Genomic DNA, 72,089 nt, shown 5'->3' with positions numbered 1-72,089 from the left:
TTCCAGATGCTGCTTGTGGATTGAAGCTCTCCGCTGGCTCAGGACTTGTGGCTGTCTCTATGTAGAAAAGCTCTCACTGGGCGGTCTGTTCCAAGAAGCTAGCCTTGAAAGGCACCTCCCTCTGCAGGGGTCCAGGCTGCTTGGGGGAGGTCGCTGGCTGCCCTGTCCTGGTCCCTGAAGCCGCTTGCGGGCCAGAGTATGCCGCACTGGCTCCGGGACTTGGAGCTTGTTCTGATCAGAAAGGCTCTCAGTAGGGGGCCTGCTCCGAGAACCTGGAGAAGCTGGCTGTGTGGGAGGGACCCAGCTCTGGCAGGGCTGCCTGTGGAAGACTCTAGCTGCCCTGCCCTGCTCCGATAAGCCACCTCTATCTGGGCCTGCCACCCGGGCTGAACTTTACTCAGTGGGCAGACTCACCGTGGCTCTATTTTGGTCCGAGTCTCTCAATGCCTCCCCTTCTTAACTCCTGGGTTCTGGAGCGACTGGGGATGCAGTCCCCCTCTAGTCCGCCATCTTGGATCGCCTGTATTTTTTTTGAGTGTCATATGTATTCCAGGGACTGTGCCATATGCCAGAGATGTAAAGATGAAAAAGACAATGTTCTAGTTTCAGAAGAGCTCATTGTTTAATGGGATCAATTATATTTAAAGAAAAAGATATTAAATGGACATTGGAACATTGAATTTATTAACAGTGTACGAATTCTTTACCTTGTTCTAAGACATAAATTATACTAATTCCTTAAATATTTAGTAGATCATTAAGTAAATATTTAGTAAATCACTAAGTTATACTCTATATTTATTCCGATAATTGTTCAAATACCCAGTTTCTTAAGGTTATTGTGCCCTAAGTTATGTCTTACATTGTGTTTTAGACACTGAGGAGACAGATAAATGAGACACATTCAAATGGCAGTAGCTTGCAAAAACTGACCAGTAATTTATATGTGATCCTACAGATAACAATTAAGGCCAAAAAAAAAAAAAAAAAAAAAAAACTGTTCAAAAATTCAAGGTAGGGATAAGAGTAAAATGCAAAATAGTTGATCTGCTTTCCTTAGCAGTAAGTACTTCTAAATGTTAGGAACTTTGTCATTTTGCAACATTATTTTACTTTCATTTAAAAATTATTCATCTAGTAGTTTCAGATCTTAGATTTAAGTCTTTAATCTATTTTCTGGTTGATTTTTTTCTAGTATGATGAAAGATGGGGTCTAATTTTATTCTTTTTCAAGCAGATATCTAGTTTTCCCAAACCCATTTGCTGAAAAGACTGTCCTTTCCTCAATATGTTTTTTTGGCAACTTTGTTGAAAAACAGTTGGCCATATATGTGTGGATTTATTTCTGGACTTTCTATTCTGTTCCATTGGTCTTTGTGCCTGTTTTATGCCAGTACCATGTGATCCAGCAATCCCACTCTTCAATATGTATCCAAGGGAAATGAAATGAATATCTTGAAAAGATGTCTGCATTCTCATGTTTATTGTAGCACTATTCACAATAGCCAAGATATGAAATCACCCTAAGTGTCCATCAACAGAAGAATGGGAACAGAAATGTGGCTCATATGCACAACAGAATGCTATTCAGCTATGAAAAGAAGGAAATACTGCCATTTGTGACAACATGGTGAACCTGGAGAACATTATATTTAGTAAAATAAAGCAGAGAAAGACAAATACTCCAACTCCCTTATAAATTGAATTTAAAATCATTGATCTCATAGAAGCAGAAAGTAGATAGATGGTGGTTACTAGAGGACTGGGTGGTTGGGGTGTCATGGGGATGGGGAGATACTAGTCAACAGATATATAATTACAGAGAGATAGGGAGAATAGATACAGACAAATACACATATACACAGGTGTGTGTGTCCAGAATAGATGAATGTGTGGAGACAGAAAGTAAATAAGTACTTGCTGGGGATCAAGGTGAGAGAGAAATGGGGAATGATTGCTAATAGTCACAGAATTTCTGTATTATGTGGTAATAATGTGCTAAAATAGGTTATGGTTATGGAGGCACAACTCTGGAATCATACTAATGACTACTGGACTATATAAAGGGGTGAATTACACGACGCATTATTTGTATTTCAAAGAAAGCATTTAAAGTTATTTAGATATCTAACAGAAGTTTTATGATAGAAGTACTGCATATTTTTAATATTTGAAGTAGATAATTTTAAAACTCAAGAATTGAGAAATATAATGACATTTTTATATTTATTTACTATTGATGCATTGTAGTTACACATTATCAGTGGTATTTATCATGCCACCTTTGTCCTTGCAGATGGCATAATTTGATAAATCTCACTACTTAATATCTTCCCTTTTTCTTCACTCCTCCCTCCACCTGATCTATGTACTCTACTGTTCATTATTGTTATTATCTTAATTAGTACATTATAGTTATATATAAAAGTGGGAATCACTGAGGTGTAATTGTACATGAATGTGGCATAATTTGGTAGAAACCAGACTCAAAAGGCAAGGGTCAAAATTTTTTCTAATACATGTAAACTAGAGAGAGGGAAAAAAAGAAAAATGAAAAAGAAAAGCTGGGGAAATCTCACTAAAATAGAAGGAATACCAATGGAAAAGTAGAGTAAAATTTGTTAGTTTTTTTTGCAAAACTTACCTTTCAAAGCAATAAAATAAAACAAGTACACAAACACCCCAAAGTACACAAATACTCAAAATTAATCAGTGTGGGCAGAGAATAGAAAGAGACAATGTGAGAAATTAAATGACACATATACCTTGAAAGATATGGATATTTTGTTGAAATCAAGAACAATGAATTAAAATAGAAAGTAAGCCTTTCAAACTGTGAGAGATGGCACTAAATATTCATGAATATGTGGTAAAATTATAAAATACCAAAAAAATCTGTAACAGATTTATAGGAGTTAGGAAAGGCTCCAATTACAGATATCTTAATCATTAACATACAGAACACTTACACTGAAAATTATTTGAGTTCTTATATGTTGTTAGAATTCATATGAGTTGTTTCCAATAGTTAATAGACACAATAGTGTTTATTGGAAAACAGTTTATCATGATAGACTAAAAAAATCCTTAATATTGCCTAAGAACCCTTAATACAGAAATTCCATTTATGTGAACTTTTCTGTAGTATAAATATGTTCAAGATTCAGAGACAAAAATTTCATTGTTGTTATTGTATTTATTTTGTGTTTGTATTGCACAAAATATAAATTATTGAAAAATTAGAAAAAACAAGCATGATGAAATTATAAATAATTTTCATTTCCAAAGAAAACAATCATTGATATTTATGTCTATATTTAAAGTATATTTTCTATTTTTCATGAAATTAGTTTTATCATTGCACAAACGTGTATGCATGTGAATCTTGCTTTAGAATTCACATAGTTAAAATTGAAGAGTCCTCTAATAATAGTAAGGAATTGTGTGAACAAATTATGGTACATTCATAAGGATTTGTTAGCAGGATTTATTTTACTGGACATTTTCCAAATGGACGTCTTTTTAGCATCTTTTAATTTCTAAAATGTTCTAGTGTGGAGATATATATTCAGTTTTAAAATCAATTAAAATAATTCAGGCTATTTTAAATTAGAATTTAAGGTTTCAGTAAATCTTACGAAGGCCTTCCCTGCTTTTCATACCTGTCCCCATCCACATACTTTGGAAGCACAATTATATTCAGCAGATAAGAACTCGATTTTATATACAAGTGTTCTTTATGTTAATGATTAAGATATCTGTAATCTGAGTCATTTTTGGCTAGCTTCCTATAAATCTGTTAAAAGTTTGTTTTTTAGAATTCATAATCGTGGGCAGCTTGGAGATATAGGAAAATGCAAATATACTCTTTTCTAGAAACAATTATATTATAAATGTGAGGAGCTACTTTATATGTAAAGAAAATAAATTGACAAAAATTTGGTTTATTTTCTTTTAAGCATTTAGAACAGACGCTGATTGAATTCAATATATATATATTCATTGAATAGATGACTTTTTAAGAGTTAAAAGTATTTCAGATAAAATAATTGAGTTAATTTTTAAGGAGCAAGTTTCTATGCTTAACTGCTGAAATGATTCATTTGTAATTTCATAAGCAAGATTTAAAAACATAACTTGGTTTTCATCAATAACAATTTCCTGGAATATTATTTTTACTTTGATCATTATTTAAAAACTCAGAATTATATAGCTCCTAAAAGAAAAAGTACAGAAGAAATACATGTTCATATTGTGAACACTGAATTTGGAATCAAGTCCAACAAGTCGTTAAAAACAAAAGAAAACCAAAAGGACAAAAAATTTAGAATAGTACAACAAAAATATTAAAACTTTAAAATTTTAAATTTTCTGTTTTTTCTACATATCTGCAGCTTTGTAAATTTCTTAGTTCTTAAATTCTTTCTTTCTCTTCCTCTGTGTCAATCTCTTCCTGTTTGCTTGATGGTTCAGAATAATTATAACTTATAATTCTGCTCAGTCTTGCCCTTCCTTTTTCCTTTTTTGTTTTTGTTTTTTTTTTTTTTTTTTTTGGCTATTTCTGGGTATTCCCATCTTTCACAGAAAAAGAAACATGAAATATTTCAAAGGTAACAATAATCTTCTTCATATCATTTTGCAAATCCCCTCATGTGAAATGATTAGCATTAATAAGATACTAGTGACACATGTATCTTATCTCTGTGTTTATAAAACTATGGTTTATAACCACTTCCTACCAGAGAATCATCTTAGTACGTTTCTAAAATAAAGAATGAAATCTAATACATATCTTAGAGTTCACCACTTTGGGACTTTTAGTAAGATTAAGTATTATTTTATGTAATTTTGTTTCAATTTTATACCATGTTCCTCTCTGTGTACATGTATGTGTGCTGGCCTGTGCATGCATGTTTGTGGGTATACCTCTGTTCTTGATGTAGTATAATTTTGGATGAGTAAAACATTTGAAAGTCACTGTTTTATCTGATTCAATAAACACAACAAACAATAATAACAAAAATTTATATATTATATACAATGACCCAATGCCAATGTACAAGAGTAAAATTGGTTTTCAGATTTAATAGTTGTCCCAATTTAATATTTAGTAATTGGCAGAAGCAAGTCTTGAACCTGAGATTCTGAGCATATCAGAGCTCTATAATTTAGAGTTCTCTAATTTTTTTATATATCTGTAGATTTGCAAATTTCCTAGTTCTTAATCTCTCTCTCTCTATTTCTCTCTCTCTCTCTCTCTCTCTCTCTCTCTCTCTCTTTATCTCTCTCTCTCTCTCTCTCTCTCTCTCTCTCTCCTTCTCTCTCTCTCTCTCTCTCCATCTGTATTAATCTCTTTACGTCCACTTTATGATCCAGGATAATTCTGTTGAGTCTTAGTTTTACTCTTTTTTTTTTTCCTATGACTGCCTCTGAGGATTCCCATTTTTCACAGAAAGAGAAACATAAAACATTTCTAATACAAGCAAAGTCTTGGTATCATTTGCAAATCTCTACATATGTGAAAAGACTTGAACTAATCCCTCTGAAAACTTTATAAACTTATGGATTATATCAAAGATCTCCTTTTTCTTTTTCCAGGGTTCTAGCAGAACTCTAATATCACATATTATTCTTCAGTATTTCTCACACACACACACACACACACACACACACACACACACACACACTTGTGTACGCATCCGTTAATCTCCAACATCTACTTATGATATACAGATATTATAAAAAAACAGATCATCTAGGAGTTGGATAAACTACAATAGATACATTATAAATGTGTTATTTAGGACATTAGAATCCTGAAGGAAAGTGGCATACTGGCCCTAAAGCTAGGCATGGACCCAGTGTTTCAGAGAAATGGGAAAACTGAGAGCTAATAGTGCTTTAATAATTACCTAGGATCAAAAATTATTTAAATGGCTTTATGGCGGTAAGGCTTACCTGTAAATGTGTAAAGTACACAATTTGATAAGTTTGATGTCTGAGCAAATGTATGAAACCATTGATCTAATCAAGATATGAACCTATCCATCACCTCCAAAAGTTTCCTCATGTGCCTTTGTCAGTTCTCCATCTAGCCTGCCACTCATCCCCTCCACAACCAGCTCCAACCTTCATCCTCAACTATCCAGGGATCTGTCTTCTCTCATTATATATTAGTTTGCATTTCCCAGAACATTATATAAGTAGAATTTTAATATGGTGTGCTCATTTTTATCTGGTGTCTTATACTCAAGCTAACTATTCTGAGGTTGATCCATTTTGTATGTAGTGATGATAGTTCATAACTTCTTTATTTTTGGGTAATATGCCATCATATGAATAAGCTAACAATTCATTTATCAATTCACTATTTGATAAATACGTAAGGTTTTTGTTTGTTTGTTTTTGGTACCAGAGATTGAACTCAGGGGACTCGACCACTAAGCCACATCCCCAGACCTATTTTGTATTTCATTTAGAGACAGTCTCACTGAGTTGCTTAGTGGCTCACTTTTACTGAGGCTGGCTTTGAGCTCACAATCCTCCTGCCTCAGCCTCCCAAGTCATTGGGATTATAGGCGTGTGCCACAGCACCCAGCATAAGGTTTTATAATTGTGGACTACTCTCCAAAAAACTATTATGATATTTTCCATAGAAATCTGTGTGGACATGGACTTTCAGTTCACTTGAGTAAACTTAAAAGAAGTAGAAGCAGAATGTCTTGGGTTATGCTATGATCAAAGGTTTATCTTTTAAGAAGCTCCATAGAATGCCTTCTTCCTTGCTCCAAAGTGGAGGTTTTAAGTTTATAATTGACCTAGTTGTTCTATATCTTTATTCACAGTAGGTATTTTTCTTTAGGTAGAATTTAAGTCATTCTAATGGGCTTGTTAAAATTAGACTCATTGGACAGAAATTAACTTGTTTCCCCTAGGACAAAAGATTTTGAACATATATCATTATGCTCATTTGGGACCCATATACCTTGTATTCATTGTTTTAGGATTTATATATATCTTTGATTTTTCACACTCTACCTTCCCGTGAGATTATACTACCTTGTGGCTAATAGAAGAACCCCAAAATACATACTTGTGTGTATCTTTTCCTAAACATTGTGATATTTGTGTTTAAAAGGAAAAAAATAGCATATCAAATAGTTCTTGATGTCCAAGAACTAACACATTACCTTAATACTCACTACTAAACCAATCTACTACTTAAAGAAAAATCATTTGGTTCTATTGTGGAAAACATAAAAATGTAACAGAATATTTATATTAAATGAGGTTAATTTGAAACCATGATAAAGTAACATGTAAATAAGGTTACTAGACAATTCACAAGATACCAACAAACATTCATTACTCTCATTAAGAAATAGTACTTTATTACCAGTAGTAGCTTTATCCTTACTCTATTTTGCACTCTTGCATATATGACTCATTGAGAAGCCCAATAATACAATTTTCTCCATAAAGACAACACTCAATCCAGGCTAAACCTCTGTTTCCTTATATACTACTCAAATTAAACAACAGAGGTCTAAATCATAAATACAGTTTTTTTTCCTTACACTGTTTTACTGAGATGCCCCATATTTCCCTAAGTTAAGCATTCTCGCCATTACAACAACTAATAAATCTAAGTTGTTAAACTGCAGGTGTTTTCTTGGTGGTCTTCAGTTATTGACATTTTCATATATTTTCTTCTACATATGTTATAAACAAAAAACATAATGAAAGGATGTAAAATAAATTAAAACAATGTTTAAATGCTCTCCTTGAGAATAAAAACGTGTGTAAATAATTTCATTATCCTTTTTTTAATATCCTGTAAAGTTGAAGATGCTAATAACTTATGACCCTACACTCTTTATTAAATATTTAGTAGATTTGCACTAGATAAGACCTCCAATATATCCCGAAAGTTTATTTATAATAGGGAAAAAGTATATCATTTTTTCATTAATAGGAAAATGGAGAACTAAATCACAAAGTGTTCACTTAGTAAACATTGATGAAATGCAATATGTATCAAAATGTATAAATCTTATGTTCATTCAGATAATAAGCAATGCAATTCTGCTAAATATATAGTGTATACCACATAAAACTAAAGAAAATGTAGTTAGGCATATGTAGATTTTTACAAAATCTATAATCACAAAATAATAAACATGAAATTTCTGGCAAGTATTTTCCCCTGGGTGAAAACGAAGAGAGTAGGAATTAGTGATTTGCAAAAGAGATTTAAAAAATATTTGCCATTTTCTCATTCCTGATTTCAGTTGTGAGTTAATGTGTTTTTATTAGGTTTTTATAATGCTCAAGTTATGTGTATATAACAATGTACATATATGAATATAACAACATATATAGGTATATGAATTTTGTGTTATAGAAAAAAAATCCCTTGCATATGCTCATAAAATTATCAAAATTGAAAATAAGTTAACACATAGCCGTGTAATCATTAAAGGCTATGCTTTTGCATTTTCTGGGTTATCTCACTCTTTGCAGGAATGCAACTTTGCATAATTGCTTGGGGCTTCAATATTTTACCATCTGTAAAACTGATAAAATTTGCTTTCCAGTAAAGGGAAACTATCCCCAGAGTTCACAAAATGTAGTTTAGTTTGCAACTTATTGATCTCACTTTAGTGTTCCTTTTCTTTGCTGGCTTAGGTAGAACGTCAGTTGTTAACCCCTCTCTTGAACTAGGTATGCATGTTCCTGTTTCCATCATTACAGAAGTGAAATTTTGACATGTTTTCTATTTTTTTGAGCATTATTTTTTAAAATGTTTTAAGGATGACATCTGAATCTTACAGAAGTTCTGCTGAGATGCTACTCATGCAAAGTTGTATTGAATTGGAAACTAGAACCATGGGTCAAGGAAAATGATAATTGCAACTGTGAAACTCCTGATGTTCCCTATCCGTGAGTTCTCCCTGAGTGCTCACAGAATGCTTGCTTACAGAGCTTTTTATCCCAAGACCTATGACATGACATGCCTTTGTGTTTTAAAACTCAGGAAATGAAAAAGAGTCTCTCAGCTGGGACTGAAAGCTGGTTGAAAGGTGGCAAAGACCGCATTACTGATAATTGTCTATCACAGCAAGAGGGTGACATTCCTGGTTTGGTCTGGTGATGCAGCAGATGGTTCCAGTCTGGCCTGCACAGTCAGAGCATGTGTATGTGGTTGTGGTTGAGCACCTGTCGTGCACAGGGCATGGGTACCACTGTTTTAGTGAGAAAGCTTTGTAAGCTGAAATCAAATAATGAACTTTCAGATATCTGTTAGTATTTCTTTTGTTTAAGGAATTTTATGAGTTGGGGGTCAAAGTTAGTGGGAGAAGTGGAAACCCAAAGAGGTCTATGTGTCTCATAACTGAAGAAAAGTGAAATGTGTATACATTTAACTTGGGTAAAAATCACATTTTCTTAGACATCTGCTTTATTTTCATTTATTTAACCCCACGGGAATTATTTTTATATCTTTAAGTACCTGTATTTCTTTCATCTCTGGATGAAGGGAAATGAAAGTTGCAAATTCTTTGTTATCTGTGCATTTTATCTGTAAGAAAAGAGTCTTATTCCTAGTAGTGCTACTATTAGCGTGAAATCTCTCCTAGGATGTAACATTGCGGATTGTAAATTTTTGTCACATTAAAGAATTCCTGTCTTGAATAGCTGACAGAGAAAAGTGCTTCTATCAATCCAACAAAATCTGAGAATTCAAAATGATGAAGTATGTTAGTTTCTAATATTTTTATGTGCTATTCTCCATAGAAAAATGCCTTAACAAAGAGGTTGCTATATCAGAGAGTAATTTAAATTTTTTGTGAAATAAATTGAAAGGGTATATTTTAATATTTAATGTTTGGGTGTGTTTTCATTGAACATGTTCTTAATCAAAATTTCCTAAACTCCCCAGTCAAGCATGGTAGTGCATACTCATAAGCCAGCTACTCAGGAGAATCACAAGTTTGAGGCCAGTATGGGAAAGTTAGTGAGACCCTGTCTCAACATAAAATTTAAAAAGGGGGTGGGGCTGAGGGTCAAGTGCTTGTCTATCATGTGAGTATTTGTGAGATCCTGTGTTCAATTCCCAGGCCAACCCACACATAAAAAAAATTCCTCAACTCCCTATATAGTACTCCTGTCTTATTTGTGGTTTCACTTTCCACAGTTGGAAAATATTAAATGGACATTCCAGAAATAAACAATTCATAAATTTTAAATTGTGTCTCATTCTGAGTTGCATGATAACACTTCACATATCTAGCTGTGTCCCACCCCAGGATGTGAATCATCCCTATGCCCAGTATATCCAGGCTGTGGATGCTATGAGTCAGTTAGTAGATATTTGGGTTATCAGATCAACTGTAGAAATATGACACCGCTGGTGTTCAAGTAACCTTCATTTCACTTAATCATGGCCACAAGGAGCAAGAGTAGTGATATTGGCAATTTTATTACAGTATGATGCTACACCTGTTCTATTTTATTAGTAGCTATTATTCATCTCTGTGCCTAATTTATGAAGCAAACTCTATCAAGGTATGTTTGCTTTCCCTAGTGATTATAACATAATAAGATGAAAAAACTGTCTAAATATATTTGGAATTTAGCATATGAGGTAGGTAGAATTTTAATGATTCCTTAATGACCAGAACCTTGTATAATTCCACCTTGAATTCAGGGATACTTGTGAATACAATAGTCACTCCTGTGATTACCTTATCTTCTATAAAATTTTGTCACAGAGGAGAGATTATCCTGCTGACTTTGAGGATGTAAGATGCCATGTTGTGTGAGGAACAGGTGGACAAGGACCTGAGGACACTATCTGGATGTCGAAAGTGACTGCTAACAACAGTCAGCAAGAAAATGAGACATCAGTCCTACAGGTATAATAAACTTCATTCCACCGACAGCTGGCAATGAGCTTAGGAAAAGGTGTCAAGTCTCAGATAAGATCAGAGTAAGGCCAGAAGGACACCTTGATTTCAGCCTGGTGAGACTGAGCAGAAAACTCAGTTAAGATAGGGCCAGACTCCTGAGTTATGGAAACTGTGAGGTAATAAATTTTTGTTATTTTAAACTGCAAAGATTGTGGCAATTTTTCAGGCAGCAATAAAAAAGTAAGGCAGAATATGTGGTATATGTTTTTCCACTTTAAATCATGTAAATAGATAACCCTTAATTGTAGGGGAACACATAGTATATATTTGTGAGCTATGTGAGATACGTTACTCTGATGGGCATAATTGTCCATCTCCTGGTTTTGCCTGTTTGTGGGAATAGAAGTTAATGATTTCAGTTGCCATTGTAATTAATATAACTGATTGAAAGTATAATTGAATCAATGTTATTACATAAATATAAATGTATGAAGGGAAGAATGAATATGAATGAATCAGGACTATAGATTTTGATTCCCAAAGGAAAAATTCTAATATCTTAAAGTAAAATTATGTGTTTTGTGCCTAAAAGTGAAGGAAGATTTTAAAAGATCAACTTGTGGGATACAGAAAAATATAAAAGTTTTGAAGAACACTTGATGTCTTTTGGTTTAAATACCTGCAAGTAACAAGTCTAAAAAGAATCAATGAAATGTGCTAAAATTTTGACAAAGTTGGATGTTTGGATGGATTTATTCAAAAGAAAAAAAAAGTCTGGCGAATTTGTTACTGCCAACTGTTACATTACTGCAAGACTGGAATCTGGTTTTTTTTCTTTGTTAGAATGACAAATTGGTTTTGGAGCATTCAGTGTGTTCTTAAGAAAAGGTAGTTTAGTCTGCCCAGGTATGAAAAGTTTCTTATCATAGCTAAATAACTTTATGTGCTTTTATGCTGACTTTGTCCTGCTTTCCATTATTTTTTTTTTTTAGAAATGTGCACAAATGACAGAATTTCCATATGCCTTAAATAGCTTAAAATTCCTTACAATCATACTATGTCTGCTCTATTTTTTTTAAAAAAATAAGTTATTATCACTTCAAAAAATAGGTTGTCCGATTTGACAGAACAAGAATTAATCATGCAGGATTGAGTAAACTGATCAGAAAAAATGTTCTAAAATTTTGTTTAAATTTTTGAATATTCTATTATCTGAAAGTAAAGAAACCTTTTCTTGTTCTTGATCTATAGCTAAGTCTCACTTTAGTATGTTCGTGTTTTGCAACCCATAAGACATTTTACAAATGATATTTTTTTCTTGCCAAATGTTCATGATTGAAGGAGGAAAAAAAAAGACTTTTAAATAGTCTTTTCTTTTAACGGTAGTATCTTTGTCTCCTCCACAGTTGAGTTATGCCAGGAAAGTGGAGTGGGTTGCAAACAGGCCAAAGAAAGTGTCTGGAGGCAGCATGGGAGACATATGGTTTATTGGGGAAATCTTACAGGGAATCAGAGACTGCTCCAAGAATAGTTAGTTCAGTGGGAACAGGCTGACAGAGAGGACCTCTGTCTCCCATAGTGCTTTGCTGAGCAGTGTCTTCTTTTCCTCACAGTGTTTTGTCCAGTGGTGACTGACAGAGAGAGTGACAAGTATTCTTTCCACAAACCCTCAGCTGGATGCAGAGGGGTTTGATATGTTAGTCTTCAGAAACAGAACCATCATCAACTTTAGCTTTCTTAGTTTGCTTCTATGACCTTCAGACCGAGGAGCAACTGTCCCAGGATATATATAAGAAAGTAGCTTTCTGTAGATAACAATAATTTGCCCAAGCTCCCAGTGTGCCTAAGAGAAAAGCAGTGTCCTGCAAGATTGTTTTTTTCTGGACTTTCTGACCCAAGCTTGCTCTTATTGTTCCCATAATTTGGTGAAGTTTTTGGGAACAGAAAGGAGGTATTTGGGGATGTGGTGTTTTACTATCTCCCTTTTCTTTAGGGGATGATAGAATAGTCATTTACCATTCTTATTTCAAAGAGGAAACCTCCTTGTTTTGACCAGAATAACTGAATACATTGATTTGCAGCCAAAGACATACCTGGATTTTCTCATACCGGAGGGTAGATTTTACATAGTCTGGAATGACAAGCCTGCCATTGTAGTTTATACAAGCATGTAAACAATATCTACAAGGAACTTCCAGGAAACTGGCCTACACTGTGTTCTTTGACTGCTAAGGTGTTTGTTAATAATTAGGAAATTTAGCAGATTTTGGATGACCTAAAGAAAAAGAAAGAAGAATTCACCAAATGTATAAGTATGAACGAATTTCTTGTTTGTGCTGTTTATACTTAGCAATGTAGGCAAAATTGTGTTTCCTTTGCTGAGAGTCTTTTGGACACTGACATTTCAGATAAGGAGTGCATTGTCTAATTCATGGAGTAGCCTGCAGATTCATAATAGGTGCTTAACAGGATTGAAAGGTAAATTTATATACCTATCAATTATTTTCCAAAGAGCTACTTCAGAATATTTTGCCACGGCAGTCAAACACTTCTATCCTGTAAATCATTAAGGCAATATGCTATGGAGCCTCCCCCATTGGCAGAAAATTGAAAATATTTAGTAATATCTACCATCTCCTAGGTGCCATCTATACGGCAGGTACTACACGAGGCACTCGAGATATTATGGTATATATTTCCCAACGTAACTATGATCGCCCACCGCCCGCGGGGACAATCACAACGCGTATGCTCTTCTTGATCACAGGAACCAAAAGCCGTTTATTCCGCAAGTCTCAGACTTATATCAAGAACATCAGCCTATCAGAGAGTAGATTACCAGGAAAGTCAGCCTATCAAGGAACAGTCTCCAGGCAGATACCAGGATCGCCTCATGCACAACAACCAACCAGAGTTACTTCCTAAAACTTGTTTATGAGTGCAGCTATGTCTGGCAGCTGCCAGGCGCCATCTTAGAGATCAGGCCAGGGTGCGGCTCTGGGGCCCTCAGAGCCCACCCCTGACATCATAACTTTTTGAAGTGGATCTCATCCCCTATTCAAAGATGTTAAACAGAGACTGAATAAATTTCAATCATATTTCATGGGCCACACAGCTAATGGGGATGTGAAGCCCAGTCAAAGCCAGGTCTGTGTTACCATTACATATGAGTTCCATTTCCACTGAAAATGTTGTGGACAGAGGAATGACCAGCTACTTAGTTTAGTTTCTGTTCCCCTTCTAGTTTAGTTCATATACATCTTTGAATAAAGAGCAGGTAAAATGGAAATTGACACCAAAATTAGGTAAGAAGCATACTTTCTTTAGTGGTTACAGCCCAGCAAACCCCAAAGAAAAATTACTGCCTGTGATGAACATTTTTAAAATTCATTGAAAAAATTTTAGGTCTGTCTTTCTTCCTTCCTTCCTTTATCCTTTTCTTTTTCAGTTATGCTTCACTCTTTCTTCTGTTCACTGGAGAAAGTTTGTCTATTTATTTTTGAGGATACATTAGGCATACCTTTTGTCTGCTGAGGATCTAAGACTATTCAAATAGCCCAAGCCTCTCTCCTGGCAGCACCTAGAGACAGCTTCCCACTGAGGATACATTCCTCCAGCAGAAAGCAAGAACATCTGATTGTTCTCTAGAGTCTTGCCTCAATGTGCACTAATAATTTCACTAAAAGGCATCAACTGCCGGGGTCCAGCCCTAGCAGGAGTCCATGGGTTCCACACCGGTAAACGGGGCACGGGGAGACAGCGTCGGCGATGGATGGAGAATGAAAGACACAGACTCTAGTTCTGGTGCAATCAATCCCACTTTATTCTGGGGAAGGCTGGGTTTATATACATTTTTCTTCAGGCTATAATGACAATCTTGTGGTTAATATTAAAGAAGTTTCCAAAGCATAGCAGAAATTGTTTTTAACAAGGAACAGAAAATTATGAGAAAACAGTAACCTTACAGATTATCCTTACCTATTCACAATTGTTTTAAGAATATCTAACTACCTCGGTGAACTAATACAATATTTACTTCCTTAATATCTAAACTCTATGTGACCTAAGACTATTCTTAATATTCTCGTGGTTAAAACAATAGACAAGTAATCTCATGTGACTATCTCTACTAGGTCCATCTGGTTAATATCTGAATTGCTGAGTTAAGGGGTACAGGAGGGCAGCGGTCTCAATTGTAATTGTGTACCAACGTTTATTATAGGGGTGACATATTTTTAGTAGGAAGGAAGGAATGTTATGAAACCTTATTCTCTTACCTCACCACCACACATGAACAAAACCATCGTTAAAATTTAACCAGCCTGTTGGAGACAAAGGCAGATCTACAACTATTTTCTCCAGAGGCTTTCAGGGACTCATTGTACGGTTGCAAACTTATTTTTAATTTTGTTAGTGGTAAAGACCCATTGTTTTTCAGATTGTAGGTAATATTTTCTGGAATTTTTGTTGTATTCCTTTCATCCCCTTAAGCAATCCATTCAGACTGAAATGAGTAATATATTATCAGAGAAAACACCATGCTTCGGAGCAAAACATCCAGCAATTCCTTTTAGGATGAGCCTTTGCAATCATCCTCCAGAGGATCTTTGTCAAGCACTGGATGGAATTCCGGACGCCCCCGCAATCAACTCTTGTGATATTATGATCCACATTGATATTTGAGTAAGCACTTTTTAAATTTTGGCTGTTTTTTAAAATTCTTTTTTAATTAGCAATTTTAGTGTGTTTTTCTGTTTGTTTGTTTATGATACTGGGGATTGAAACCAGGGGCATTATACCACTAAGTTATACCCCTAGGCCTTTCTATTATTTTATTTTGAGGCACAGTCTCATTAAGTTGACCAGGCTGACCTCAAATTTGTGATTCTCCTGCCTCAGTCTCTTGAGTCACTGGAATTATAGTCATGTGCCACCACGCCCAGTTTTATGTGTTTTGTAGTATGATTAGAATATGAAAAACAGCCCATTTATCCTCTTTATGGTTTTTTGTTTTGCTTTTTTCCCCTTCATTTGCCTCACTAATCAATCTAAAGTATTATAGTATTTTTCAATCAGATGTCTACCCTGGTTCCTCTGTGGATGACATAGAATCCAACATTACAGAGAGGCACTAGAAAGATAATTTAGTTTTGGTTTAAATATCAATGTGTCTCCATTATGTTTTTGCTTAAAATTAATTATTATTATTTTGATTATACATTTTTATGGGGAGCAGTGTGATAATTCAATGCATGCATCCAATATGGAATAATCAAATCAGGGTAGTTAGTATTGCATCTCCTTAGACATGTTTTTAAAATTTTTGAAGAACACATAATCATTACAAATGTCCACGAAGTACAGTGTGATAATTCAATACAGGTATACAATCCACCCTGACTAAATAATGGTAATTAATATTTTCATCTCATTATTATTTAATTCTTGGAGACTTCAGGCTCCTTTCCTCCAGCTGTTAATATTTAACGGGTTATTGTGAGCTATCAACACCCCAGTTCCCTCTATGCTATGCTAGAACTTATTTCTCGTGTCTCTGTTTTATCCAACATCCCTTTATCCCCTGACCCCAGGCTTTTCGGCCTCTAGTAAACACTATTCTAAATTCAGATATACATTTTTTTGTAGCATCCACATATGATAAAGAAAATTCAGCATTTGTCTTTCTGTGATTGACCTTTTTCAGTTAACAGAATGTCCTCCAATTCCATCATCTTGATGCTAATAATAGGCCAGGGACAGATAAAGTCCAAGGTTATGCACCAGTGACCTATTTACTGTAGCCACATCCACCTACCTATAGTTACGATCCCATCATTCATTCAGACTATGATTCTGTGGAATGGGTTAATACACTGATGAGATTACATCCTTATAATCCAATCTTTCCACCTCTGAACCAATGTTACATTGCTTAACACATAAATTCTTTGGAGAACAATTTTAGATCCAAACCATAACAATTGAGAGATAATTCATTTTAGGTTTAAAATGGAAATGCATTTAGGTTGAGAATAGAAGTACCTTCTTTAAATTGAGAGATATCTCTATTATATGGGAGATCTACTTTTAATATTTTTAGGAACCTTCGTACTCTTTTTCCATAATGACTATACTAATGTACTTTGTCATGAACACGTGTATAGGAGTTCCCTATTGTTTGCATCCACACTCGCATTGGTTATTTTTTGTATTTTTGATAATAGCCATCCTAACTGGGGTATGATGTTGACCTTTTTTTTTATTTTCAAATATTTGTTGCCCATTTGATTTTTTTTCTTTTGAGAATTGTGTATTCATATAATTTGTCCATTTTTAATTGATTTATTTGTGGAGGTACTTTTGTTACTGAGTTTTTAAAATTCCATGTATAGTCTGGATATTAATTCTTTTTTAGATGTATGGTTTGCAAAATATTTCCCACTATGTAGTTTGTCTCCTTACTCTGTTGATTTTTTTTTTTGCTCTACAGAAACTAATTGATTTGTTATAATCCCATTTGTCTATTTTTGTTTTGGAGGTTTTATTCCAAAAAGCATTACTTATTTTGATGTCTCAAATTATTTTATCTAAGTTTTCTTCAAGAAGTTTCATATTTCAGGTTTTATATTTAGGTCCTTGCCCCACTTTGAGTGATTTTTGTAGGGATTATGTTTCAAACTTCTTTTGACATTTGAATGTTCAGTTTTCACAGTGCCGCTTATGGAAGAGCATATTCTTTCTCCAGCATATGTTTTTTGTGCCTTTGGTGAAAGTTGACTATAAGCGTAATGGGGTTAGTTGTGATTGTTATATTCTGTCGTATTGGTTTGTGTGTCTGTTTTTATGCTAATACTATGCTGTTTTGGTTATTAAACCTTTGTAGTCAGGTACTGTGGTAACTCTAGCTTTGTCTTTTTTTTTTCTTTTTTGGTGCCAGGGTTTGAACTCGGGGACACTCAACCCCTGAGCCACATCCATCCCCAGTCCTATTTTGAATTTTATTTAAAGACAGGGTGTCACTGAGTTACTCAGCATCTCGCCATTGCTGAGTCTGGCTTTGAACTTGAGATCTTCCTGCCTCAACCTCCTGAGCTGCTGGGATTACAGGTGAAGATTTGTTCTTTTAATTCAAGATTGATTTGACTATTTAGAGTCTTTTCCTTAAAATTTTAGGATTCATTTCTCTAGTTCCATGAAGAATGACATTAATATTTTGATAGAAATTGTATTGAATCAATCACTCATTTTGGATAGTATGGATAATTAAAAAAAATTTAATTGTCAATGGACCTTTATTTTTTACTTGTATGCAGTGCCAAGAATGGAACCCAGTTCCTCACACATGGCAGGCAAGCACTCTCCCACTGAGCCACAACCCCAGCCCCAGTATGAACATTTTAACAATGTTAATTTTTTTCAATCCATGAACTTGAATATATTACCCTTTTTTGTGTGTTCTCTTCAATTTGTTTTCATCCAAACTTGCTAATTTTCATTGATGAAGTCTTTTACTTCCTTAGTAAAATGTGTGTCTAGGTATTTGATTTCATATGATTTTGTTGTTGTCATTGGTTTCGTGAATGGGATCGCTTCATTCTTTCTTTCTTATCAATCTTATTATTGATGTAAAAGTGCTACTAATTGTGTATGTTGGTTTTGGATCCTACAACTTTATTGAATTTGTTTATCAATGCTAATAGTCTCTTCATGGAGTTTTTAAGTTTTTCTGTATAATGAATAAGATTTTCTGTTCCCCTGTATACTTTATTTAGTTCTATATTTTCTGTATCTTCTTTCATTATTTTTTCGTTTTTTATTTTTTGAGCCATGACTACGTTAATTTAGGGTCATTTTGCAGTTTGTATGCTGAACCAATGAGAGAAAGTTTTGAGAGAGAGTTTTGGTAAGGCCTGTGCTCTTCTATGTATAAAAACATTTCTCCTTTTTGTACTACCAAGGTGGGATGCGATTTCACGATTCCTTGTAAAGGCCCTTGTAAAATTCTCCAAGAGAATCTTCATGTGCCTCAGACATCCCACCTGTTACCCTAAACTGTTTTTTTCTCATGGTTTCACCAAGACCAAATTAGTATCCAAGATAAGTTCTTTTTTTTGGTGGCGGGTGTAGGGATTCTGGGTATTAAACTCAGGGGCACTCAACCACTGAGCCAAATCCCTAGCCCTGTATTTTGCATTTTATTTAGAGACAGGATCTCTCACTGAGTCACTTAGCACCTCACTTTGGCTGAGGCTGGCTTTGAACTCTCCATACTCCTGCCTCAGCCTTCTGAGCCGCTGGAATTACAGGCTCACACCACCCGTGCTGGGCTCCAAGATAAGTTCTTAATAATGTGCTTAATTGAATGTCCTAATTATATTAGTTTTAGCAAAGTGATGATTCCTTCATTGAATAAGGTGCTTTAGCTTTATATTGTTATGGGGCGCAACTTAAGAACAGACCGATCACCACTGAGAAGTCCAAATTTGAGAGTCTTTAATAAGCCAGCCGGCTGACAGTCTCACACAATGCCCCAAAAAATGGCTACGGGGAGAACAGCCCTGACCATAGGGTTGTAGGGGTTCTTATACCAAAAATCACATCAATCATAAGTGTCTGTTGCTATGATTCAAAATTACAAACTAACATCATGAGATCATCAACAGAGGGAGAAGTGGGTCAAAATGACCCTTACCTAGGTACAAACTAAAGAATGGTTACTAACATTCATACAATCACTGTTCACATGGTACATTGTTTAGGAGCAATAGGAATCAAAAGAGAGCAATTCTTCTTTACATAGGAATTGCCATTTTGTATTGTTAAACATGTCACACTAAGTAACTGATGATGGGTACAGAGGCGGGGTGTTCCCATGGGAGAAGCTTATTTCCTACGTAACATGGAGTCTCAGAGCAAAATGGAGTCTCTTTAGTCATTTGCCTAGAGTCTGACCTATATCATTCTCATGGAGCCAGATCTGTCAGCCCATCACAATATTATCCTAAGTCAGAAAGCAACTGGTGTACTTATGAGAACAACAAATTTGGAGCCTCTGGATTTGTTGTTCCAGACCCACCATTTACCAATTGTGTGACCCTGGAAAAAGTATTTAACTTCCCTGGTTTTTAATCCTCTTTTCTGTTAAATGGATATTTGTATTAATTATTCCATAAAATTACCACAGGAATTAAATGAGCTAAAATATGTAAATATCTTCAGACAGTGCTTGGCACATAAAAGTGTCAATTGTTTGCTACTATTTTTACTGTTGGAACTAGCCCTGTAAGAGTTATTGTTTACTTGAAAAATACTATAAATTGCATCTTTCGTTATGTAATACAACTTTTTTTAATAGAAGAAATTTTTCCCTGTCTACTGTTCTAGAAATAGATAAATAGAAATAGAAATCAATTGAAATAGATATCTATCTATTCTCCTGAAAAATGGGTTGTTTAAAATTGTAATGCTGGTCAGATATTCAAACCAAATCTACAGTTTACTTATAGCAAAGTAATAAGAATTCATTATATGTAATTCATACAGCAATGTATGTACTTCTTGCTTATATTTTATATTTATTATCACCCTAAATTAACTTAGGAAAATTGAGGTTTTAGAGCAAATAATTAATTAGTAAAACTGTAAGAGAGTGACCCTAATTTTCCAGGTGATTTTCAGCAAGAATTTAAATTTTTAGTAAAATTTTCACTTTTATCTGACTAGCAGAATAAAACCTGTCTTATATTCAAATAGGGAAATGTAAGAATATTTTGTGTACTATGCTGCCTGCATTTCAAATGTTCTCATCTGCATTGTTTATTCCAAAGGAATAAATCAGGATATGATGAATTTAGTGACATTTACATGCTGCAATAATTTTTAAATTTTATATCATTAAAATTATAAATCACTTATGAGAAACCATATAACCTTTAGAAAAACGCCGTCTATAACATTACTGACTTACATTTATATTAAAGTGGGATATAGTAAGGAAATAAATATTATTCTGAGAAAGTAAAAAACAAACAAACAAAAAAGCTGACAAACACCACACACTCCCATGTTCATTCACAGTGAACATTTTAATGTTTGATTCAAACTTGCTCTAATTTCAGAGGCATTAATCACACCTGTAGATGCTATGTAAGGATCTCATTATGTGAGGACTGGAATAATTGCTATTTTCCTGGTTGTTAAAGTTAAACAATTGCTTTAACTTCTTTAAGCAACTTATAATTGGCCATCATTTAAAAATATTTGAGAGGGTTCTGATACAATCAGAATATGGGATACATACACGGTGCTTAAATATTGTGAATTTGAAATTCCATTTCATTTTAATTGGTTAGGAAATTGAAGTCCTAAGAGATATATTGTTCTGATTTCTTTTTTTCTATCCAGTAATGTGGCTGCAAAATTAGCTTTGAGTAGTTGTCCTCTTTACACACTCTTCTTAAGGTCAAGTACTTTTGCCATTGTGTGTGTGTGTGTGTGTCTCTCTCTCTCTCTCCACATATATATGATTTCTAGAGAAATGTTATAGTAAATTGATATTAACAAGTTTAAAGTACCTTTACCCAGGAGATCTTAGAACTCTTCCATAGTAAGTGTATTAGCAAGTAAGGGTTATGAACTTTACTCTTTCCTCCATTCTGTTATCAAAAATTCTCACACAAATACCCACAGGCAATAGTTGAAATATAACACCTTCAATGGCCCAGGTAATTAGAACCCAAGAAAAAAGTGCCTAAGGGAATAGCCTTAGTGAATCATTTTCTCTGCAAATATTTTAGGAAAAATGAAGCAGAGTGCCTGAAACTGTTGTAAAAATAATCCAGCTGGTACTGTACCCTTCAGCTTCAGGAGCTGTGTCTGACTGAAAGGCAAAAGACCAAATAAGAAAACATTTGCGCTTCCATCTTTGCCAAAGTAAACTGTGGGACAGGAGAAAAGGATGTCCCTCTGAAATTTAACTTTAATACAGATGAAATCATTGTGTCTCCATAAGTTACATGACTGCTCCATGTAGCAGAACTAGTTATCAGCAGGGCTTTATAAAAAGAATGTGACATCCTCTCACTCTACTCAGTCTCTACTGAGTGATTTTCCTCTTACACAGATGATGGGGTTTGTCTTGTAAGGACCAGGGACAAATATTCCAATTAGCTAAGTTTCTCAAAGCTTGGAATTAGTGAAATGCTTTAAGTAGCACAATGACAGAAACAGGATTAAATTCTAAAATGGTTAAGTAATGTGAAAAATGGATGGAGAAAATTAAACCAATGAAGACATTATTAACTTGATCCAGATCAAAGCTTGGAATCTTGTATGACAGGGTATCCAGGGCTAGTTTGAAAAAAATAAACCTGGTATTTATTTGGAGATAAAACCCCCAGTCTTTGGGATTGAACCCAGAAAAACCTGATGGTGCTACCCAAAGCCTTCTACCAGTTTTAAAATGTGCAACCATAAAGAGTGATCCAGAACATTTTAGCGGTCCTCAGATTTATTCTCCAGGACCTGATCTAGTCTTATCAGTCTTTTCAGAATCCTGATGCTCTATTTGTAGGAGTCCCTCCACTTCCTTTTCCCAGAGCATTAACTTTTTAGTTAGCTCATAGTTGCAAATTTCTTTCCTGACCTTTAATACATAAATAATTTAAAATATCTTGCCATGTTATAGGGCCTGGATTGTCTTTCTCAAGAATCTGGGAACGTCTTCTTTCAGATGTAATCATGAGGTGGGAACACCTTGCTCCAAGGTACAAAACTACATCTTTTATTCAAAATAAGAAAAATTTATATCACAGTTTATTTCCTATTTGATAGAGTTAATTAACAAAAACAGGGGATAACCCCAGTGGCTCATTGTTAATTTCCCCCTTGTTTATTTTCATCTACCCTGACATTACCACTTCTGAGTCTGTGTTAGTTTTTATCCCTAGATCAGTATGGACCTAACAATTCCGTAAAGGTATTTCTGGGGGAGCTCAGTGAAGTTTAAGAGTTCCATGAAGTTTTGAAATCTCAATATCAGTTTCAAACTAGTTATCTAGCACAAGCATTTTAATATTGAAAGGACTATTACGTTAGTTTCCTAGGGCTGCTGTAACACAGTACCACAAATTGAGTGACTTAAAACAGTCATGTATTCAACCACAGGTCCAGAGGCTTGAAGTCTGAAATCCAGGCATCAGCAGGACCCTCTGTAGTCTGTGCCTCACACCTGCAATCCCACCTATGTGTGAGACTGAAGCAGGGATCAAATGTTTGAGGCCAGGCTGGGAAACTCAGCAAGACCCTGCAACCAAACAAAATAGAAAAGGCTGGGGTACAACATAGTGGTAGAGTGCTTACATATCGGATGTGAGGCCCTGAGTTCAATGTTCAGTAAAAGAAAGAAAGGAAGGAGGAATGTAGGGAGGAAGGAAGAAAGAGGGAGGGCAAGAGAATCCTGGCATCTACGGGCAATCCTTGGTATTTTCTGGCTTGCAGATGCATCTCTCTGATCTGGGCTTTAGCCTTGGCCCAGCCATCCTTCCTTGTATGTCTTCACACCATCTTTCCTCATTCTCACAAGCACATTAGTCATGTTGGATTACAAGGCCATCCTATTCCAGTATAAACTTGTCTTAACTAATTACATGTATAAAGACTCTAACTCAAAATAAGGTCACATTCAGATGTACTGGGGGTTAGGATTTCCATATGTCTTTTTAGAGGATAGAATTCAGTCTTTAACAGAGATTAAAGGGGAGAATAAGATACTACACCTTCATATTCAAAGTTCTTAATAAAGCTCTTAGAGTGCTTACACTTAATCACTTTGGGTTGATCTTGGACACTTTGAAACTTGATAGAATTTGAATTAAACAAATTGGGAAGTACAAATACCAAGTCCTTTTATCATAGATGACTCTTCAAATATGAACATTTTGAGAAAAGCAAATATTATTAGCTACTCTTTATTTTCACTTTTTAAGATAGGTTTAATGATTTTTATCAAATTGAAGATGATTTTAAAAAACATACTTGTGAAAATACAACAGACTTCTGCAATGTAATTCTTAAACTACCACTTGGTGGCAAGATAATGCTGCAGTTAATGTGCCCAGCCATGACCTAAATATTTACTCTTGAATTATGAATCCTTGATAAACTTGAAATAGCTTTGTAAAGGAAATCAGGCTAAATAACTGATACCAATTTAAAAAAATAGTTTACATAATAAAAATGACTCTTTGGTAAAACACACACATAAAATCCAATTCAAACAATGAGTTCCTTCTTCTATTGATTATCATTAATAAGATACTTCAATGAAACATGAAAATAAATGAGAAATTATTCCATAGATGCATTTCATGTCTGTTTTTTTAAAAATCTTAGCCCAAGGTATAGTACCCTAAATTCCCTTTTCAGTTTTAAACTAATACTCAAGTCTGTGTTTATATTTATCTCCTGGTAGAGCTATAGAACACTCTCTGCCTATGTTCCCAAAAATGAACAAAACTTCTGGCAGATTCCATTCTTATCAGTGGTATGGCCTCACTGGTATTCCTAGGAAACACACTAGATTTGTTTAATAAATCCATGTTCATTCTAAAACATAGAAGCAGCATAAGCATTTCCAAGGATTCAGTGTTTGAGGAAAATGCATTATCAAAGGAAGTACCTCTTTATATTTGTGAAGGGAAATAAAAAGGAATAATTAAAAAAGGGCTGCCAGAAGAAAATTATGTGGTTATAGAGCATACCCAAGATTTAATGATATTCTTGAACAAAGGGTATTGAATAGAAATTAGTTAATTATTTTGTCTAACAATTAACCTCTTTCAACATTTACTTAGGTTTATAAGTACTTGTTCTAGGGAATATTTGGAGTAAAGTATAGTCTCTTATTGACACAGGGGAGAGGAAGGTTTGAAATATTATCTTCTGATGGTATTTTGAAGCAGTATATTATAGTAATTAGGAAAGCAAGCTTTGGCATTGAACGGCGTGGACGGAGTCCTGCCTCTATCGTCTTCTGTGTAATGTTAAGATCAGTTAACTTCATTCCGTTCAGTTTTGTCATTTGTAAAATGGGAGAAATACTATTACTTACTTTATGGTGTTGGTGTGAGAATTAATCAGATAATACATTTAAAGTGGTTAACATAGTACCTCTTACATGGTAAAAGCAAATACTTCTTATCTTACCATTTTCCATAAGAGTCTGTGGCCACATATTCTCTTATATTTGATGAACAGTGAGTATCTGGAAGGATCTTAGTAAAGCTATTTCTACCAAATTCCTTTTCCCCAAGCCTTTAAACAGTTCCTAACAATTTTCAAGTAGAAAAAGATTAGGGGGTCATTTTGGTTGCTGACAGAAATCATTATTTTTTTTCTTCTCTCTGGCCTTTGGTGCTACTTTGGCTGGCGATCAGAAATCAGAGTGCCTGGAGGTGTTAGGTTTTCTGGGGAAGTAGTGGAGTCCTGTAGTGTAATGCTGACCGTGGCTCCGCAATGAGCTTTTCAGCTTGTGCCATGCCTTTTAATGGATATCGCCAGGGGCTACAACTGCTAAACACTTTTTTCTCTCTGATCTTTTTAGTCTCTTAACATATTGCCAAAACTGATAGATACTCCAAAGTTGCTCCTGGTACTGAAATAGCCTCCTCAATGGTCATTGGCATTGGCAAAGCAACAACAATAAACAATGGACTCTCACAGGGAACTAATACAGATGTGGCATGACACTTACATTTCAGAGAATGCTCCTTTTTTTTTTTTTTTTGGTGTTATGTATGGCTGGCTTGTTAATTTAACAATCTAATCCACCGTAAATAATATGGTGTTCATAAATAATTCACCTTGGGAAGTTAAATGCTAAGAGATAATATTTCTATAGAAAGACCTAGCATCTCAGGATTTTAAGATTTATTTTTACATGTTTATAGGATTTATTCATGTTAGTGAAATAAACAAACTATTTTAAGAACTATTTTTGGCACTCACCTTCCTATCACAAATAACAAGTGTCAACAGATGTTTGAGGGAAAGAGTGTTCCTCTAAAGCATAGTAAACAGACCCATGAGAATTAGTCACTGACTGCTTTTGGGCAGCAAGAACAGTATTTCTTTCTCCTTTACCTATTTCTACTCAAAACACACAGAAAAGTCCCAATTCTGTGGTCAGAATTGTCCCACTTACCTGGCATAACATTCACAGATATTTGATCACATCAAATATCTCAATATAAGAGAGTTACAATGAGGACTCTCTTACATCATCATCACATACGTACATATCACATATATGCTATATATATACACACACACATGTTTTATATATATTTATATATAAACTTTGATTGCTTTTTCACTCATTTTATTTTATTTTATTTTCATTTCTCAGATGAGTCCTTGATCTAAAGATATGGGCTCTTATTTTCTCTGCAATGAGAGAATCCCTGGCAGGGGATCATTAATTTGAAGGATCAGATGTCTTCTCCTTAGGGATTATCTCCAGCCATTAATCAATGTTACAAACTCAAATGCCAGGGAAGAGGGCTGAGGTGGACTGTGGAGGACTGGGTAGCGGGTATCCTTTCTTTTTCTTTTCTTTTTTTTTTAATTTATTTTATTGTAAACAAATGGGATGCACGTTGTTTCTGTTTGTACATGGAGTAACAGCATACCATTTGCATACTCTACATTTACATAGAGTAATGATGTTTGATTCATTCCGCTATTTTTTCCTTCCCCCCACCCCTCCCACCTCTCTTTTCTCTCTATACAGTCCCTCCTTCCTCCATTCTTGCCCCCCTCCCACCCCCTATTATGTGTCATCATCCACTTATCAGTGAGATCATTCGTCTTTTGGATTTTTGAGATTGGCTTATCTCACTTAGCATGATATTCTCCAATTTCATCCATTTGCCTGCAAATGCCATAATTTTATTATTCTTTATAGCTGAGTAATATTCCATTGTATATATATATATACCACAGTTTCTTTATGCATTCATCATTTGAAGGGCATCTAGGTTGGTTCCACAGTCTGGCTATTGTGAATTGAGCAGCTATGAACATTGATGTGGCTGTATCTCTTTAGTATGCTGATTTTAAGTCCTTTGGGTATAGGCTGAGGAGTGGGATAGCTGGGTCAAATGGTAGGTCAATTCCAAGTTTTCTAAGGAATATCCACACTGCTTTCCAGAGTGGCTGCACTAATTTGCAGCCCCACCAGCAATGTATGAGTGTACCTTTTTCCCCACATCCTCTCCAACACCTATTGTTGCTTGTATTCTTGATAATTGCCATTCTAATTGGGGTGAGATAGAATCTTAGTGTAGTTTTGATTTGCATTTCTCTTATTACTAAAGATGGTGAACATTTTTTCATATGTTTGTTGATTGCTTGTAGGTCTTCTTCTGTGAAGTGTCTGTTCACATCCTTAGCCCATTTGTTGATTGGGTTATTTGTATTCTTGGTGTAGAGTTTTTTGAGTTCTTTATATATTCTGGAAATTAGTGCTCTATCTGAAGTATGAGTGGCAAAGATATTCTCCCACTCTGTAGGCTCTCTCTTCACATTGCTGATAGTTTCCTTTGCTGAGAGAAAGCTATTTAGTTTGAATCTATCCCAGTTATTGATTCTTGCTTTTATTTCTTGTGCTATGGAAGTCCTGTTAAGGAAGTCTGATCCTAGGCCAACATATTGAAGATTTGGACCTACTTTTTCTTCTATAAGATGCAGGGTCTCTGGTCTGATTTCAAGGTCCTTGATCCATTGTGAGTTGATTTTTGTGCAGGGTGAGAGATAGGAGTTTAGTTTCATTCTGTTGCATATGGATTTTCAGTTTTCCCAGCACCATTTGTTGAAGAGGCTATCTTTTCTCCATTGCATATTTTTGGCATCTTTGTCTAGTATGAGAAAATTGTATTTATTTGAGTTTGTGTCCATGTCCTCTATTCTGTACCATTGATCTACCTGTCTATTTTGGTGCCAATACCATGCTGTTTTTGTTACTATTGCTTTGTAGTATAGTTGAAGGTCTGGTATTGTGATACCCCCTGTTTCATTCTTCCTGCTAAGGATTGCTTTAACTATTCTGGGTTTCTTATTCTTCCAGATGAATTTCATGATTGCTTGCTCTATTTCTGTAAGGTACGTCATTGGGATTTTAATTGGAATTGCATTGACCCTGTGTAGCATTTTTGGTAGTATGGCCATTTTGATAATATTAATTCTGCCTATCCAAGAACATGGGAAATCTTTTCATCTTCTAAGGTCTTCCTTAATTTCTTTCTTCAATGTTTTGTAGTTTTCATTGTAGAGATCTTTTACCTCTTTGGTTAGATTGATTCCCAAGTATTTTTTTTTTTTTTTAGGCTATTGCAAATGGGGTTGTTTTCCTCATTTCCCTTTCAGCTGTTTCATCGCTTGCATATAAAAATGCTTTAGATTTATGCGTGTTGATTTTATAGCCTGCTATTTTGCTGAATTCATTGATGAGGTCTAGAAGTTTTCTGGAGGAAAACCCTTAGCCACACTAACAAAGAGAAGGAGAGAGAAAATGCAAATTACTAAAATACATGATGCAAAAGGAAATATCACAACAGACACCACTGAGATACAGAACATAATGAGAAGCTTTTTTTAAAATCTGTATTCCAACAAAATAGAAGCTACTGAAGACATTGACAAATTTCTAGAGACATATGCTCCTCCCAAACTGAACCAGGAGGACATACACAATTTAAACAGATCAATATCAAGCAAGGAAGTAGAAGAAGCCATTAAAAATCTACCATCCAAGAAAAGCCCAGGACCAGATGGATTCTCAGCCGAGTTCTACAAGACCTTCAAAGAAGAACTCATTCCAATACTTCTCAAAGTATTCCAGGAAATAGAAAAGGATGGTACCCCACCAAACCCATTCTATGAAGCTAACATCACCCTCATACCCAAACCAGGAAAACACATCAAGGAAAAAAAATTTTTAGACCAATATCCTTGATGAATATAGATGCAAAGATCCTTAACAAAATATTGGCAAACCGTATCCAAAAACATATTAAGAAAATTGTGCACCACGATCAAGTGGGGTTCATCCCTGGAATGCAAGGATGGTTCAACATTCATAAATCAATAAACGTAATCCATCATGTCAGTAGACTTAAGGATAAGAATCATATGGTTATCTCAATTGACGCAGAAAAGGCGTTCGACAAAATACAACACCCTTCATGCTCAAAACACTAGAAAAAATAGGGATTGTAGGAACATACTTGAACATTGTAAAGGCTATTTATGCTAAGCCCATGGCCAACATCATTCTTAATGGAGAAAAACCGAAACCATTCCCTTTAAAAATGGGAACAAGACAGGGATGTGTTCTTTCACCGCTTCTATTCAACATTGTCCTCGAAACTCTAGCCAGAGCAATTAGGAAGACTAAAGAAATTAAAGGGATATGAATAGGAAAAGAGGAACTTAAACTGTCACTATTTGTGGATGACATGATTCTATATTTAGAAGGATCCACTCATTTTATTTACCTTGATATATGAGTTTCTGATTTCCACTCCCACTCAAATGTAAATATCTTTAGATTTCTTTGTTATTTCCAACTCTCTCAGTTGCACAAGTATGTTTCAATACACTTGTTTATGATAGAGCTTCTTAGTAAAATTCTACCCCTTAATTATACTCATTAAATCATCAATATTTAATCTTTGGCATATAGGATTTCAGTACATTTAAAAAGACTCCATATCCCATAATGTATTTGCTGTAAAGGTAGAAAGTGAAGAATTGACTGGTCTCTATTAGGGTAGAAACAATTAGCCATGTATCTCAAAGTTGTCTTATCACCATAAAAGTGCAAAAACACAATAAAGCTTATGAACTCAACTTGAATACTAACAGAGGAGGACTGGTCATATTCCACTACATTCCTAAAACCATAAAGTAAATGAATAAATTCAAAGACCAGTTACACTAAGTTTTCACTAAATTGTATACCTTTACAGTTACAGAAATTCTATACTATAAGCAGTATCTTAACTACAATTTGAAAAGCTAATTTTAAAGACTAAGAATTTGAAGCTTGTTTTGAAGAATGATATACCTGAATAAAAAGAGATTATCATTTGTTATGAGATATGGAGATTATTTGTATCTCATAACAGAAATCACCTTCAGGGAAAATAGGGTTCATAAGGCCAGCATGCCTCAAAACTGTAAGGCACAGAACCTGTAGCGTAAGATTACTGCTCTTGCTCTGTGTTCTGCATATTCCAGTTTACCATCCATGCTGGTAAATGATATGCTAGTAGCATATCATTTTTTCACATATATTACAGATAATGGTTGCTTCAGAACTTCTTTCATATCTATCAATTGTACTCCAAGGACTAATGCTTCCCTATTTGATCAGGTATATTTCTTGTCCCTGTTTTCCTACTCTGGGCATGAGGAACTTATCTTTTGTTTTCCTTTCCTTTCTTTCTTTCTTCATCCTGTTATGTTTTAAAGATTTTGAGGCATCTCTATATATCTTATTACATGCACTAATTGTACATGTTAGGAAATGATTCTGAAAAGAAACTACAATATACCTCTTAAAATAATTGTGAAAAAAATATACATTTAGCTCTAAAGGAAAAAATGAGATATATAAAATACTTAAAAACTCACCAGAGTTGGAAAAAAAAAAACATTGTGGAACAAAAAGTTTATTTTGTTTACTCATCAAGATGTAAATAAGAGTATAATATTTGTGATGTTATATGGATGACTTCCATGTAGTTATTAGGATTTTGTAGGTTAATATTAACAAGACCAAGTGGGTAGGTTTGGGGAGATAGTGGTCAAATGATACAAAATTACAGTTAGGAGGAATAAATTCCAGAGATCTATAGTACAGTATGGTAGCTGTAGTTAAAGACAATACCCTGCATTATTGAAAAATACCAAAGAGAATGAATATTGTGTTTCTACCCTGAAAATGATATTTGTGAGGTAAAATAAAAAGCATGTGCTAATTAGTTTAATTTAGCTATTCCACAATTGTTTATAGATTTCAAAGCATCATGTTGTATACATTTTATCTGTTCATCTAAAAATTAATACACAAAAGGTTGGCTTTATACCTAAAGTTTTAAACATTTTATTAATCTTAGAATTATTAATTTTAGAGTTACTTGACATTTAAAATCACTAACTCACTTTTCCAGGTAAATTATAGCAAGTAGAAATTATGTCTTTATTTTGACAATAATATTTTAGAAAAAAGTGAAGTTGTATGAAATTATGCTATCTATATGAATTTACATGAATTATAAAAATAATAACACAAATGGTATCCATTTTTTTGAAATTATAAAAGCTTAGAGATATGGGAGATGAATCAGATAGCAGGGGGATGTTGGGAATGAATAACAAAGACTTTATTCTTTCAGACAGCAATGTAAAAAACAGCTAAAAAATGTCATGCTGTTATATTTCTTTATTGAATTTCTACCTTTTTATCTCAAAAACTCTAGAGAAAACCTCTAGATGCAGTACATGTCTTAATTTGGGTAATACCCTGGTCTGAATAGTAATGGAAAGAAAAAAAAATGGGGACATCTGTATTATCTTTCTAAAATAAATTTATCCTGGGGTTTTGCATCTGATTTTACTTAGCTCAACATGTAATAAGTTTCATGAGAATAAATTAGTCCACATTGGGGTGCATTCTCACAATTTGTATCTCTCAATGCAAAGCTTAACAATTGCTAGAAGGCATTGGAAACCAAGCAGAACTGAGGACAATAGGTATGATTTGTGGGAATGATGAGTTCAGAGAAAAACCTTTGCCTTTATACTTTAAGTTTCAAAAGGTAAGATTTTTGAATGGTTTAAAAATATAGTAGAGTGAATCAGAATTGTATGTAATCATAATCATGCAGATTATAAAATAGTAGCATATATTTGTGGAAGTTGTTATTTATTCTGCCTAAAGATAAGCCTTGTTGCTTATATAAATGAGAGATCCCTTGTGCTAACTCTGCAGCTCCCTGAGTTTCCTACAGTCCATACACAGTACATTATATACTGCTTAAAAAATAAAATAGGACTGAATTAGTGCGATTTTTAACTATGAGATTTACATACATGAAATAACAGAGAATCAAACTGATAACCTCAATAAAATCAGTATTAATAGAGAAAATATAAATCATCAAATTTATAGTATTTGCTTGATGTTTTAAATATGAAATTTTAGATATTTCTAAGTTTTAAAAGGTTAATATTATTATTTTCATTCTACAGATTAAAAAAAAACACAAGGTTGAAAAAGTTAACATTCCAGGGTAACAAGTAGCCCAGTAGTAGCAACCATTTCATTATTTCACGCTCCTTAATTTCAGAACCTTTATTCAAATGGGGTGAGTTGGTTTTTCCTTGAAGATTTTATCAGTTGAGAGTTTATTTTCTGACTCATAAGAATTAAGACGCTTTCAATAATCTTATTTTTCCATTCTCTGCTCTCTCACTTATTTAGCATAGGAGGAAATAAATTTTCAAAGTTATCTTCAAGTCCCCTTTATTTATTTTCTGTAGAATCTTCCCATAAATACTAGCGATAAATTGGGTTAGTTCTAGTCTCACACACACACACACACACACACACACACACATACATGTATATATATACACACACTCACAAACATACACACAATATGCTTGAATCTCATGATAAGCAAAATAAACCAATCCCCCCCAAAAAAAGTCCAAATGTTTTCTCTGGTATGTGGATGTTAATTTATAATAAGGGGTGGGGGACTGTGGAAAAATAGAGGTACTTTGCATCAGGCAGAGGAGAGTGAAGGGAGGTAGGAAGTGGGTAGGAAGGATAGTAGAATGAATCAGACATTATTACCCTATGTACATACATGATTACACAACCGATTTAACTACATCATGTACAACTGTTAAGAATGAGAAGTTATACTCCATTTATGTATGATGTGTGAAAATGCATTCTACTGTCATGTATAACTAATTAGAACAAACACGAAAAGAAATAAAAAATAGACTTTTAAAATAAAGTGAAACTTTGTAAATTAATGCCGCTATAATCATTTAAATCCATTAATCTGGCTGGAATATATATTCAAAATGTTAATAAATATTCCAACTAATTTTGCATCTGCACCTCCTTCTTCTAACAGTATTTGTGTAAACCGAAAAAAGAAAAAGAAAAAGACTGAGACTGGATAACATGGTCAGACTATCTCAGAAAAAGAGAAACAAAAGGAAAATATTTCAATTGCCCTATAAATTAAATAACTACTTCTAATTCCCCCCCCCAGAATTCTTTTACAGAAGCACACAGCAGACTTAATTTATATACTGATCAAAGTAAAAAATGAATTAAATGTGAATATTAAGAAAAAAATTAAAACCAAATTTATGTGTAGATAGGGGAATATGAAACTTATGTCTCAAATAACAAAGAGAAAGCAAATTTTAATAAACAAAGGAGAAAACAAAGGAAAACTACAGAAATGTCTTTCATTCCCAAGAGAAAAATTAATATTAAAACTTGAACATCAACTAAAGGACTTATTAAAAGTAGTATCAACTTTTAGAGTGAATTTAATTTATATTTTCAAGATTGTATTTTAAAAGTTGATTGCACAAAGGTCTTCATTTCCTGTGTTATGGAAGGTTGATTTATTCAGACAAACCATCTGGCTAACAAGAACTAAAACTGCAAAGAGTAATTCAACTTGCTGCTCTCTGGAGATCTGAGTCATCCTAGGGCTGACAGTATTCCAACCGAATGTTTTCAAGGAAAACTTGAAGCTTATAATAAAAATTAACAAAGTACCTGAAAGAAAGGACCATGAGTGAAAACCAGCTTTTAAAAACAATAACCAAGAAGCAGCAGACACAAACCTATCAAGACTTAAATGTCAGAATTATCAGACACAAAATAGATGTTTACTCTGTTCAAATCCTTTAAAGAAAAAATATTTGAAACCTCTAAGAATATAGAAACTATCTAGACTGCCTTAGCATATTTGAAAAAGTGGAAGAAAGGGAATATATTAGATACTGAGAATCCAAAAGAAAAATCTAATATATAGGTTTCCAAGCAAATTAAATGCAGTTCAATACTAAGAGAAGGAACTAGAGATGGAATAGAAAAATATTCAGAACATGACAGATAGTGGCAATGACCATAAAGTTGAGGGAAGTTAGACAACTTGGTTAGTAGGGTGGGAAAGTCCAGGTGCCTTTCTATAAGGAGAGCAGTAAGAATGGGTCACAGTCCTGAAGAGAGAGTGGGTGAGAATTTTCCAGCATGGAAGGGCTCATGTCCGCATTCAAGATTCTCAAGAAATTACTAACAAAGTAAACAGAAGAAATACACTTTTAAGCATAAACAAAATCAATTAAAAAATTTAAATCCTTTTGAGGGGAAAAATTATTTGGAGGAGAATTGATTAAGACTGATATGTTGCTTCTGAACAGCCACTGTGGAAGATAGAGTACTGAGAAAAAGAAAAAATCAATTCAATAATCTGTATTCCAAAAGATATTTTATGACCTACATAGAATTGGTCCTTAACAAAGAAATTTTAAAAGGATATCTTTCAGGATAAAGAAAAAGATCACAGGACTAATGCTTGTGATACAAGAAAGAATGGAGCAAACATGAATTGGTAATTCTGTGAGTCTTAGCAAATGCCAATTATACATAACAGAAATAATTGTGTGTGCAGTTAAAAAGAGAAATAGAATTATAATAAATTAAATCATCACAATATTAGTTGAGAGTGTAGCAAATGGTGCTGGAATTTTCTAAGTGCCTTTTGAGACAGAGGAATAACTTAGAACATTGTTAATCATTAGGCTTTGATGAATTAAGCATATATGTTGCTCCTTTTATGTATTTAGCTTTTGAAATGTGTAAATGTGTTTTCTCTTTTAAAATTATGGTAAACACCCTCTTCCCACATGCAAACATACATAAATATTGCAATAAGTGCTAGAGAATCCATAAATATGTGGCTAAATCTTAGTAGCATAATTCTCTTAGGAATATTTATTTCATTATGAAGAGTAAATACATATATCATACATATGAGAAAACATTTCTTCTATGTATTTAAAGAAAATCGTATGCATACAAAAGAAAATGAAGTATATTTGAATAATGATTAGACATTTTAAAAAAATCATCTATAATTATAGTTTTCACTCCTCTCTATTGTTGGTGAGAAATTATGAGCTTATATGTAATTATATGCAAAGCCTTAGGAATATGTGAATGCATGTAAATTTTTCAGAGAAATTGAAAGGAATATTTTTCTTTATACAAGATAGTATTCTTATAATAGCTTTTGAGCATATATTACTTATCATCTCTGTTCGTTTTATCATAATGCTAAAATAATGAATTTGCACATCATAGCCTAGTATCATTAGAAGTTAATGTTGGATTTACTGTATCCTATTAATAAGAATGCAAGGAAAAGATTTTTTTTTCTTTTTAAAATTAAAACTGGCTGTAGCCTTCTAATGTTGGTGTATAGTTTGTATACACAGAATTTTTTTTCTTACTTCCATTTATGATTAGAAAAAAATGTGTGCAATCCAAAATATATGGCCATTCTTAAAAGAGAAATATGACAGTATGAGTTTTGGCTGTTTTTGGGGAGGTAGAGAACACCTCTGAGGGAAAGATGAGGGGTTCATGGGATGAGCCTGGAGAGAGTGTATATGCACTGCATAGGACAATCAAAAGGTGTGCCTCCTCCTCCCTCCACTCCTGCACTTCCTCCTTCCCTTCCTGTTTTCCTCTTCCCATTATGAGTTCCAGGTCAAAAATTAGGAGTGGAAGGAGAAAGAAAAGGTGGAGAAGAGCACAAGGAAATATATGGGATGAACAAGGAAGTTTAAATGAAGCTTCCCTCCACGCTTCCTTATAGCTAATCTTCAATGAAATCAGCCAAATACAGTCTGTGTGTGCATTTTTCCTTTTATCTAGGGGAAAAACCAAAGTTCTGAAGCTCCTTTTTATGTGATCTTTGTCTCAAAATGTAGCAGACAGTGAGATATCCATCACTGAACAAAATCAGAGGAAGCAGGATGTCTGCATAGAGGTAAAGAAAAGATATAAGTCATCCCAACCCCTAGTGTCAGTCGGGGAGATGTGAAAAGAGAAGGAAGCAGCCCCAGATATTTAGAATTCAGAAACCAGCATCCTTGAGCTGTTACTTATGACACATTATTTAATATCAATTAGGCTTTAAATTAGTAAACACGATATGTTATATAAACTACTGATGTACTTACTATTTTATGTGGTCATTTTATATTTCCAATTATATATCAGAAAAATAAAATTGGGGAAAATTTTAAATTACATAACATACTGTTCCATATGTATGTTTACTCCATTTACCTTTTTTGAGGGGGTACATTTTAAGTATTCTACAAGCAGAAAAATACACAAATTAAAAGTTGATAAACACATCCATGGAACTACTTTCCCAGGACCAAAAATCAAACAGTACTAGCAAACAGAATCCTTAACATGCTACAACTGATGTGCTACTCCCTGGTAGTTTTTACCTATTTTAGAACTGCATATGAATGGAATAGTGGGAAACTTTTCTGAATTATTTCTATAAAAAGTATATTTGTCAAATTTGTTTGCATGATTGGAAGTGCTAGGAATTCATTTTTTTGTATTATATTATATTACATTGAGTGAATATATGATTATTTACAAGTCTGATTTTGTTAGACAATTTAAATTTTAAAACCATTACAAATTGTGTTGTGCCTATGCATTTGGTAAATGCATAGGCTCATGTGTATATACAAATATAAGTGGAATATCTGGGTCACAGGGTATGTATTTGTTAAGTTTTAATTTTTAAGATGCCTGTAACCCATGATTACATTAGTGGAATAGAGGCAATGAGGTGAGATACAGTAAGTATTTACTTTAAAGTAAGACTGTCACTTAATTTAGTTCACATTACTTTCTAAATAAGCTTAAACATATTACTTAATTACCTCTCACTTTGTTTATCTAAAAATTAATATGTAATATGATATAACAAAAATGCTAACCATAATAATGTATGTTACAAAATTCAGGACTGGGGATGTGGCTCAGTGATAGAGCACTTTCCTAGTGTGTGCTAGGCACTGGGTTTGATTCTCAGCATGACATATAAATAAATGAATAAAATAAAGGTCTATCAACATCTAAAAAATTTTTGTTTAAAAAGTTCATAAAAATTTAGTGCTTGATTAATATTTATGTTTTATCCCTTACCTGGGTATTAACAGAGTTAAAAGTTGAATTACAGGTGAATCTGAATGATTGCCTTAAAAATTCAGGACTCTTAGATTCACCTGGCAGTCTCTGTTCTATTACAATTTGTGTTGGTGCTTCATGAGCATGATGTGCAGTTGGCACAGTTACTAATGCTCATTAATTGAAAATTTGTTAAGCAGCACTGTGTTCAGCATTGCTATGTGCTCCATGAAGATTGTAGAATAAGTTCAACCATCATTTCCTATCTCTCAAAGTGCTAAAAAATAATTGCAGAGGCTCAGGAAATATTTTAATTATATAACAAATTAGAATCTGATTACATTATAAAAGTAGTGACATCCTCTGCCCCATATATTTTCTACTTGACTGAAGTTATTAAACTGCAAAATTTAAACATATGTGAGCATTATGAACATATGAACTTTAGAAAAAATGCAATATTTATTAATTTTATCAGAAAGCCAATACGAATTTTCAGAATAATTTATAAGATAATGTATTGTAAAAGAATTGCATAGGTCTTGTTTTTGATGGTCTTTCCTACAGATTACTAAATAAGTATGGATGAATACAATTCCTTACAAAGAAAGAAAATATCAAGATTAATGAAGGGGGCTGTGAATGGAGACAGTGATTCTAGGATAGGTTTTTGTTTTCTATTAATCTCTGTTCAATATTAGAGAACAAACTGTTAAGAGCAAAGCAAATTCATTTGTAAACAAGTCTGTCAAATAGAAATTAATCGGAAACATTTATTTTCCCAGTAAGAAATAGAATTTGAAACTGACTAAACTACCCTATATACATATGTGATTATACCACAGTGGATTTCACCATTATGTGTATCTATCATGCAGTAATTAAAAAAAAACTATAAATAAATAGAAGAAAACAATAGAATAGAGGAAAGTGAATGGGAGAGACAGGAGGAGAGGGAAAGGGGAAGTGCTGGAGACAATTGTAGCAAATTATAATCCATGCTTGTGTAATTAAGTCAAAATGAATCCCAATATTATATACAAATATAATGTAGTAATAAAAATACTTTGAAAAGGTATAGAATTTATTTTAAGATCATAGGCTAAATATTAGGACATGATTGTCTCATATGATTTTCATAGATTATTTAGTTGTTTATAATTTATAACTACCAATTAATCAGGTGCCATTATGTTTCTGAATAATCAAGTACACTTTCATAAAAAATAATGTGATGTTAGTTCTACTTAAAAGTATAAGGTGTATATTATCTCAAACTAGAATATGGAACTGAGAATCCAAAGACATAGTGACATAATTCCTGATAGCAAGGGATATGATATTTTTAGGAAAGATGGATACATGTGATACTACAAGTATTTTCATTCATTAGAGTACAACCTAAGTGAGAGTGATATTTTTATATAGGAACTGGAGGGATTACAAAACAGTATCAGTGAAGGCAAAACAGTAAGAGTAATTACTGTGCTAGATTTTGAAACACAGCAGAGGTTTACCATGCTTTTGTGGTGTGGTGAATGTACTATGCCTATTCAAAGATACACCTGGATTAAGGAACTTGGTATGAGTTTTGGCAAATAAAATGGTTGGAAATTTTTGGAGCATTAAATGCAAATGAAGATGAAGATGAGCAGAACCTAAGATGGGTGAAGTAAACGGGAGCAAAATCCTAGAGAGTCTTGTATATTTCTATCTATGCTAAATAATTTTGCCTTATGTGATAAACCAAGTGTTACGGTTTGGAGATGAGGTATCCCCCAAAAGCTCACATGTGAGACAATGCAGGAAGATTCAGAGGAGAAATGATTGGGTTGTAAAAGTCTTAACCCAATCAGTGAATTAATCCCTTCAGGGATTAAATGAAGTGGTAGGGTGTGACTGGAGGAGGTGGGAATTGAGGTGTGGCTTTGGGATTTATATTTTGTATCTGCAGAGTGGAGTCTCTCTGCTTCTTGATCATTGTGATGTAAACTGCTTCCTTCTACCACCCTCTACCCCCATGATGTTCAGCCTCACCTCAAGCCCCAAGGAATGGACCCGGCTTCTATGGACTAAGACCTCTGAAACCGTGAACCCTCAAATAAACTTTTCCTCCTCTATATTTGTGCTGATCAGATCCTTTTAGTCACAGCAGCAAAACAGCTGACTAAAACACCAAGGATTCTCCTATTTGGAAAAGTATAATACTTTTCATTTCTTTTTTTAAATTTTTAATTATTGAGAATTCTGCCACCATCAATTCCTTATTCAAATTTGTTTGAGTTAATGGAGGATCCACACAATTTTCATTTTTAAGTTTTGTTTTGCCCTGGGAAAACACTGTTTTCGGCATTGAAAGCCATTAAAGTCATCTTAGTAGAGGTCTGACGTTTTTGCAACAGGGATGGATTATCTCTATTCCAAGATACCTTGGGTCTCAGTTGTGATGAGGTGGATGTTTGGATACCAGAATCTTCTTCACCTGAATGTGTGGTGTCTGATTCAGTTAGAATGCCTGCATAATGGCTTGCCCTTTTCTGACCATTGCAGTTGCATTGAAAAAGGAGTGTGCTGAGAGACAGCATCTGAAGAGCTGCTCTTTTAAGAGACCAAGGTAAAAGTTGCACTACTTCTGAGATAGCCTTGAAAACTGAAAGCCACACCCTGTTCATTTAGACACATTGTATTTACTGCAAGAAAGTCATTCTGGTCAACATTATTCAAAGGGAGGGAAATTAGATTTCATCCCTAGGAGTAGGCAAGGTGAATTTGCAGATCATGTGGGCTGAGAGATACTGGGCGGTCATTTTGGAAACAAAATCTCCCACAAAATATATTGATAAAATTGGTAACTATACTTCCAATACAGAAGAATCTCTCAGACATATGAGTAAATAAGGTCAGACTCAAAAAAGGATATGTCAAATAAATTCATTTATACACAAAGTATTAAAACTGGCAATAACAATATATGCCAGTTATATGCCAGTATAGTAATTATTTTTGGAGCTAGTAATTGAAAAAGTAGCAAAATGGCTTCTGAGCTTTATTTGTGGTGTGTGTCTTTTATGCATGCTAGCAAAAAGGTGTATTTAGTATATGAAAATTATTTGCTCAAGTTACAGAATAAGATATTTTACTGTGACTACACTAATACTTTAATAAGAATTAAAAAAAATGGAAAACCCTTTCAATTTATTTATGCTTCATTTAGATGACCTGTGCCAATATTTTAAAATATGTTCTCTAAATTTTTTTTGTCATTTTTTGTTTATTCATTGCAGTGTCATTATCTTTTCAGTTGTTTTACATCTGCAGAAAGTATTTCAAAGTTGGATACTATCATGTTAGAAAGTATACTTGCAGAAACAATGGTGATGTAGCTGATAACTGTTATCAAAAAATTAATTAATTTTCAAAGGTAAAGTCAGTTTCACCACTATGAGCTTCTCCTTGTCAAAAAAATTAAAAGTTATTAAGTTATGAAGAGACTGTCATCTTTCAAAGGTACATTTATATACTCAGAAATAGTAATTTTTTCAAGACATTAGGAAACCATCACTTTGCTTCTCCTTGTAGATACTTTTTCTCATGCCCACATGTAATTTTTAAGCAAATTCTTTCAGGTTTTTCCTTAACACATGCAGCATCCAACCATGCGCCATTACTTCCACTGCTAGGATGCTGCCAGGTCCTCCATTATCTTCCACTTGGGTTTTTTTCAGTAGTGTCCTGTAAGAGTCCCTGTTTGGTCCTAGTTAGCTGCATACTAATCCACAGCACAGCAGCTAAAGTGACCATAATAAATCATCACAGCACATAGATCTTGCTGTTCTTATGCAACTTATTCTCCAATGGCTTTGATGTCACTCAGAGAAAATAAAGGTCAAAGTTCTTAGAAAAATCAGGAATGCCCTGCAATAATAACTCAGGTGCTCCCCCAACTTGCTTCCTTTGCTTTAGCTAAGATGTCAGGTAAGCTCACACCTAGGTTCTTTGTATTTGAGTTCCTCCCTGCCTGAACTTCTTTTCCCTCAGATCTCTGAATAACTCGTCTCACTTCCTTCTCATATCTGCTCAAATGTCACCTTTTCATGAAGCTGTTCCCTGATAACTCTATTTAAAATGTTACACTTTTTTTCGTTCACTATCGTTCCCATCTATTTAACTTTCCCCAGTTGTTTTTGTTCAAAGCAATAATTAACTTTTAAAAATCATGCATTTGTTTATTTACTGTGCATCTCCCCCACCCTACTTTCACCCTTAGTTACAGGAAGACAGAATTGTCTGTGTTTGTGTGTGTGTATGTGTGCCTCAGGACTTTTTCCATTTTATGTTTTCTTTCTGAAACACACTTATGTACTCCTTGCTCTTTTTTTCCCCACTTTCATCTTTAAATCATCTCCTCACAGAATTTCCTGTCATTTTTTTGGTCATTGTGCAAAACAAAACAACAAAACAGGTGTTCCATTTTTCATTCTCTCTTATAGTTTCCTATTTATTTTTTATAGATTTTTACCATTGTGTAGTTATCATGTTCATTTAATTATTGAATTGTCTTCCTAACTGGAATATAATGTCAAAGAAGAAAAGAGCATAATTAAATAATGAAAGTCTGTTAAGACCGATTGAGTATATTTTAGCTGGAAATTGACATTTTTGATGAATTATCTTTATGGATAAAACTTATATCTGCATGTTAAGTGTAATTTTTTATTAGTAAAGATAACTGAAAATTAGGGTTCAGTAACATTTTTGTTTGCCTTCTCATGTTTTTCCCATTTTTTTTTTTCTGGGGATTCTGAATTTTTTTGTTTTTTTTCTTCTGGTTATCGTATTTCTTTCCAAGAAAAAGGGAAGCTTGCTTCACCCACAGTTCCAAGAATGAGCCTGATAAACTCTCTGGTAATCTGTAAGTCAATTAACTACACAAATCCTTTGGCTCTAGGATTGTGATATGAGTAACTTAGACGAAGAGATGAGAGAAAGGTTTGCTGGGCTGGGGGTTGAGGGTAGTTTTCTATTTCCTAAAGTAAAGCCCCTGGAAGATATTATTTTCCATCTGATGATGCTATACTCTATAACTGTGAAAATTGACCTGCCATAGTTATTTTGTTCTTATATGGGATGTCACCTTGGGGATAAAAACAGAGGGATTCATAGTCGGGGAAATTGTGAAGATATAGACCAGATCTACTGGATTTAGCTATATGGATTCTGATATACCTCTGGACTTTTAGTTATGTGAGCATATATACTCACTTATTTTATCTATTATAGTCAGTTCTTCTATACTTGCAGCCAAAAGCAGGCTAACAAATTCAGAGGTTTGAGTAGTGTGTTTATTTTAACACTACTTTCTGTTCTTGTGCTCAATTGCATATCATTCCTTGCTTTGGGCATATATTGATTTGCACACTACCATAGCTATTTGGATAGGCATTTCACGGTAGAGAAATCATGCCTATTACCTTCACATTGCTTTGAATACAGATACTATTTTTAGTGAACTTCTAAACTAAGAGACTAGTTCCTGCCATTATTACTGATATTGATTAGTTTAGTGCCTTCCAACAACTAAAATCAATTAGAAGTCAAAGGTAATGCTATTTTGTTCTTCATTGTACAGGCTGCACACTGTTGGGAGTTTCTTGCAGGTACTAAGAGACCAATTTCAGAGTTTGTCTGCCTCTTTCAAAGTTGTATAATCTTTCATCAGTTAATATTGATTCACTTTCAGTCAGGTTAGAAGTGTTGTAGAGAGTAACTCTCAGTTCAACTAACCAGTCTTACAAGTGAGTAATATCTAAACTTTCCAAATAGTATACAAATGTTCAAATAAGCTGAAATAGTTCTCTTAAGTTATCCCTTGAACAGTACATTATCTAGAATGAAAATATTAACTTCCTCTTCGGCAATAAAATAAATAAAACCTAATTTCACCATGATTTCATGGTAGCTTCAATTTAATTAATAAAAGGCCTATAAAACTTGCAAATATATGCCACAATATTTTCCTTTCACTTACATTCCCTGTGTTTTAGAATATCCCAAAAATCCTATTCTACGGGCTCTTAGATTACAGATACATATAACATATTTGAAAATACTACGAATGTTATTTTATTTATGAAAACAATATTTTCTAAGTCATGTTTTGGAAATGTTGAATTCATTTAAAATTAAATGACCTCTTGAAGAGTACAAAGAAAGGTTGATACTGCACAGTTCCACACTTCAAGATATTTCATAAAAACTAGAATTTTACATGAACAACATGTACCTCTGACTGAAAATACAAAAATATTTTGATTTAATATTTTTATTTTCTGACCGATAAATCATATACTAAAATCTCAGAATAATTTAATATTATTTTATAGGATTTACTATTAATTTAACTGAAAGTAATTTTATGTTGTATACCAGTGTGGCAGATATTAATAAAATATGAATTAGACTGTTAAAACTTAAAGTTTCTTAAAGTAATATACCATATTACAATAATGTTCACATGTAAAGATACTGTTGTACCTTACTGCAGTACCAATTTGACTCATTTTAAGTGCATAAGCAATTTTTAAAAGTATTGTCCCAATGGGTTTCTGTTATAAGAATTAAAAAATTTGATACATTATCAAGAGCAGGAAAATATGCTGTTTTTTTAAAAAAAATAAGTTTGAAATTTCAAAATTTTAGTTTCTATGATGGATCCTTGAACAAAATAAAAATTGAATCCTATTACAAAACTATGTCTGTTGGGGGCTATGCCATGCAGACTGCGCTGGGATGGCGCCTGGCAGCCAGCCAGAGGTTGTTTTGATCACATTGGTGGTGAGGAGGTTGATTAACATAAGCACACCCAGGTGATTTGTATTGGCCGTATCCAATTAAGTCCACGCACACAACGGGTGCACAGGTGTTCCCGAGTGCTCCTGATCGTGGCTGCTTGTTTTGACCTTTACCATGATTGGGCAGCTAGCTCCTCGCCTAATCTTTGCATAATTGGCGTCAGCCCTACCCTTCACCTCCTGGAGGGGATATAAGCCGGCTCTCCTCGTCGGGTTCGAGCTTGGAGGCCCCAGTTTCGAGGTTGGAGGTTCCAGGTTGGAGGTTCCAGTTCCCAGGTTTCCTGATTCATCAATAAACCGTTCTGAATTCAAGAGACTCGCTACTCTTTTGCCCCCCCTCTTCGCCCCCCCCCCCCCCGTGCCAAATTGACTCCGCTGGATGGCGTCATATGTCTCCAAATCTTCAACTTTATTTGTCTTTAGAAGTAAATTTTGTGAACAATTAGGAAGAAATAACAATAGTTTTATATAAACTCTTCCAAATAATAGGAAAAAAATGGAAAGATTTCAGAACTTTTTCTATGAAATGTCTATACTAAAAACTGATAAGAATGTTACAAGACAATCAAATTGTTGACCCTCTCTCCCCCAAAGGGAGGTACAAGCATTTTAAAGAATATTATATATATTAAGACTGGATCCAATCATATACAATAAAAGGCAGATTACAAAATACTTTGTGCAATGGATGAAAGAAATATTTCATATCTGAAGGTTAATCAATGTAAGCTGCTACAGTAACAGAATACTAAAACATTTTATGATTTTCTAGCTAACAGTATAAAGTTGATAAAATCTAGTACTGATTTATGAGAGGAATAAATTTTAAGAAATTAAGAATAGAATGAACTTCTTTAATCTAAAAATGAGTTTTTACAAAGTATTTATCATAGCCATTATACTTAGGGGTGAAATACTAAAATTTTTCCTCATGAAAAAGAGAATGGGACAAAGATCTGTAACTATTACACCTTTTGTTCAGCACTGTAGTGTCCCAGTCTGTGTAATAAGGAAAGAAAGAAGATGTAATATTGCCATTATTAACAAATGGTAGTATTGTGTGCTTAGGACATCCAACAGACTGTACAGATATCCCAAGGAAATGTATATGAAAACTTTACAACATCTCTTATTACAAGTTAGACATGCAAAAATAAATTTGTTCTTAAATACTAACAACAAAATGGAAAATATTTTTGTAATTTTAATAATAGTCACATTTTTGAAAGCCTAACACTGTATTAGTATGAAATGTATAACACTTTTGATGAGAGCTACAAAAGCACATTTCAGAGTTTTAAAAATTCTAATAATAAACCATACCATGTTATTAGATTAGTTGATTAATTTTATAAAAATGTCAACTCTCTTAAATTTGCCCATGGAGTCAAAATAGTTATAACACAGTTTTTTTTTTTCCTTTGTTTACTTATTTTTGTGGAAATTAATAGGCACTTTATAACAATATGGAAATATAAAGGGACAAAAATTTTGTTGAGGCATAATGAGACAATTTTAAATAATGATAACAAAATTGAAGACTTCTGTTATCAATTATCTGGATTTATAAAAATAAATGAGACAGGAAACAGTTTGCATAGATATAAGCAATAGAAAATTAATAGTCTTCAGGGACAGAAAAAAAATCATATGTAGGTACATGATAAAGTTAACATTACACTAGGGTCAAGAAGTAATGGTCTTTAAGGGTCAATACATGTTCATTTAGGAAAAAGTAAACTTTACCTATTACTGTATAACTTATAAATATCATTCATACCCAAGGTATTATATTTCTAAATGTAAATAGTTAAGCAATGAAGCTTCTAGAAAAAATACAGAAACATAGCTTAATGAACTTGGAATGTACAAATATTTTCTAAGGCAAGCATACAGAACTAATTTTGCTTGTCAGGTTTTAATTGATCTGACAAAATACCTTATAAAAACAATTTAAGGGAAGAAAAATTTTAGATCATGGATTTATATGTTTCAGTCAGCTCCATAGCTTTGGGTCTGAGGTGAGGCAGAATATCATAGCAGAAAGGCATGGCCGAGCAAATCTGTTCACCTCAAGGTGACTGAGAAGCAGAGAGGCAGAGAGGCTGGGTATGGACAGAGGTAGGGGTAGAGAGACTAAGGAGAAGATTCACTCCTGAAGGGCATGCTACCAAGTACACATTTCCTTTAACCAGGTTCTGTTTCCTAAAGTTTCCACCACATCCTAGTAGTTCATTTAGCTATTAATCCCTCAGTTTGTAAATTCATTGATGAGATCAGAGTCCTCATAATATAATAATTTCCTAAAATTCCCACCTCAGAACATAGCTGCATTGGGGGGGGAGGGTCATTGCAGATTCAAACCAAAAACTAACCATAAAGGAATTTGATTACTTTAAATTAATGATTTTACTTTCTCAAAAGATTCATTTAAGAACATGGCCAATAGCTCTTCAGTTTTTTCCATGAAATAGATGGAATATTTTAAGTTCATTCCATAAAACCAGCATCACTCTTATACTAAAACCAGAAAAGGATACCTCAAGGAAAGAAAATTACAGATCAATATCCCAAATGAACTTAGATACAAAAATACTTAAAATATTAGCAAATCATGTTTAGCAATATATTAAGAAGATTATACATCATGACCAAGATGGTTTAACATATGCAAATCAATAAATATAATTTATCACGTGAATAGAATTAAGAAAAAAATCACTTACCTCGGTAGAAGTAGAGAAGGCCTTTGACAAAATTCAGCATCCATTCATGATAAAAACTCTGAAGAAAATAGGAATAGAAAGAACATACTACAATATTGTAAAGGCTATGTATGAAAAACTCAAAGCTAATCTCATAGTAAATGGAGAAAAATTGAAAGCATTTCCTTTAAAATCTGAAATAAGTCAAAGACATTCACTCTCACGACTATTATTTAACATAGTGCTAGAAATTCTAGCCAGAGCAATAGGCAAGAAAAGAAAAGAAGAAAAAGGATAAAAATAGAAAAAGAAGAAGTGAAATTATCCCTGTTTACAGATATGTTCCTTGATTTAGTCAGTTTTTATGTTGCCGTGACCTAAAGACCTGACAAGAAAAATTTAAGAAGGAAATTTTTATTTAAGGGTTCACAGTTTCAGAGGTCTCAGTCCATAGATGACTGGCTCCACTCCTTGGGGCTCAAGGTTAGGCAGAAGTGTATAGCAGAGGAAAGCAGTTGAGAACTTGGCACCAGGAAGCAGAGAAATAGAGAGAGAGAGAGAGAGAGAGAGAGAGAGCGCTATTCAATAAGGACAAAATATAAACCCCAAAGGCACCCTCAAGCGACCTACCTCCTCCAGCCATACCCTACCCGCCTACAGTTACCACCAAGTAAATCCCTATTAGGGTGTCCCAACCCGCGGGACATCAACGCGGACGGCAAACCTAAGAGAGAAGGAATGAAGGGACAAGAGACACAGGGAGAGACAGCAAGACAGGAATTCTGATCAAGCTGCAAATTTTTATTGTTCTCACGGGTATTTATGCTGAGGGAATGAGGGGTATGACGAGGTGCAGCCTGGTTGGTTGTATTCTTCTGCTGGGTTCCTGATAGGGTGCAAATTCGCGCTGGCGGGAAGGTGAAGTTCGCGCCGGCGGGAAAGTGTAGTCCCGGAAGAGAAGTCGTGGGCGCCATAGGCGCCATACTGTCAGAATTATCAGCCAGGAGGGGGGGGAGGGTCGCTGCTGCTTATTGTAAAGGTCAGAATGTTCTCAGAATGAGAACTTCTTGGTCCCTGACATTTCCCCCTTTCTTATATAAAATTATTGACCATTTTTCGATAGCCATATTTTAAGGGGGTGATAGAGGTTATGTGGCGAGACGGGGGCACAGCTTGCCTGAACAGGTATAGGGCTGGAGTGACAATCCCTCAGGAACTGCGCCTGTCTTAGGTTGTCCGTGGCAGAGCAACATCCTTACCCGTCATTGGATAATGAGGCTCTGGCCCTCATTTCCTGTCTTAGGTTGGTATGAGCTCTCACGAATCTTACCCGTCATTGGCTGTCCAGTTCAGCTCACAGGGGTGATGGTCTTTTAAGATCACCATCGCGATCCATCATCTCCAGTCGATGGTAATGAACCTGAATAGGTTTCGCCTGTATAGCCTCAATTTGAGCTTTAAGAAAAGCCATGATCTTGTTGAATATCAAAGGACCTATAGATACAATAAGCAGCAAGCAAAGGAGGGGACCTAGGAAGGGGAGGAGATAGGGAAGGAGTCCACTGAATCCAGTCCATAGTGGATTATCAGCCAGCGCTTGTCGGCGTTTTTCTAAGTCTTCCTGCAGCTGTTTGATCTTGTCCTTAACAATTCCTGACTTGTTGGCATAGAAACAGCATTTTTCCTGCAAAGCCAGACAAATGCCTCCCTGTTTGGCAGTTAGAAGGTCTAAACCTCTCCTATTTTGTAGGACCACTTCTGCTAAGGAATCCACCTGATCTTGAAGATCTTGTATGGTACTTGAGAGTATCTGTACATCAGAAATCAATTGTCTGGATAATTTTGTATATTGAGTAGGAGAGACCCCCAAACCAGCAGTACCTGAGGCCACTGCTGTAGTTATTCCAAGTCCTGCAAGTAAAGGGATAAAGGTGACAGCACGTTTAGCTCGTCCTGCAACGTGATCAATTGTTGGTATAGGAACAGGCTCATCTCCTGGAATAATATCTACATCTGGGAGCAAGGCAGCTAAGACACATAGTCCAGTCCAGTTGGCTGGCAGTTGAGTGAAAGCCTTATTACCTCCACAGACAAATACGGTGCCATTAGGGGGGCACAATGGCTGTAAAAATTTGAATGTCTCAGAGCAATCACTAAATGTCATAATCCCTACATTTAAATCCCAGGGATTATTATAGCCAGGTGAGAAAAAGCAAGTAGTATTGGAAAATGTGAATGGCTGTACCAAAAATGGTGGAGTCGGTAGACAATATTTACTGGTTAAATTGGACCATGGTGTATTAGGATAGGTTACATTTCCAGCAATTTTTCTAGTAGGGGTAGCAGCTGAGTCATTTCTATAATCAATTGGAACAGCTAATGGAGTGGGATATCCTAACTGCAAGCAAAGCCAACAATCTGCAGTCAAGGGAGAATTAGACCGATTAAGCAAGGCATAAGTGGCTTCAAGAATATCGTAAGTGTCAGGGTCTATCTCAGAAGGTCTGTGTTTAGGTAATGCTAGTGGGTGATATAAAAGACTAGGATGCAGTTCCTTGTACATCCGTTGAATTTTCTCATAGACTTGTTTGGCTCTATTAGAATCTTGGGGGCCTCCTCCATCAGGATACATGTAGGGGGGCTATAGTAGACCAACAAACTGTTTGCCCTACTAAGTCTGCAGGACATGATGCAACACTTAATTTTCCAGGGGTATTAGACCAATCCCCTCCAGTTGATCCTGTATGGGACCTTAACAAGGTGGTAGTAAAATAGATTTTACCCCCTGAGGAACAGGTTTGAGCGGAGGAGTAACAAGAACTATGGAAGGAAGTGTGAAAGGTTGTGCAAGAACAGGGTCTGTCATTCAGGGGATTTTTCGCATAGATTGTCGGCTGCATCTATAAGAGAGGAAGATTCATCCTCAGGGGGAAGGTTTCCGTCCCTGGGTTGTGGTAAATCATTGACCTGTTTGACCAGGCGTTCTGGTAACCATCTTGGGGCTGCTTGTTCTTGATCTAAAATACAAGCTGAGCCTCGACCCCAAATGAGGACGGGATCTGGGCCTTTCCATTTATTTGTTAAAGGATCGCACCACATAACAGATGGGCGAGCAGAATTAGAAGAGGGATGCCAATGTCAGTCTGCGGTCGAATGTTCTTCATTGTCTAGGGTAAGAAAGTTAAGAGCAAATAATGCATGATTAAGGCGATCCCTGGGAGTGGTAAATGCAAGGGAAGAGGCCTTAAGGCGGGTAAGCCAGGTTTTTAAGGTGAGGTGTGCACGTTCCACAATGCCTTGACCTTGAGGGTTATATGGAATTCCAGTAGTGTGAGAGATTTGAAGAGTAGCACAAAACTGTTTGAACTTGGTACTGGTATATGCAGGGCCATTATCTGTCTTAATATGTGCTGGCTTTCCCATTATGGAAAAGGCTGAGACAAGATGAGAAATGACATCCTTGGTAGCTTCTCCGCAATGCGGTGATGCAAAAATAAAGCCACTAAAGGTATCTATGGAAACATGTATGTACTTTGTTTTCCCAAATTCAGGAAAGTGAGTAACATCCATCTGCCAAATCTGATTGGGCAGTAATCCTCGAGGGTTAACACCCAGATGTTGAATAGGAAGGGAGACAACGCAAGCAGGACACGCTTTTACAATTTCCCTTGCTTGTTGCCTGGTAATTTTACAGAGTAACCGAAGGCTCTGAGAATTTAAGTGGTGAAGTTTGTGTAAATCTGTGGCCTCTTGGATGGATCCAATAAGAACTGGGAAAAGGGACCGAGTGGCTGCATCAGCCTGAGCATTACCCCGTGATAGGGGACCGGGAAGATCAGAATGTGCTCTAATGTGTCCTAAGAAAAATGGATGTTTTCTAGCCTGAATTAGTTGTTGAAGCTGGTTAAACAAAAAGGCTGCGTTGGAGGAAGCCTTAATGGTGGGTGAAATTTCCAATAGGGGCACAGAATGGGCAATGTAAGCACTGTCTGTATAAATATTAATAGGTTTATCAAAAAATGTCATAAAGACTTGTGTTATAGCAAACAATTCTACAAGCTGTGCTGATGGATAAGCAGTGTCAAAGGTGGTAGGCTGATTATCAACAACAAAGGCTGCACGGCCATTGCTGGAGCCATCTGTAAAAACAGTAAGGGCTTGTGGAATAGGAGGCTTCCGAGTAACCCGAGGAAAAATAAATGGATGTAACTGAGCAAAATGCAAAAGGGGGTCATTGGGAAGGTGGTTATCGATTATTCCCAAAAAGCCTGATAGAGCAATACCCCATTCATCCCTCGTCTGTAGCAAAAATTGGGTTTGATCCTTAGTGTATGGAATCAGAATGTTATCAGGGTCTTTGCCAAAATGTTGTCGAGAAAGCAAGCGACCTTTAATAATGATAGAAGCTACCTGAGCAGGATAGACAGCAATAACTTTAGAGGATGTGGCGGGCAAATGAACCCAGAGCAAGGGGCAACCCTTATTTTTAAAATGTGGATCCCGCTGCCAGAATAGTCTCGTGGGTGTATGAGGGGTGTGTAATATAACCAAAACCAAAGGAAGGTTATAAGATATTTGTGTAACAAATTGTTGAGTGATGGCTTCTGTGACTTGAATTAATGCTTGCCGTGCCTCGGGAGTAAGCTCTCGAGGAGAAGAAGGGTCAGAATCTCCCCTTAAAATATCATTAAGAGGCAAAAGCACATAGGTGGGTAGTTTTAAATATGGTCTTAGCCATTGGATATCCCCTAGTAGTTTTTGGAAATCGTTAAGAGTGTGGAGATGGTCCACACGCAATTGTATATTAGGGATTTGAATTTGATTAGTTTGAAGTTTGAGGCCCAAGTAGGTGTAGGGGTCCTGTGTTTGAACCTTATCAGGGGCTATCTGAAGTCCCAAGGCAGTAAGGGCTTTATAGAGATCCAAATAACAATTGTTAAGATCATAGGTATTAGGTGCAGCAATTAACAAATCATCCATATAATGTAATATATAAACTTGTGGCCACCGCTCTCTCACAGGGTCTACTGCTTGAGCAACATATTTTTGGCAAAGACTAGGGCTGTTAGCCATACCCTGGGGAAGGACCTTCCATTGAAATCTTTGCATAGGGCCCTGAAAATTGATGCGGGGGAGGCTGAAAGCAAAATAGGGTCTGTCCTCAGGATGTAAAGGAATAGTAAAAAAGCAATCTTTTAAGTCGATGACCATTTTATAATAGTCCCTAGGAATAGCTACCGGTGTAGGGATGCCTGGCTGTAATGCCCCCATCGGGCGCATAACCTTATTGATAGCGCGCAAATCCTGTAAAAGGCGCCATTTGCCTGATTTCTTCTTAATAACAAAAATAGGAGTATTCCAGGGTGAGGTTGAGGGTTCCACATGGCCGGCCGTCAACTGTTCCTGTACTAACATGGAGGCAGCCTCTAATTTTTCTTGGGTAAGGGGCCACTGATCCACCCACACAGGAGTTTGAGTTTCCCAAATAATTTTGTCTGCATGGGGTACAGGAGGGTCAGGGACCGACACTAAAAATCCACATACCCAAGTCCAAATTTGTCTGTTTTTTGTATGGGCTGTACAGGCTCAACCTGTCCTTGTCCTAGCCTCCCAAGGCCTGTACCAGGGATAAAGCCCATACGAAGCATTTGATGAGTGACTAAAGAGTCAGGACTAGCAAGAATAACTTTCATTTGGCTTAGAATGTCTCGTCCCCAAAGGTTGACAGGGAGATCAGGAACAACGAAGGGGGTAACGGTTCCTTTATTCCCTGTGTTATCTTTTGTGTCAGTCCAATTAAGCACCCTGGAGCTAACTAAGGGGTTTCTTGACTGCCCTATTCCTTTAAGGTCAGTTAGTGATGAGGTGAGGGGCCATTCTGATGGCCAATATTTTTGAGAAATAACTGTGGCGTCCGCACCAGTATCTAGGATCCCTTGGAATTTCTTTCCTTCAATAAATAAGGTAAGAGTGGGTCTTTTGTGGGAGATAGGTTGGACCCAATACACATCAGAGGAACCTAAAGAGGCTGTGTTTCCTGGTGAATTTCCTGAATTGAGGGGAAGGTTTATTAATTGTGCAATTTTTGTTCCTGCAGGGATGGCAGCTACTCCGTTAACAGCTGTGGCCAGTATTTTAATTTCTCCAGTGTAATCATCATCAATGATGCCAGGGAAGACCTGAACACCTTGTAAGGTGGTAGGAGCTCTCCCAAGAATAAGAGCACACATATGAGGTGGAGGGGGGCCTACAACCCCAGTAGGTATTATTTGATGTCCTTGCATAGAGTCTACTATGGTATCGGTGGAGGCACAGAGGTCCAATCCTGCGCTGCCTGGGGTAGCACGTTGGAGGGAGGTGATTGTGGGGAAGGACAGGGAGCCTGGATTGGGTTGGAAGTCTGAGAGGGAACAAACCTTATTGCCCCTGGTTTGCTCTGGGGGTGGTCGGGGCCAGGGGCTGGCCCCGAGAGGAGTTTCCCGAGAAGTTAGAGGGAATAGGCTGTCCAAGGGCATTGGTCTTGGATCTACACTCCTTGGCCCAGTGGCGACCTTTACCACATTTAGGGCAAAGGGTGAGCGGAGGTGGTTTAGTCCCTGTTTGAGGAGATATGGGTCCTTGACCCAGTTTCCCTGTTGGGCAGTCTCGCGCAAAATGGCCAGGTTGTTTGCAAGTAAAGCAAGTACGTGGGCCAGGGTGGTGAAGGGCCTTGGTGAAGGCGGCACCAATGGCGAGACCCATGGCATGGGCTGTTCCTACCCCGGCACACAGCCTAATGAAGTCAGAAAGGTCCCCTTTATCTTTGTGGGGCCAAAGAACATCTTGACATATTGGGTTGGCATTTTCAAAGGCAAGATATTTTACAAAGGAGCTCTCGTTTTCACTTGGTCCAAGTAAGCGCTCCGCAGTTAGATTAAGCCGGGCAACAAAGTCACTGTAAGGCTCGTCAGGACCCTGACGAATTTTTGCTAGGGAGGTGGTGGCCGAGCCCTTTTGAGGGAGCCGTCTCCAAGCATGCAAACCAGCAGTTTGAACCTGTGCTAGGAGCCCAGTAGGAAAGCGTGCCTGTTTAGGGTTAGTATCAAATGGCGCATTACCCACTAGTTTAACATAGGTCCAGGATTTAGAGGAAGCCTTGGTTGAATTTTTTTGGGCAGTTTCCTGACAGTATTCCCTAAAGTCTGCGTTCCACAACAGGAAGTCACCCGCACTGAGGGTGGCTCAGGCCAAAAATTTCCAATCATTAGGGGTGAGCCACTGTGTACTATGGTTCTCTAGCAAGGCCAGTGTATAAGGTGCAGTGGGGCCATACTGTGTACAAGCCTTTTTAAGTCTTTCAAGAAAGCGGAGGCTCAGCCTTTTATAAGAACCAAGGGCTCCACTCTGTCCAGAGGTGGGCTCCTCCTCATCCCCGATTCCTGGTCCTCCTCTTGTTCCCTCTCTGGTTCTACTTCTTGTTCCTCCCCTGATTCCTCTTCCTGACTTCCTTTTAAATTCTCTGCTTCAGTTTGTGCGGGCTGATCTGCTTGACTGCGAGTGACTGGAAAGGCAAGAACAGGCTGACCACGTGGCTTCACCTTACGAGTATTGAGGGATCTTGGGCCAGTTTGTGTTAACTCCGTGCCCAAGGCCAGTGAGCGAAGCTCGGCATCAAGGGCTTTTAGTTCTTTTAAAAGTTGGATTTGTTCCCGCCTATGTTGGAGAGACTCGCGTAAAGGGGTTAGATTAGGCAAGGGAAGTGGGGAAAAAATATCTGGGGGGGCAGTAGGTCCCTGAGGGGCCGGAGCACAAAAGGCAGGGGGTGTATAAGTGGGAAGTGGATTTTTAAGAGGTGGCAGGTCTGGAGAATGGTGTTGAGCCGCTGCCCCCTCCAGGGTAGCCTCCTCCTCTGGGGTCATGTCATCATAGGGATTTAAAACCGGATAAATCTTAGGGGGACTTTTAGGGGACTTTTTTGGTAAGGTGGGGTCTGGGAGGTTCCCGGGGTCTGGGAGGGTCCCAGGGTCCTGAGAAGGCTGAGTAGGGGGCATTTGAATACTAACTGAAGGGCATGCCGATGGGGGGCGAGAGGTGGATTGCATTGCCTGCTCCCCAATCTTTACAAGTTTTAAAGTACCACTGTCAAAGGGTGAGCTTTTAAGAATCTCATTAATTAAATTCCAATAAGAAAAGGCAGTGACAGGCACCTTTTGAGGACCAAAAGTCTCATAATAATCTTTGAGGCAGTCTCCTACTCTGAGCCACCTTTTACCATCAATTGACCCCTCGAGGGGAAACCAAGGACACAAATCCTCTATGTATGAAAAGAATGATCTTAAATCCTTTTTCTTAACACGCGCTCCCCGAGTCTTGAGGGCCTCCTCGAGACCCGTCAGAAACAAATCATGTGATGAAACTGCTTGTCCCATGGTGCGTCACTCACCTTGCGCTGGCCTCACTCTCCTCCTGGATCTGACTCCCGGTCGCGTCTACCGAGGCGATCCCGAATCCCGCTTGGCCAAGTCTTCCCCAGAGGGCAGCGTTCGCTTCTCAAACAAAGGCTCGAGCCAACCACGTTGGGCGCCAACTGTCCCGACCCGCGGGACATCAACGCGGACGGCAAACCTAAGAGAGAAGGAATGAAGGGACAAGAGACGCAGGGAGAGACAGCAAGACAGGAATTCTTATCAAGCTGCAAATTTTTATTGTTCTCACGGGTATTTATGCTGAGGGAATGAGGGGTATGACGAGGTGCAGCCTGGTTGGTTGTATTCTTCTGCTGGGTTCCTGATAGGGTGCAAATTCGCGCTGGCGGGAAGGTGAAGTTCGCGCCGGCGGGAAAGTGTAGTCCCAGAAGAGAAGTCGTGGGCGCCATAGGCGCCATACTGTCAGAATTATCAGCCGGGGGGGGGGGGGGGGGTCGCTACTGCTTATTGTAAAGGTCAGAATGTTCTCAGAATGAGAACTTCTTGGTCCCTGACATTAGGGGATCAATGCACCCTTTAGGTTAAACCTCCAATAACCCAATCATTTCATCTGTCAACTTCCTTTCATTGCTTCACATATGAGATTTTGGGGGAAACCTAATCTAAACTATAACAATCATATACTTAGAAGATCCAAAGAACTCCTCGAAAAGACAGCTAGAGCTAATTTTAAAAATTGGCAAAGTAGAAGGTTAGGAGATCAAGACACAAAACTCAGTGAATCTGTTGAGAAAGAAATCAGGAAAACAATTCCATTCATGATACCAATTAAATAAAATAATAAAAAAAGTAGGAATCAATCTAACCAAGAAGGTGAAAGACCTCCACAACAAAAACTACAGAACACTGAAGAAAGAAACCAAAGAAGACACAAGAAGAATGAAAGATTTTTCTTGTTCATTGTTAGGCAGAATCAATACTGTCAAAATGGCCATACTACTACAGATTAAATGCAATTCCCATCAAAATACTAATGATATTCTTCACAGAACTAAATAAAAGTCCTAAAATTAATTTGGAAGACTAAAGACCCAGAATCATCACAGAAATTTTAAGCCAAAAAAGCAATGGTGAACAACACCTGACTTCAAATTATTACTACAGAGTTATTGTAACAAAAAAAAATGCATGGTACTGGCATAAGAGCTGACATAGACCAATGGCATAGAGTAGAAGACACGGAGAAAATCTACAGACATCCAATCCTTGACAAAGTTGCTAAAAATACACATTGGAGAAAGACAACCTTTTTTAACAAATGATGCCAGGAAAATTGGTTATCCATATGTAGAAGAATTAAACTAGACCCTTATCTCTCATCCTGCACAAAAATCAACTCAAAATGGTTCAAAGATCTAAGATTAGAACAGAAAGCATGTAACTCCTAGATAAAAACATAGGGTCAGCACTTGAACTTTTAGTCACCAGCAACAACTTTCTCAATAGGATCCCTAAAGCTAAAGAAATAATGCCAAGAGTCAATAAGTGGAATAGCATCAAATGATGAAAACGTTTCTTAATAGTAAAGGGAATAACTAGGAATGTGAAGACAGAACTTATAGAATGAGAGAAAATATTTGCTAGCTACTTTTCTAAAAAGGAATTAATATTTAGAATACATAAAAAACTAAAAAACCTTTACACCAAAAACCCCACAATAACCCAATTAATCGATCCACACATGAATGAAACAGGCACTTCATAGAAGAAGAAAATCAATGGTTAACAAATATATAAAAAATGTTCAGCATCATTAGGAATTAGGGCAATGCAAATAAAAACTAGACTGAGAATTCATCTCATATCAGTCAGAATAGCAGTCATCAAGAACACATAATAATGCTGAAGAGGATGTGCAGAAAAAAGAACACTTTTACACTGTTAGCAGAGTTGTAAATTTATACAACCACTACAAAAATCAGTACAGAAGTTCCTCAAAACACTAGGCATGGAGCCACCATATGACCCAGCTATACCACTCCTTGGTATTTATCCTAGAGAATTGGATACTGTAGGGATACATACATACACACATTATGCAGCACAATTCACAATAGCCAAACTATGGAACCAGACTTGGTATACATTAACAGATTAATGGATTAAAAAAATGGTATATACACAATGGTGTTTTATTTCATCTTTAAAAAATGAAATGATATCATTTGCAGGGCAATTGATGGAACTTGAGACCATGATGTTAAGTGAAATAAGTCAAACTCAGAAGGTCAAGGGTCACATGTTTTCTCTTGTATGTGGAAACTAGAGATGAAAAAGGAAAGGAAAGGTGTGTGTGGTGGGAGGGATCTTCTGAAAATCAAAGGGAGATCAGTAGAGTAAAGGGACCAGGTTGGGTAGGAGTGGGGCAGTGTTGGGGAGTGATATGGGTCAAAGTGTACAGCTATATTGTGTGCCTATTTGAATACATAACCACAGATCCCATCATTATGTACAATAATGCACAAATAAAAAATGTGAAAAAAGTATTTCTGGTTGCTTAAACTCTTTAAAATAAAATAGAAAAAATAGAACAGGCAAGTGCATGGTTTGAGAAACCTTGTCTACTATGTATTTATATGCCTAACAATTTTGACTATAGAAATGTCTGATAATTTTTGGAAATGTAAATATCCAAAATATATGAAGAATATGAAAAGAGCTACAATGAACCAAATAATAATAAACTAAAGGTAAACAACCAAACAGAAAACACACACACACACACACACACACACACACACACACAAGACTCATTCTGATACTTCACAAAAGAGTTTTAAAGACTTTTTAGAAAAACAGTTGAAAGGACATTGAAGCACTAAGTAAAAATATAAATATAAGCAAGACAGAACTACAAAAAATGGTGGTGAAGTTTTTCTTAGAGGAGAGGAAAAATACACTAAATTTTAAGAGACAGGAGAGGGAGAGATGGAACTCAGATTCTAAAATTGATAGTGGTCAGAATGTTCTTTGTTAGATCTTTCTAAATAGAGAGGTGTTGTCTAATTAATAAGGAGAGTCAGAATGAATGGAATATGGAGGATTAAGAAATTGGGGGTGAACACTGAGGAAAATATAATGCTGAGAAAAATAAGAGAAATTTCAGAAAATATTTTATAGTTCATTTGAAGTGTGTAGTCTTAATTTACAAATTAATTGTTGAATCAGCTTGCTCTATTTTGTGAACTTGGCTTTCAGTAGAGTTTTTCCTAAATTTCCCCACTGTTCTACTTGGGTCCAGTCCGTGTACTGCATCTTTTTCCCTTTAATTTTTTCGCCTTTTTTCAAAAATGAGTTTCGTATGTTGATGGTGCACAACAGGAAGTTATAAGATGTATATATGGTAAATATACACAACGGAGTTTTATTATGTCATTAAAAATGAAACTATGTCACACACCCACACATATGGTTACTATGGTTGATCAAATTACCATATCTATCATGTGACATAAAGATTGATTTTAGCTAAAATAAAGCAAGTATGTCTTCTGGTGGCTTACCCAATTAATTTTCTTCACACAATGAAAAGTCTGAAGGTAAAGTTCAGAGTTCCATTCGTAGTCTAGGATCTAGGTTGGTGTCAGTGTAATTTTTTTTTTTCCTTTCTTTTATATGATTAATTAAGCATCCCAAGCATTGCCTCTCAGCAACATATTTAGTAATAAGGAAGAGAAAAGGTGGAAATAGAGATTTTCTATGATCAAAACAGAACAACCTTCCCAGAAAGAGACTTTTCTTAACCCCATTCTTGATTGATCTTCTTAGAGGTACCTCAAAGTAAGAGATTTTGTTAGTAGGAAATTGGGGGGAATATTTACTAGGTAACAAACTGTAGTATTGTCTATAGTTCACCATTCAATAGCATTATTGTCAACATCTTAAACTTGCCTGGATGTCTGTCACTTCATCTTATTCATATACAAAAACCACAAAGCTGTATCTTTATGATGAGTATACAGTGATCAGAAGTAGGATTTTTGATGTCCATATTTGTAAATCAAGAGAACTAGCAATGTGCAAGGTTTGTTCATGAGCACTAGTAAATAAAGTAATATAGAGAGGGTCATTGGTGATGAGAGAGCAAACAAAATCATCAAGCAAAATAATTACTGAATAGTAATAGACAAATAAAAATTAAATAGATTTCCTTTTTTTTAAAGTAATCTTTGCTTATTATAGAAAACTCAAAATATACCAAAAGGAAAGAACTTGAACTTAAAGATCTATTTATTTCTTATAATGTATCTACTACTCTAGGCACAGTTCATGCAAATTCAGCTTGTCTTAAAACTCCTCAAGCTTTGTGTCAGCTAGGAGATGTATATGTATATATGTAAGGTTTTTAATTTTGGAAATCTTAAACCAGTATAATTCATCATATACTCTATTCCTACCACATTTAACTAAATATAAAACTAATCATAAACCCTAAGCAGGTGTTAATAAAATCCAACAAAAATGTCATTATTCTTCTAAAATTTCTTTGTTCTTCTAATAGCTATTTACATTTTTACAATGCTTTTAAGTATGTATGTATATGTGTATTTTTAATCAATGAATAAAAATTATATGATGCACAACATGTTACTTCAATATATGCATCAATGGCATAGTGGCTAAATAAAGCTCATTAATATACATACACCATACTACTAACAGTTCTAGGCAGGAGGCTTGACTCTGAGGTGTCCCAGCCAACCATGTCCTGCAACTTACCATAAAGGACCAAAAGAAGAGCCAGATGCTGGTGAAGGCAGGAAAGGAATTTAATTCAGAATGATCATACTTGAAAGAACAGGGAATTCAGAATCCTAAGCGCTGTCTTTGGGGCACTAACAAGAGCTCTGGGGTTATATGGGGAAGGACAAAGGCAAGCATCTGGGATTTGTGTAGTTGGCAATCTTGGTCAGGCTGTGGTCTGGTTGATCATTATTAGGATCCATCATGCAGAGGCTTGTCGTGGATAAGAGAGTTGCTGCCAACAACCATTTTAACTCCTGTGAGAAGACATTTGTTGGTCAGACCTGTTGCTCCTGGAGTTCAAGGTGACTACCAGTGACAGTGACTCAGAGAAAAAACAATCACAAAGACACAAGGGAGTTAGTGGGACAAAGGATAAGCCTGTCCTTCAGGTTTATGGCAATGATTGGAGACTGTTAGGGGTACTGTTGATTAAGATACTCCTGTAAATCTTGAAAATATCTTAGTTATTCTTATTTGGTATCTTTAACCTTGAAATGGAAGACAGAGATTAGCTAAATTTAGGACTACTTAGCCAGGTATGGTGACACATGTCTATCATGTCAACAACTTGGGAAGCTGATGCAGAAAGATTGCAACTTCAAGATGAGCCTCAGCAACTCAGCAACTCAGCAACTCAGTGAGGATCTGAGCAACTTAGTGAGACACTGTCTTAAAATAAAAAATAAAAAGGGCTGGGAACATGGCTCAGTGGTGAAGCATCCAGGGTACAATCCCCAGTACCAAAAAAAAAAAAAAAAAAAAAAAAAAAAAAAAATATATATATATATATATATATATATATATATTTATTAGTTCTACTCAACCTTGAATTACCAACTTTGATATGAACATTCCTTAAATGATTAAATGATTATCATGTCTCTACACAGAGTTGAACAGAAATCTGACCCAAAGTTTAAGGTAGTCAAAGAGACAGAGATGCCCAAATGCTATCCTGAATTTGTTACCCACTGGGCATCTGTAACCTCAAGTGAAATCAGTGTTTTCAGCAAAGGAATCCTTAAGTACCTGTTAAAATATCTCATATCCTTGTGGTGGGTGTGTATGTGGGGTAAGAAAGTGTATATTCAATCTTTTCAAATATGAATAAAGTTCATAGTATATTATAACACACACCTCAATTTCTATGTCACCAAACACATCTTTGTAATTTCTCTTTAGAAACAATCACCATCTCTTATTTTGTGCTCTTCATCTTCCTGGCCTGTCTTTATAGTGACATCAAAGTATTCCATTGTATTTTGTGGTGTTACCATATAATATGGCGTATATTTATGTTCAACTCTTTTCTATCTCTTTTACATGTGATAGTTATTCACATTGATATATAAATATTAAAGAGACTGTTTTGTGGTAGGAAGTAAAATATTTACGTCTCCTCCATTGTTTGAATGACTCCTGCTCTATTAATGTCAGAAGTGGTCATGAGAATTGTTTAGGGCAATGAAATGTAGAGAAAGGGAGGTGGGTCAATAATATTCTTTCACAGCTTCGTCTAGTCAGGAAAAACGTGATGAAACTTATAGATGAATTCAAATGTGGTAGAAGAGACCAGAAAGCTAACCTATGTTGTAGTGTGAGAGAGTAATCAATTTTGTTGTTGAGAGCCAGGAATTATTTGTTATTACAGAATAATTTAGTTTAGGCTGACATATCATTTCATTCAATTGCTATTAACTATTTTATTGTATAAGTAGACCATGATATTTTACCCATGTTTGTTTATTGTTATGGTCTATACTCCACTGAATTAATATATTGAAATCCTAGCCCCCAATGAGTCTGCATCTGTAGATAGGGGGCTTAAGAAGGTAATTAAAGTTAAATGCAGACATAAAGTTAAGGTTTTAATCCACTGTAACTGGTGTCCTTATAAGAAAAAGAAAAGACAATAGGGAAATACTCACACAAAGAAAAGCCATGTGAGGACACAGGAGTAAGAGAGCTGTCTGAAATTCAAGTATAGAAACCTCAGGAGAAACCAAACATGCCACCAACCTAATACATTTATGGACAGTAAATTTTTGAATTATTTTCTAATAGAAACACTGATTCAGTGAATATAATTGTTCATATTTTGTACACAAATTTGAGAACTACTTCATAATCAAGGAATTAAAACTCTGTATCAAGAGAAACTGACTCTTCAATTTGGATTTTTATGTTCCAGGTTTATTGATTTACACTCTAACCAGATTATATATTAATTCTCTTATTCTACATTATTGTCACTATTTGGACTGGCATTAACTCTTAAATATACAGTCAATAATGATTTGGGTTAAGCTCATTGAGGGTAAAGGATAAAAGATGTGATGAACATTATTGATCAAGTAATCCCACTGCTGGGTACATATCCAAAGGAAAAAAAAATCAGTATGCCAAAAAGACATGTGCACTTTCATGTATATTGCAGCACTATTGACAAGAAATGGAAACAAAGTTTTCATCAATAGATGAATGCGTAAAGAAAATGTAGTATATGTACACAATGGAAAATGAAAAAGGCATAATAAATGATGAAATTCTTAAATTTGCAACAACATGTCTTCTAATTCTAATGAAGAACTAGCAGGAATTATGTTAAGTAAAATAAACCAGGCATAATGAGGCAAATATAGCATGATCTCACTCATACTTGGAATTTTAAAATGTTAATCTCCTAATAGTCAAGAAAAGAAAGTGATTATCAGAGACTGTGATGAGTAAGGAGAAAGAGAAAGAGAGGAAGGCAATCAAGGGTACTAAGTTACAGTTAGATGTCTAGTGTGGTATTATTACATAAGCAGTGTGATTAAAGATAATAATTTTCTCTGTTAATATGCATGATAGACTGTATGTTAATATGTATGTATGATATGGGTATGTTTCAAATATCTAGAAGAAATGATTTTGAATATTTTCACCACAAAGAGATGATAAATGCTTGAAGAAATATATATCTGCTTACCCTAATTTAAACATTAAAGAATCTGCCTAGGTACCAGAATATCACATTAAATATCAAATATCAAAAAACATGTATGATTTTATTCATCAATTTGAAAATTCTAAGGTAACTATGGTTAAAATAGTTTTATTATGGAGGAAGTAAATAGTCTAAATAAGACACTTTTTATTTCCCACATTTGTGTTCCTAACTTTCAAATGAAAGAAGTAAATTAGGTCATTTCTACTTTTCCCACCACTGTGCTCATTTGATACTAAGTGAACTAAAAGTTAATGTGCATCAGACAATCCTTCTGAATAGCCACTACATTTACATGTCTGTGCCTTCCTATTAGAGGGAACAAAAAGATTCAAATTGCCCTGTCAGATAAATCTAAATTATTTTAGAATGCTAAGAGATAAGTGATTTTAAATACAAACATCAATGTTTAAATCACTTAAGTTTTTTAATACCAGCATAGTTTATGGTAGATTTTGCAGCAAAGAAATAAATTAAAATCAGAAGAAAGCAAATCAGTAGAAAATATTGCAGATGTTTTTTGAATATTTAAAGTACTTTATGTATTCCCAGATAACTAATGTATGCTTTCTAAAATTCTCGTAGTTCTGAATAACATAAACTGGAAAATTGGGAACAGTTAACATCTACAAATTGAAAAATAGCAGTAAAATTAAACTAAGCTGAACTAATTTGACACTTGAGTAAAGCTCTCAAGTCTAAATTTCCCTTCCAGTTTCAGATCTAACAATTATTTATGATTGTCTACAAACCTATGAAATATACTAATAGAATCGCCATAGGACAATTTAACTCTACTAGTGCCAAGAGGCATTACTTTATCATGTAATAAAATTAGGAATAAAATTGTTGAGGCTGAGTGAAAAAGAAATCCACTGAGCAATCTGATGAGATTCCAATGGAAATACAAGAAGATTAATCCTAATAAAGTCTATGCAAGAGTAGTATAATACAAAGTAATATGGTCTCTTATGTGACCAAAAAGGAACATGATTTACAGTCTGTTTTTTGAAAAAATTTTAATTTAAATTCCTTACTAGTTAAAATACAAGGGAAAGAAAAAATGTGATGTGATATATAAAAAGGATAAAGGAAATGAGATAGTTTATGCTGACTGAAACATAAACACCTTCATTATCATTACTAAATAAAATGTATTTATGAGTTTATGTGTCTGTGCATATGTTTATTATTTCTATCTTGGTTTTAGTGTAGAAAACAAGTTGTATTATTTCTCTAGTTAATAAAAAACAAACAAACTATAACTAGGTAGTTGGGGACAGAATGTTAGTTGTACCCCTAAATATCTCCTGATTGTTGTATTTCCTTATATGTTCAAATAAAAATATATTTTATAGTATTTCAGAATTTTATTAAAACCATTCCTGAAAATCATTAATCTGTTGATTAATGAATACATAAAAGACAAGTCAAATGTTAATCTTTGTGATATAAAATGAAGTCTAAACACTGTCTACCCCTCAATGATTTGGTAGTATATTTGGTAAGATAAACCATTCAAGTATTTTCATGTATTTGACTTAGTTCTAGGCAAAAAAGATAGATAGTAAATATTTTTATGTCTTTCTCAAAGTAAATTAACTTAAAAGGTCATTTGATAATCTGGATTGTGGATTAGTTTCTGTATGTTGGCAGAGGAGAATGGAAATAAAGATATAGTTTAGAAAACTTCCACATATGAGATGAAGGGTTATGAAATATGAGGTTGAGAGGGACTGGAATAATAAGATTTAATTTGACTAAGAGGGAAATCAATTGACTTTTTAAGTACAACCTTTAAAATTTTTTTTATTTGTTCTAATTTGTTGTATATGACAGTAGAATGTATTTATACATTTTGATAGATCATACATAAATGGAGTGTAATCTCTCAGATGAGAGATTATACATCTAGTTATACATATTGTAAGATCACATGGGTCATGCAGTCATACATGTACATGAGGTAATAATGTCAGTTTCACTCTACTATCCCACCTGCCTTATTGTGAATTAGCATCCACATATCAGAGAAAACATTCAGTCTTTGGTTTTTTGGGTTTGCCTTATTTTCACTTAGCATGATATTCTGTAATTCCTTCCATTTACAAGCAAATGCCATAATCTTATTCTCCTTTAAAGCTGAGTAATATTCCATCGTGTGCGTGTGTGCACGTATATAGTATTATATATTTATTTATTTATATATTTTCTTTATCCATTAATCTGTTGAAGGGCACCTAGGTTGGTTTCATATTTTAGCTATGGTGAATTGAGCTGCTATAAACATTGATGGGTCACTGTAGTATGTGGATTTTTAGTCCTTTGGGTATGAAAAACACAGAGACAAATCCACATAAATACAGGTATCCCATACTAGACAAAAGTGCCAAAAACATTCACTGGAGAAAAGATAGCCTATTCAATAAATGGTTCTGGGAAAAATGGAAGGCCACATGTAACAAAATGAAATTAAACCTTTATTTCTCACCCGCACAAATCTCAACTCATAGTGAATCAAACACTTAGGCACTAGAACAGAGACCCTGTGATTACCAGAAGAAAAAGTAGGTCCAAATCTTTATCATGTTGGCCTAGGAACTGACTTCCTCAACAGGACCCCTGAAGCACAAGAAGTTAAACCAAGAATCAATAAATGGGGTGGACTCAAACTAAAAAGCTTCTGAAAGCAAAAGAAGCAATCAATAATGTGAAGAGAGAGTCTACAGATTTGGAGAAAAATCTTTACTACCTGCACCTCAGATAAAGCATTAATCTCCAGGATATATAAAGAACTCAGAAAACATAAAACCAAGAACACAAATAACCAAATCAATAAGTGGACTAAGGTACTGAACAGACACTTACAGAAGAAGATATACAATCAGTCAACAAATATATGAAAAATATGTTCAACATCTCTAGTAATTAGAGAAATGCAAATCAAAACTACTCTAAGATTTCATCTCACACTGCAATCAGAATGGCAATTATCAAGAATAAAAGCAAAGATAAATGTTGGCAAAGATATGGAGGAAAAGGTACACTCATACATTGCTGGTAGGAATATAAAATATATAAAATGATGCAACCATTATGGAAAGCAGTATGGAGATTCCTCAGAAAACTTGAAATGGAACCATCATTTGACACAGTTATCCCACTCATTGGTTTATACCCAAAGAACATAAAAGCAAAACCTTTGAGAACAAAAACATTCATCAAAAATTGTCTATGATTTTTCTGATTTCTGAGAAGGCACTATAAATAGAAATAAGGAGGATTTGATTAGGGAGATTTAGTCAACATGTTCCCCTGATTCTATGATTAAATCTAATATTGAAATCTTAACTAAATTTAATCAACTAATCAAAGAAATTACTCCTTTAAAAATATATTTCATTAAAATTAGTTTCAGTATTATGCATACATTGAAATATCTAAAAACACTTCAATGTTTCAGAGAGAACATCAGCCATGGCTAGAGATTTCTATTTAGAAGTTATAGACAAGGGGCTGGGGAAATGGCTCAATTGGTAGAGTGCTTGCCTTGCAAGCACAAGGCCCTGGGTTCAATCACCAAAAAAAAAAAAAAAAAAAAAAAGAAGAAGTTATAGATAAGGCAATAATAGAAGACTAGAGGTAGGTAGATTTACAGGGAGGATTAAAACTTCCCATGGGCAAATATAACTGTTTTGGAGAGATTAAGATCTAAAAATAAATTGCAGGTCGTCAGTCGTCAGTGACTTCTGCCACAGCAGTTTCAGTGGCCTAGGGAGGTTGCAAAATAAACTTAAGAAAGGTATACATAGGACGGAGACTTAGTACATTATTTAAATCAACATTTTTAAATCTCTTGATATGAAGAAATGAAAGATAGATATTGTTTAGAAATTGAGTTTCAATGAAATTTATCATTTTTCAGTAATACCAGCATGGACGTAATTGTCAATCTTATGTTTCTATGTAAGTAAACATATACTTAATAGGATTCTTCATAGTCATGGTCGATAGCAGAGATTAGTTCTAGGGCACCATCCATGATAATAATATTTCATCTAGAAATTATTTTACTAACTAGTTCTACTATGTTTTAATGTATTTTCCTCCATAGAATATATTTACAAGAACCAGGGTTCTTGTCCCTTTCATCATTATGTCCCCTGGTATGGTTTGGATGTAAGGTGTCCCTCAAAAGCTTCTGTGTTAATACAGAAATATTCAGAGGTGAAATAGGTTATGAGTGCTGTAACCTAATCAGTCTATTCTATTTTGAATGGACTGAGTGTGTTGTTACTATGCATAGAGGAGGTGGGTCCCTTGAGGCAGACCCTAGAATGGTTTATTGGAACTGTGGACCCTTACCCAGTCTCTCTCTGATTCCTGGCTTCCATAAGGGGAACAACTTCCCTCTACCAAATCCTTCCTCCATGATGTGCTCCATTGCCTTGGTCCCAGAGAAATGGACTTGACCCACTTTGGACTAATCTTCTGGAACCATGAGCCAAAAGAAAAAAATTTCTCCTCTAAATTGCTGTTGTTTGGTATTGTGCTGACAGCAATGAAAAGGTAACTGGTAATTGGTACTGAGAGTGTAGTCATTGCTGAGTCTAACATGACTATGTGGTCCAGAATCTTTTGGAAATGGTTTATGAAAGGAATTTGGAAAAAAAATTAAATGCATGCTGGAGAAGGCTTAGAATGTCAAATGGAGCTTAATAGGTGACTCTGGTAGGAATTCGGAAGACCAAAATGCTGATAATGATGTGTACCGTGCTCATGAGATTTCAGAGGGAAATGAGAACTCTGCTCAGAATTAGAGATCATTCATGTTATATTCTGGAAAGTAATGTGTCTACATTTTTCCCATGTCCTGAGACTTTGTGAGACTGAATTTAAAGGTGATGAACTAATTAATCTCAAAGTGGAAATTTCAAGACAACACAGCATTCAAGTAGTGACTTGGATTTTGCTTGAAACTTTTGGTCAGATTTACTGTGAGAATCATGAGCAGAAATCAGAACTGAAGGATTTAAAATTTTCAGTTTGGACAGAAATGTGCATATAAAAATGCAGCTAAAGAAGGTGTAATTGTTAATAAGATTATAATCCCTAAAGTGATTCTAAGAACTTTGCATGGAGACAATCAGAAAGATAGATTGAGGTCATCTCAGAAATTTGCAAGACCACATCCATTATAGGTTCAAGTACGTAAAGGGAAAATTTCTTTCAGAAGAAGTCATAGGGCAGGGGGATTCCTTGCCCAGGGGTTCCTAGGAAGTTGTATCATCATGCTCTGCTGTGTGGACCCTTACAAGCTGCTTTTAGCTATGATTTCAGGGATCAATTGTCAGGGGCGGGCTCTGAGGGCCCCAGAGCGGCACCGTGGCCTGATCTCTAAGATGGCGCCTGGCAGCTTGCCAGACATAGCTGCACTCATATACAAGTTTTAGGAAGTAACTCTGGTTGGCTGTTGTACATGAGGCAATCCTGGTATCTGCCTGGAGACTGTTCCTTGATAGGCTGACTTTCCTGGTAGTCTACTCTCTGATGTTCTCAATATAAGTCTGAGACTTGCGGAATAAACGGCTTTTGGTTCCTGTGATCAAGAAGAGCGTACGCGTTGTGATTGTTCCTGCGGGCGGTGGGCAATCGTAAGTGGTGCCGAAACCCGGGAACTCGAGTTATAAAGAAGGAACTGATCAGGTAAATACAGGGAAAGTAAAGTACAGTCTGGCCAGGTTAATGTTCACGGGATAAGCGACGAGTTAAAGTTCGTGGGATAAGCGACGGAGATTAAGTGTTTGTAAGTGCTTTCGCTTTTGTTTTGCTAGTTAAAGTGCTTTGCATTCTGTTAGTTTAATAGAGAAATATGGGCACTGAAATGTCACGAATGCGCATGGAAGGTCCCTTAAAGGATTTGCTCCAGGCCAATGGAATTCCTCTTGAAACTAAAACAGCCCGAAACTTTTTACGCACAGTGGAAGATATTGCGCCATGGTTCTTGGACGAGGGATTACTGAATATCCCTCAATGGGAGCTTCTAGGGGAGTATTTGAGAGCGACAGAGAGAGTAAAACCATTACCCCTGGGAACCATGGCCATATGGATGTTAGTTAGAGGGTGTTTAGATACTCCTAATACCAAATGCAGAGAGGCCATAAAACAAGGGGAAGAGGTTTTGGAGGAAATAAAAGAGGAAAGGTCTAAAGCATCAGAAAGGGCGTCAATAAGATCAGAGACAGACAAGGAAAATGAAACTGGGTGTGAGGATAGTTCAGATGAAGAGGAGGATTTACTATGTAGAACAAAAAATCTTGCTATTACAGGATCTACTAAAGAAAAAATGGGGCAAACACACACCGCACATGGTGACCCTGCGCTCTCAGCTCTTAGAACCAGCCCAACCATCAGTGGCATGTCCTAGTAAGGAGTATGATATAGTAGCCCCAGTCCTCACAAATATTGGGAGATAATTGTTTCACAATTTTCTGCATCCAAACCTGATTTGATTACTAACCAGGATTAAGGGTTAAAATGCCCTAGGCATCAAGTTTCTGCTGGAACATTTTATCCCCTTTCATATCCAAATCTCAGTCAATGCTTACATTGAAATGTAAATAGAGAAAGCCTGAAGTCTCAGTAGGAGGAGACCGGTCTCAAACCCAAGAAAAAAAAAAAAAAAAAAAAAAAAGAGCAAACAGAGCAAAAGTCTTACCTGAACTCCAGCAAAAGTTAATTTTATGGTGCTTTACTAAAGTAATTAACGGCCGTATCATTTTTCCAGGACTCTTGTTTTTTTTGAATTCTACATTTTTTTTTGAGCTCATGGCTTTTTTGATCAGTTCTATTTTTTTATTCAACTAGTTTTTGAACATCTGTTACATTGCAATGGAGATTCACCTATAAAGTTTCAAGGCCTTTGATTTTGTGTTATGTGTATGTCGTGCTATCTGATGTCATGTTTTGTCTGTATCAAAACTGAGCGCTCCTAAAATTAAAATTTAAAAATGGATCCAAATATTTTTAATTCAAGTGATTTAAAAAGGTTCGATTTAAATTGGGTAAACTAATAGAAGTAAAATGTCTTGAAAATAACTTGCAAGTCTCTAGGTGGTCAAACTAATATAATGTTGATGTTTATAAAATGTCTAACATCAATTTTTCTAGGACTTTCCTCCAACAAGAAAAAGCTGGCAAATACTGTTCAGGACACTTGTCTAATATCTTGGGGTTTTTTTAAGAAAATAAGTGAATTAGAATTGACATGCATGGGATTACTCAAATGTGTTTGTACAGAAAATTGTTTTGTGTCATCACTAAACTAAAAACAAGGTTACTAAGAGTTATGTCCTAACAGGTACAATTCTATACACAAAGGGTTCTAAAAGTTTCAACTGTGTTTCAATTAGAGTACTATAAATAACAAAATATTTAATCTTATTAAAATAGAGTAATTTTTTTAAAATTCAGAAATTTCATAAGAGTTGTTTCAGAATGTGAACAAAGAGGTCAACAGATAGAAAAAAAAATAAAAGGTTCTAGATATGGAAATAAATCTAGTGAGAAACAAAATGTTTCTGGGTAAGAAAGTGCTTATGTGATAAAATACATGAGGGTCTAAATAAGTGCTAAGAAAGTCTGTAAATAAACAAAAAGGGGGAATAGGGGAGACCTTCAGGTCCCCTAAAGATAAACTTTCTCTTTGCCTCTTTATTTTAAATTTTTTAACTCTGGATAATGAGGGTCACTCTGCCGCTGAGAGACATGGCAATCATAAACAACATGATAGAGCAACGGTAAAATGGAAGGATGTTCTTACAGGACAATGGAACGGCCCGGACGCAGTGCTTTACTGGAGCCGCGGCTCGGTTTGTGTGTTTCCACAGGATAAAACATCACCTATCTGGGTTCCTGAGCGACTAACTAGACCAGTGCCAATGCTACCAACAAGTAACTCAGACCAACAAAATGAAGATGCTGAACATACTCCTGATGACCATGATGCTCGTAGCCTTTCCCCCCTTGAACTAACTTACAACCTCTTTTTAGTCTCTTAGGAGGAACAATTCAACTATGTACCTTTCCACCTACCCCAGTTTGTGTGTTTCCCCCTTTTTATGTTTCTGCTAACGAAACAACTGCTTCTCTCAATTGTACTTCAGATTTGTGCTATCTCTCAATGTTGGAATGCTTCTAGGTTCCCGCTGGCAGTCTTAATGTGTCTTCCTACCTTCCTACCAGTCCCAGTCTCTGTTATAGATGCGGAATTGCCAGTGTTACTATCAAGAAACAGGAGAGATTTTGGCATCACAGCGGTCGTTGTCGCCACGGTAGCAGTCTCTGCAGCGGCAGCCGCAACTGCAGCAACAGCATTGACACAACCATACAGACAACAACAACAATCACTTGGCCGAAAATACAGCTGCAGCCTTACAGACTAAAGAGACCCTAAACCAACATCTAACAGCAGGCATACTCCTTGTAAATCAAAGAGTGGACTTACTACAAGAACAAGTGGATATCTTGCAAGAACTTTTGGGACTGGGATGTGTTTATCCTTTAAGAGCAGTGTGTGTCACTCCTATTGCTTATAATAACCTTAGCTCTGTGGTTATGTTATCTAAAAATCTCTCTGTCTACCTTACTGGCAATTGGTATCTACGTTTGATAATTTAACCAGTCAGCTATCAGCTGAAATACTCAGAGTCAATGCCACCAGGGTTCAAGTTGCATCGGTATCCGAGATGTTCTCTTTGTTATTTAAAGCCCTGGGATTGACAAAACAGTGGGCTGTAACAGTAGCTGTTCTGATTATTATCTGCTTAGGGATAGCCTATGTAATATGCAGCCAAATCAGAGCTCGCCAAGATGCCCGACATCATCGACGGGCTATAGTACAGGCTTTGACAGCCATTGAGACAGGCACATCCCCCCAAGTATGGCTAAGCATGCTGGACCAGTAGTCAAAGACGGGTAAGATCCGTGGAAATGCATACCAACCTAAGACAGGGTTCTGACGCCTGGAGGTCAGAATTCCAAAGACGGGTAAGGATGTAATTTGCCACGGACAACCTAAGACAGGCATGGTCCC

The sequence above is a fragment of the Sciurus carolinensis genome, chromosome 2, assembly GCF_902686445.1.
Source record: "Sciurus carolinensis chromosome 2, mSciCar1.2, whole genome shotgun sequence".
Classification (NCBI taxonomy): domain Eukaryota; kingdom Metazoa; phylum Chordata; class Mammalia; order Rodentia; family Sciuridae; genus Sciurus; species Sciurus carolinensis.
This window is presented reverse-complemented; position numbering follows the sequence as displayed.